The sequence below is a fragment of the Uloborus diversus genome, chromosome 6 (genome assembly GCF_026930045.1).
Source record: "Uloborus diversus isolate 005 chromosome 6, Udiv.v.3.1, whole genome shotgun sequence".
Classification (NCBI taxonomy): Eukaryota; Metazoa; Arthropoda; class Arachnida; order Araneae; family Uloboridae; genus Uloborus; species Uloborus diversus.
In genome coordinates this window covers 75,748,791-75,820,879 of record NC_072736.1, presented here as the reverse complement: position 1 = coordinate 75,820,879, position 72,089 = coordinate 75,748,791, and the positions used below count along the sequence as shown (strand labels likewise).

The 72,089-nt window shown below is 32.7% G+C and overlaps 1 protein-coding gene across 1 annotated transcript; it reads left to right on the top strand.

Moving 5' to 3' along the window:
- The first annotated feature begins 22,016 nt into the window (after positions 1-22,016).
- Positions 22,017-48,165, top strand: LOC129225078 (intraflagellar transport protein 43 homolog). The gene is made up of 9 exons (XM_054859632.1): positions 22,017-22,080; positions 22,931-23,062; positions 26,578-26,657; positions 29,663-29,698; positions 30,923-30,987; positions 33,256-33,328; positions 37,206-37,281; positions 40,473-40,532; positions 47,902-48,165. Exons 1-9 carry the CDS (start codon positions 22,075-22,077, stop codon positions 48,034-48,036), a joined length of 663 nt encoding a protein of 220 aa, XP_054715607.1. The 5' UTR covers positions 22,017-22,074; the 3' UTR covers positions 48,037-48,165.
- Positions 48,166-72,089: the final 23,924 nt, after the last annotated feature.

Here is a 72,089-nt window from a genome sequence, read left to right as displayed (position 1 = left end):
GTCTTAGAAGAACATTTTTTTTTAGAATTGAGATCAAGGTCGAATCTGTCCCCTGCGAATATGTTATTTTCTATCCAAACACAGCTGTTTGATCAGCAATTTTCGGACAAAAAAAAATTCTGTAATTCGAATTAACCATCATTTTCAATTTCTCCAAAACTTCAAGGCTCATTTTAATTCTTTTCTGGTAAGTACTACTCTCTCTCTCTCTCTCTCTCTCTCTCTCTTTTTTTTTTGTAGAAAAAGGCATTACGATGTACAGCTATTGGAGTATCTCTCAAAAAATATTTGAAGACACCCTCATTAGAAAAATACCTCTCAAACTTCTGTTTTCTTTAGGGGGTCCCTCGACTCTTTTAGCGCCATCGACACTGGAGTTTAAATTGGTATCAAATATTTTTTTCTTTTCTTATGTTTTCTCTTAGCCTAAACATGAACCTTAAAACGGTTTTGAAATGTATTCGTTTATAAAGCTGTTTGAGTTTTTCACTCAAATGAATAATTTTAAAATGGCTTTATTTTTTTTCCTATCTTTTTTTCACTGGTAAAATAAGCCTTTGTCGAAAAAGCGAATATTATAAGAAAATTTTCTGTATTTCATTTTTATTTTTCTTAGTTTTCATCAACTTGCTACTAGCTAAGTTAATAGAAGAACACTTCAGACGAAAATAATGATATTGCGCTATTTGATAGTATAAATTTTTGACTACATTAAAATTGAAGTATTTTATTATTTATTGACAGTTCACAACATAAAATATTTTATCCATATTTTCCTAAAGTTCTTAAAATTCAAAATTTTTCTTGTTTCTTGTAGCAACAATTTTGAAAATTTCATTGTTATAAACATCAGTAAAATTTGCATTTAAATGAATACGTACATTACTGAAGGTAAGACGTTACTGGTAAAATACTGAAAACTCTAAGCGTGTTTGGGATTCCTAATTAATGGTAAATTTAAAATGGTTCACAATTCTTTTGGGTTTTTCTTTCTCTGTAGTAAAAAGCGCATTACAAAGAAGAGATTGAATGAAGCATCCGGCCTGGTCGAATCATGAGGTTTGACTCAGCCGCTTCGGCCTGTAATAATTTATGTTGAGAACATTCATTTTTACAATTATAATTTTATAAATTATTGTCCTTGAAGTTATACACAACTGTACCATACAGCAAAATCTAGTGGAAAATTATATTTAACTAAACGGTTTATTTGCTGAACCCTTGGAACCAGAAACTGTGCAATATAATCTTACTACTATTATATATGCGAAAGTTTATCTGTACGGATGTATGGATGTATGGATGTTTGTTACTTTTTCACGCAAAAACTACTGAATGGATTTTGATGAAAGTTTACAACAATATAGCTTATGCATCAGAATAACACATAGGGTAGTTTTCGTCCCGTTATGGGGGGCAAAAACCCCTTAAGGGGCAATAAAACACTATTTTCATATAAATTCTCCATTATGGGGATGAAAAAATACTTGCACATATTAACATTATATGTCCATCGAAAGCTCTGATTTTTCTGCTAAAGATGGCACCTGTTCGAAATTTCTAAGTAGACTAAAAAACGAGTTATGAGCTTTTTAGTTTCATGTTCGAAGACTTTCCTTAACTCAATACAATTTTTAGTGTATCATCTCAACTCCCTGTCGATAGCGACTATTGTATTGTTGACTATCTTTGCTTTTCGTGACTTTTCAAGGCTTTTTATTAACACGCTTTTATTAGCTTCACCTGTATGTATGTATCTTGTAACGGAATCTTGCGACTCAAATTTCGCCCACTACCTGCGATCGGATTCTTTTGAAATTTGGCACGCGACCTCAGATCCGATAACAATGCAATATTCTATAATCAAATTAATTAATTAACTCTTTTAATTGTTAGTTTCCTCCAATTTTAATCAATATTTTGGCATAAATCAAACAATGTGAAAAAGGAAAAATTTAAAAAAATACATTAAAAAATGCTCGCAAAAATTATTTTAAAATATCTACAAAAACCTTTAATTTTTCTGCATCAGACAAAATTTGTTCCAATGTTCCAAGGTAATTAGAACATGAAATATAATTGTTTTTAACTAATTTCATGCCAAAATTTAGGTGAGCCTTCAATTGGAAATTCATTGCTGATCAGACCATTGTTGAACAAAACTTTTTTTCAAATGCATCTCAAATTTTCAAAGTAATGTAGATATGATTTCTGCACACATACATCGATGGCTGAGATGGATTAACTGGATTAGACAATTACTCCACAGGCAATTTATCAGCGAAGTTGAATGTTTTTAGAGCTCGGCTGTTACACTTTAAGGGGTACAGTTGCTCCTTTTGGAGTTCGAGAGACCACGTTTCGAATGCCACCCGAGACCTTTAGTCGCTTTTTTTAGGCAAATTTCATGAATATAAAAGATTTTGAACAATGTTGAAATGAATATTTTTTCGTAAAACAAGTTAAACTAAAAAGAAGAAAATAAAATAATAGTTTAAGAAACTAAAAAACACGCTTTCGTAGCAAAATGACCTAAAAAGTGAAAAATAATCTTTGGATGATAGTAGTTGACCAATCACTTAATTTTAATGTAATATAATAAAGCGTGGGGGGCTTCTTATCAGTTGTCTTGAATTTCTTCCATTTGTTGTCCATGCAAAAATGTAAATCGACAGCACCCCACGGTTTTTTGTATTACATTAAAATTAAGTGATTGGTCAACTACTATCATCCAAAGATTATTTTTCACTTTTTAGGTCATTTTGCTACGAAAGCGTGTTTTTTTAGTTTCTTAAACTATTATTTTATTTCAAGTCAAATCTTGAAGTAGGATTTTTGCACAAAACTGGCAAATAGTACATGGATTTGGCTGATTACTTTCCATTTTAATGCAACTTTCAGGCAATTAATGGGTTCTTTTATTTATTTGTATTGACTGGGTATTTAATCGATCAGCTGGAATCTAGCAACTTTTTTTGTGGAATCATTTCAATAGCTAAGGCATTTGGCATTTTTTTCAACTGTCGCTGTTTTTGAAGCTAAAGACTACGCAATATTGTTTCTCGGTTTTCACCATGTAACCAAATATTGCCATTTCTTTAATATTTGTTTCTTTAAATTTGTTAACACGTAAAATAATTCGCCAACTAAATTAAGCAAATCTATAAACAGCGCAAAAACTTCCATTACTTTGTCTTTGCATACAATTTCAAACAATTGCCAAATTTTTACTGTTTATTGGAAACATTTCGGGTAGCATCATTTTATAATCACCAGAAGTACAGTCGGACCTCCATATATCGAACTTCCACAAATCGAAATTTTCTATATATCGAAACTCCAGCACGTTTCCATGTTCATTACATAGAAAAATTGTTTTTATGTATCGAAAAAATCTCTATATATCGAAATTTTTCTCCAGACATTCGTAGATTTTTTTTCCACTTTAGACTGTTTGTCTCATGAAAAATGAAGGTTAGGGGAGAATATTATGTTCACTAAAGGTTGCTATGAAACTCATATGGAATTTGAGGCTGAGAGGTGTGTAGATAGGTCGTTGTTCCGTTCTGGAGTTCTTAAATTCCGTCAAGTTCATTTCAAATCTTATTACCAGTAACACTGTAAAATCAGTTTCAAGTTATCCCTTTTGTCTGTTGATTATCATTTTTAGTCTTTTAACTTCTGTAAAAATCTTTCAGGTTAAGTAGATTGAGGTTATTTGCTTTTTCTCTCGATCACATTGTCAAAACGAAAATACCCTAATATTGCGGATCAAGTTGAATTGACGAAAAATGAAGATGTGTGAAGACGCAAAAGTGTAATTTCTGTTAATTTTTCAATTCTTAACTTTTAATCTGATGCTCGTATAAATTAGAAATAGGGTTTCATACACGAAAATGAGCTTTAATTTTAATGTTTTAGGAGATTTTTATGATAAAAACAGATTGTTTCTATATATCGAATTTTTTTACGGCAATTTGCTACTTCGATATATGGAGGTCCGACTGTATCTCTGTATTTGGCGACTCTATCTCTTCGATGAAAATTTGTAACACACAGTTTTACAAAGTAGAGAGGAGGAGCCTCATTTAAGGTACCCCAAAACGATTAATGCAAATTTAATAACATTTTAAATCGCAGTAAGGAATTACGGGAAGCTACACTTCTTAAAAGTTTGTACTTCAATAGCAATATAGAAAAGATTTTAGACTATGTTAAAAATAATAAAATAAAAAGATAAATATTTTTAAACAAGTGATGTTTAATTTCATATTTTAGAAATTCATCAAATTTGTATATGCTTAAATATCGTTTTTTCGTTTCTAAAAGAATACTATTTTGTTCTTCATACTTATTGCCATTTTACTTTTATGGGTAAGGAAGAAGCTCTATTTTTAAGAAAGCGGTGTGTTTTGAGTTATTTCAGTTACAGCAGAGAATGAATAAAAGTAGCGATTGTTTCTCATAATTATTACAGACACAGGCAACGCCGGGTATTTTTGCTACTTACAATTATCTGGTAACTAAATAAAGTTATGAAATGGAGTCTGCCCCTACCCCCAGTTACCATCGAAGTAAGATTTATTTTTCGCCAGAAACGGCCAAATACATGCAAAACATTTTCTTTATAGCATCTTCTGTTCAGAATTAAAAATCATATCTTATGAATATAGATTAACCAAACATTTTACGCAGTTTCATAAACTTAGCAAGTCTCTGCCGAATGTATGGTACTGTGGTCCTTTGGCGATAAATAATGGATTAGGATTTATTATTTTACATTTTAACGTTGCTTTTAATTGCAAGAAATATAAAATGAAACTAAACAAAATGACATTTTTAAAACTTTTTTGATAGGCAGAGTTATGATAACGTGTTCGGGACGAGTGTTCAAAAATTTTGGCGCTACAGTCATGAGAAAAGATGCATTAAAATGTAAAAATTCCGCGAAATTAATTTTGGTAAAAAGATCATTAAGTACTATGAGGTATTGAAGTTAAAATTAATCCGCCAAATTAGTGAAACAACACTTTTAAATAACATTAAAACTAATATTAAAACGTAAATTAATCCGCCAAATCCATTTCTTGTCTGCAGTCTTGCCAGGCGACTACTTTAGTGCATTGGCGAATTATTTAAAACTTTTATGAAACTTTAATTTTCTTTTTTCTTTTTTGTGTGTGTATTTTTAAGGGTTGATGATGCTAATTAGGATTTTGAGGATTAATGTCTCTATTATAATGGCGACAATGGATAATATTGTTCTTTCTTTCTTTTATTTTCTTTTTGTTTTTATTCTTTTTTTATCCAATGAGACCTGTACTGATGAAGATTTTTGGAAATAATCATAACTTATATCATCAGAGGGAAATGTTATTTGAAAACGCTGATAGAGACCATTCTAATTGAGACTTTTGGGCATTTTTCTCTTTGCGAAATGAGAAGTTTTTTGTTCTATTATCCTCATTTAAATGGGAACTTATAAAAAAAAGCTGTTGAGCTTACTCTGATTTTAATGGTATTTTTACTCTGGACTTTCTCGTATTGTAATCAGGACCGTTTACATTATTTAGAAACAGTTGATTTCCTTCTGGTGGGGATTTTAAAGATTTGATGTCCTGACTCTAAAGGGACATTATTATAATCAGTTTTTGTAGTGATTGTTGACCCTATTTTAGGACGATTTCTACGGTAAGAAGTTATACATTATACAATAATTTAGACTGCCGGTGTAGCGCTGGATATTATGTATTTGACGGAGATCGGGATTATAAGGGAACTGTTCCACTTTATTTAAGAATAGTTGACCTCACTCGAATTGGATTTTTTGGCAATTACCCAAACTGACTTCTTTACAACTCCTCCTGAACGTTTTCGTGATTTATTTTTTGTGATTTTTGGGTGTCTTCTCAGTTTTGCCGACATTTCATTTACTCCCCTTCCCCCTAATTTTCAGTTTTAATCATATCTTTTGATACATTTAAGGGGGCAGGCAACTTGAAATGTCGGCGAAACTAGAGACAAACAATTTTTTGGTAACTATTTGACCTCTGCCTGTAATGACCATTAACTTGAATCAATTGAAAAAAACTACATCAACGTGAGCGAAGCCGCGAGTAAAAGCTAGTTGATAATATATTTTATTTAAATTGAAAGTTCATAAGAAATAAATAAGTTACATTAAATTATATAAAGTTATTAATTATATAAATAACTTTAGTTGCTTCAAAATGAATCAGTCAAAATATTGCATTCTTGAAATATTTCTAGCTTTGAAATTTCCAAAAATAAAAAAAAAATCGTACCAGTTTTTAAAATCTACCTGGACAGATGTCTTAGTAATTAGAACCCTTAAGGAATTTCTTTTAAAATTATATTTTATTCTTTTGTTATTAGTATAAAAATATATTGATGTAGTGATAAAAATTTACTCCATTCCCAGTCATTGATCAAGATTATTAATAATAATCTAGGATTATAAAATATTCACAGAATTATAAAACGTAAATAAAAGCTGAATTTTTAGCTTTTCGTTTTTATAAACCTAAATATGAGGAGAATGTCCCTTCTTTGCGCATCTAATTTTGATCTAAAATCTAAATATTTTCTCTCGAGATAACTAAATTTATTTACAAAATGAACATTGATATAAGACTATAAAAGAAAAGTGAAAGATATAAAGTTTTGATTTAATTTGTTATTTTAAAGTAAAATGCTTTTGGGTGTATTATAGATCCAATGTGTGAATCCACGTACATTGTCAATTATACTTTTATTTCTTTGAAAATTGAATAGCACGGCTTTTTTTTGCCATTATCCTTCTAGAAATAAATCAATTTGTTCTTCCTTATCTTTCAAAAATAAAAACCGATTTAAAAGAATACATTTTTCTATTCATGTTATTTATACTGTTTATGAGTAAATGCGAAAAAAAAAAAAGTAAGCTAAAGAAAGAAATAAAAAACATTATAATATAATAGTGCAAAATATATCAAAAATAATAAATCCGCTGCTATAAATTAACATTGAAGTTACTGATATTTTTATATCACTATTATCTTGATATATTTACGATCTGTGATAAAATATATATTCAATTTTGTATTCGATGTTCAGTCGACTCTCGGAATTTCTTTGCATTTTACCACAATGCCTGGTAGTTTGCACTAAAAAATACCAGGGGAGGGGAGGTCCGTTATCTAGTAAAACATTTTTTTTTTTTTGGAAATTTAAAACTGCTGCTTGTGAAAAAAGTCGAGTTATTCTCCCTTGAAAGTAAAAAGTGAAAATATTGTTCTTTTATTGCTTCTTTGCTAGTATTTTTTTCTTGATGCGCTCAACTATTTTATTCAAAAGGGCAAAGATTGCACCTATGTTTGTTTGCTTCGCTTTTGACGGGATAAGATTCTCATTTAGAGACTAACTTTTTATTTCCAGTTATCTTTTTGAAACGTTAAGAATTCGCTTATTTGAGACGCTTTTTGACTGTATTTTTAGCTTTTTGAACGTCAACGTTCCCGAATGGGAACATCAATTAAAAAAGAAAAATATATATATATAAATTTTGCTTGTGAGTATTTTCAAAAAATTATTTTTATCAACTAAAGTGGATTTAATTTTTTAAAAGAAAAACTCTCTTTCATTAATACTGTTCCTACAAAATTTGCAAAAAATCCGCTTTTATCGATTTTCATTATTAAAACGTTTTTAGCTTAATGCTGATAAAATTTCACTGATAATATATATAGAAATCATGTTGATGAACAAACACGACCGATAAAAATGAGCTATCCATAAACTCCCTTCTTTGAGATAGAAAAGGGCTTCTTGTAACTCCGAAACACGTGCTTGCTGTTTCCTGAAAATTTGTGGCTATGAACTTTGTTTTGTCTTCTTTTACTTTTCAGCACACAGGTATTTATTCAATTCATACTTATATTCATTATTTCATTCTTTTTATTTTTGAGATGGAAGGCTTCCCGTTTCTTTTTACATCACTAAATTAAAGTTCCCGTTTTCAAAAAAATAGGGAGGGGGAGTATTCGCAACTCCAACGAACTATAGGGGGCACTGCAGTCACTGTCTAATGGCGGAATTAAAAACTAAAACAAACGCATGTGGTAACGAAGAAAATGCTAAAAGTGTTGTGATTTTTGTTGTTATGTATGATTTTTTCGCTTTATTCATTTGAAAAGATTTTTCAAAGTCTTTTGGTTATTCTGACCCATATAGAAAGAGATTAGAAACCAAAAAGTATTACGAAAGTAAACAATTAATGCAGAACACACAGTAAGTTAGTTGTTCTGAAGCAGCCATTTTCACGATGTTGAATTCGGAATTCATAAATTTTTGGTTCGCTTCGAACGGCATTTTCATTTTGTACCGTTTTTTCTATACATTAGTACATATTAAGTTCAGTTTCGTGACATTTCCGGCATTTGTTGACATTTTTGTCACATAGTGCACATACGTGGCAGACTGTCAAGAGTAACGTTTAACACTAGATAATTTATTTCTATGACTATTAGGGCTCGACCGATGGCATTTTTTGGCCGATGGGCCGATGCCGATTGTTGGCCGATTGTTCAAAGATGGCCGATGGCCGATTGTTTTGCTCCAAATGGCCGATTGCCGATGGCCGATGGCAAAAAAAAAAAAAAAAAAAATCTAACAGAAATAAATTGATAAGATTGTTAGGGATTTAAAGGATCATTGATTCATTTCACTTTACTTCCTTTCTACGAATAAGGAACTGTAATCACAAAAAAAATCAGATTTTGACCTAAATTTCTATTTTACGATCACCCAATTTAAACTTCAAGTTTTTTCAGCACCTGTACATGCATATGTACCTAACAACATATAGATGACCGAAATATCAATTTTGAACGCCTCCTTAATTAATTATCGCAAATTCCCTTGTGATGTCTTCATGCGCGTAAACTTGCGTCACTCAAAAACGTTATGAAATAGTAAGTTGAAAACTCATACGTACGTAGTATGATCTAAAAGTTCGAGGACAAATTGTATATAACCTTACCCTGAATAGTTCACAATACCGAAGTACATTTATCTACAAAATAGTCACCTTGAACGACTTGCACTTCTGCCAACGTTCGTATAGCTTTTAGAAGCACTCCTGGAAGACATTTATCGCAACCTCCTGTAAGGTCTCTTGTGCTGCTGCTTTAACTTCATCGTGGGGAAGAAGGCGACTTTCATGTTGAGGATGCACGGTTCGATTGGTCAATACTCTGATATGACAAACAAATAACATGACGATTCGTCGGACTTTGCTCCGTGTGACTTTAATTTGTTCCGAGTAAAAAAACATTTGCACGGACCTGACGCTTTCTTCCGTCAGGAGAAGACAAAACTGTATTACAAAAGGTAGCGAAAAATGGCTTGCAGGAGTGCTTCCAAAAGTTATATGAACACTGGCAGAAGTACATAGTCTCTCAAGGTGACCTTTTGATGGTGGATGTACTTCGGTAATGTTAACTATTCTGGGTAAGGTTTTATACAGCTTGTCCCCCGAACTTTTGGATCGTACTACGTACAATCTGTATAGGGTGTAGTTATGCTTCTCCTTTTATGACTGCTGTATGATGGAAGATAAAAACAACAGCCAAAAAGAAAAAGAAAAAAAGGAAGAAAAACAAAGAGACTGTTTAGTAACCAATCGATTTGTTTGTTTTTTTTTTAACTGAACATATAACTATGATTTCAGTAATATTGTAATAATGTATGGATTTAGGTACACTAAACAGTTAAAAAACATTAAATTATGTTGTTTAATCATCCAAAAAAAGAATAAAACTATGAAACCGTCAACAAATTACGCAATTAAAGTGTAAAGATTGCACAAGACATTTTTAGTCATCAAATTAAACAAAAAGGTAACAGATGAATTACAATATTAAATCATTATAGGAATATTTTTATATTTATTTAAAATTTATAAACGGAAAAGTTTGCACTTTTCATAAAAGCTATAACAGTGATATAAATTTTGCGAAAAAACGAAATAGCCATGAAAAGAGCGAGGTTCTTAAAACGCATTCTCAATAAATAAACTCAATATTTACACCAATTTAAAAACTGAATATATATACTACTTGATCTGATGTTTGCACACGTAATATTGAACAATTTGATTGTTTAATCTCTTATGAAGCATTACAAACAAGTTCAAATTAAATTTTTCAATTTAACAATAATTTTCTGAAATTTAAAAAATTGCATGATAGAAAATGCTTGAAATTTTTCTTAACACATTATTAATAGTATGATGGAAACGAAAATAACTTATTCATTGATTTTATATAAATACATAAAAATAGCTACTTACAACAAAAAAAAAAAATCGATCGCTATTAATGATGCAAAAAAGATGGCGCATTACGAAATGTAGTAGGTGAAACAAGTATAAGAAATGTGCAAAATGATATTTCTTGACCAAAATAAATAATCGCTAAATATTTAAAAAATGCTTGAGACGACGAGGGTGGGTTAGGGGGTCACCCTCTGACTTTGGAGTAACTCACAACATTAAACTTCGGCCCCAACTTCGGCCTCATTTTTTTAGTACAGAATCGCTACCATCAACGTCTCGGAAGAGTTTCTGAATCTACTTCAGCACTTCCGAAGAAAAAATTCAAATGTCCTTTTGAATTCCGAATTATGTCACCATTCAAAACGTCTTTAATCAATTTCTTACATTAATGCTCTAAATTCTTCCTAAACAATAGATAAAGTTTGAAAAAAATCTCTTATTTTATGAATGGTGTTAGTTTTAAACAACTCAGAAGTACAACTAGAGTTTAATTTCAGAAATTGATGGATTTGGAGGAGGGGCACGCAAGTAATCTCGGAAATACAAAAAATGGTCGTAAAAAATAGAGTTCAAAATAATCATAAACATTGAGCAGAAAAACCTTTTTAAAACTTGCACATGAGTTTGTTTTGACGTGCAGTGGCGGATTTAAAATATAGTAAATGTTCCAACTGCGCAAGAGGCCCCATAACCATAGGTGCACCGTAGGAATTACAAAAATGCTTATGATAAATGTTTTACAACTTTTGTGATAGAGAAATAGGGCCCTAAAATGTATTTCGACGGCCTCAAACTTGTAACTCCGCCGAAACAATACAGAAAAGATTGCGTTACTGTGATTCATATTACAAATATCGAAAAATTAAAAATTACTGTCGATTCAACGGAAATCTAACCAAAATGAAACAAAACCGGTTTCGCCATCTCATATTTGTTTCCATAGTCTCCAATTCGGCAATATATCACTAAATGATCGTCTGTCTGAGACGCTATATTAGTTTTGCATTTAAATAAGTAATTAATATCCACAAAAATGAGTAAATAGGCTTTTTAGAACACCCGATCGAATACAAAAGGGAAGTGCACAACTGGAACGTACGCATACCCCACATGCGAAAATTTAGCCATCTACAGCTTACCATTTTTGAGTTATGACTTATGAGAGAAACTTACGTACATCCAGTCGCAAGAAACAACGCAACAATTAACTTGTTTGGTACATGAATGCAGTATTAAAAACTCTTTCAGGGGTGACTAAAATAGAAATTCATACTGAAATTTAAGTAAACAATTTTATATGAAAAAAGTAACTTCCTTTACTTTGTATTAAAAAGTAAAACAACAATTGTCCTTTTTTTTTCAAAAACATCGGCCAATTCCATCGGCTTTTCCATGTTTTTTGAGGCCGATGGGCCGATGTTTCCTGCAAGTTAGCATCGGCCGCCGATGCCGATGCCGATGGCTAAATTATTGAACCATCGGCGCCGATGCATCGGCCAGGCCGATGCATCGGTCGAGTCCTAATGACTATATGATTGGATATCTAAAGAAATCATGCATTTAATTCATTTGTCATGGAGATTATTTACCTGATATGCGAAATCTTGTCAAGATACATTATTCTTTCACACAATTTTAAAACCATAACCTTATAAACAGATTTTTGGCGAACTTTTATTTTTTATTGTTCAAATTCTTAACGTTCTTTCTGGATTTTTCAATCTGTTCTGCGATAAATATTTTCAAGAAAATTTATTTGCATACTTTCTATTTCAGTAGGATACTGTAGTAGCAAAGGTTATTTAAATCATTTATGTGGAATTAGGTTAAGGAAAAGTGTCCAGTCAATGTTGTTAAGTTCGTTTTTTTTTTCTTCATCGAATTGAAAAACTGATATTTATTCAAATTCACTCAGAACAAAATAAATAAAATGTGTACTCACAGTTTATATATGGTGGTAGTTTTCTTTTCAGTTGATTGACCATTATTTCTTTTTACTTATCGAATTCTGTAATCTTACTATCATTTTATTCCACTCATGATAAAAATTAAAAATGGTTTAACTAAAAACGCGAAATCTCGCCAAGGCTACTTTGCTCGCACAATTCCAAAACTATAACCCTAAACAAATTTGGCGAAACCTTTCAGCTGAGAATAAAAGGAATAAAGTAAATTCTTTCTCTGTTAAACATTTTTCATTTTGTTCTACGATAATAAATTCAAGAAAATATTTTGCATACTGTCCATTCCAACTAAATGCTGCTGTAAAATATGATTAGTTAAATTAATTTAAGATTAAAAAAAAACTCATATTCTTACAAATTCATACAAAACAATAAAAAAATTTACCTGGTATAACCAGTGGCGGATACAGCCGGCGGGCAACCGGGCATTTGCCCGGTGGGCCGATCGTGCTTGGGGCCGATCAACTAACAGCAAAGTCTTTCGGGCCTGTCTACTAACAGCAAAATGAAAATTTCGCGCATGTGTTTAGAATAACGCAAATTCGCAAAACACAGCATCAGCTCCTCTTTACGCATAGGCTAGAGTTTGTGGGTGGAGGGACAAGAGGGCGAGGGGGGATTTCTGAAATGGGCTGCCCAGGGCCTGATTACCACACAGGCTAACTAGGCTTAGGCCTGGGGCCCCAGGTTCTTATGGGGGCCCCACATTTTTTTATAGAATTATTCATAGCATTGCAACGATATGAAAAATACATGTATTTTTAAAAAATAAAAAATTATGACTTATTAATTGGAAAAAAACTTCTTTAAAGGGGAATTTTTAATCATTCTGCCAGGAGCGAAGTTACTTGGTCACGATTATGAGGGGGCCCAAAGAGGATTTATAAATGCACATAAGTGATTTATACATAGTTGTGTGATTAGACAAAAAGGCCCCAAAAGTGCATTCGTGCTTTAAAAATTTAAACCAAACACTGCAGTCTTCAGGGGGCCTCCAAATTAATGTGAGCTTAGGACCTCACTTTTAGTTAGTCGGGCTTTGGGGCTGCCAATATATTTTTAGTAGTGTATTAAAAAATAAATGAATAAATTAAAAAACAGAAAAAAAAACAGGGAAACCTTAGCGGTCGTAAAAAGTTAAAATACTTTTGGTCTCTTTGACGCTTTTATTTATAAATGACAATTCACAATTGCTTTAAAATGCAACCAGCGGCGGATACACCCGGCGGGCAACGGGCCGGTCATGTATCGGGCTGATCAGTTGCCCTGTCTACAAACAGTAAAATGTAAATACCGCTTCGTAAATCCTCTAGCTTCAATCCCTCTTTACGCATGGGCTCAAGCCCGCGGATGGAAGGTGCAAGGCCGTCGCTAAGGGGGCCGTGGGGGTGCTACCAGATTTTCAGAAATGGGTCGCCAATTTCATTTTAGTAATGCAATAAAAAACAGAAAAACAAGGGCAGTATTTAAAAGTTGCAACACTTTTGTCCATTTTTCAATGTTATCTATGAATTGCAATTCACATTACTTTACTTATGAAAGGCATATGAATTGTAGTTCATAACAATTGCAATAAAAGTGACAAAAAGTATTTCTTCAATAAAGGTTTAACAGAAAATGCAATCTTAAAACACAATTTGGAGCATCCAAAATTCTGCAATTTAAAGATTATTTAAGTAAAGACCTGCTAAACGTTTCTAAGATTTTCTTTTGCGAAAAATAAAATATTCAGTTTCTCTCACTCAATATCCCTCGAAGGGTTCAAGCCCACGGTTGAAGACCCTTCAGTTTAAAAATGATTATATAAAAAAAATTTGATTGTCAGGGGCCGCCGACACACCGACCTTTTCTACCATTTACCTTTCCTATTTTTGAAAATGAAGAATATCATCCTGAAAATCAGAGTTATGTATATAGAAAAATACACAGGTCCCCGAAATATAGTTAGTTTAACTAGGAGAAAAATTAAAATATGGCGAGAGAGCTTGGAAATATTGAAATTAATAGTCACACCAGTAGTTCCAAGTGTTTGAATGTAAAAATCGTGTATGAATTGAAAATTGAAACAAAACTTGATCAAGAGGTGAAAAAGAAATGATATTTAAAATAAAATAGAGTGAACAAAAGAACAAAGGTTATTAAGGTTATTTAAGGTCACTAAAGCACCAGATCAGTTCAAGAAAAGTTTTCTTTACCTGGTTCCGCAGATAGCTTACATTTCAAGCAAATAAAAATACTAGGCTGAAAATTTAAAATTTTATTATGGAAAATCTAAGTGTAAATTTTTTTGAAGGAGAACACTGTTGGAGGTTGTTTCATATTTTTATCAATAAATTAAATAAAAGAAGATTGGGACGTAGCCAAAAGGGGAGAAGAGAGGGATCTAAAAGCTTATATCTTCCTTTTTAGTCACCAAAGCTTGCCTAAAGTGCGTTTTTAAAACTTAGCTTTTTAAGGAATTCCTGGGAAAAACTCCCGAACTCCATTCCTTAGTTTAACGTCATTAAAGATGACCTACAACAGCGTATTTGGGATTTCAGCTTCGAAAAACTTCGAGGAGAGTATTTCCGTCGCAATCGACCAAGAAACGTTCCCACCCCATCATTAAAGAGCGTCAGAAATCAGTGTCGAAAACATTTCGGAGGCCCCTTAAGCATCTCCTTCCCATAATATCATCGAAGATCGTCTAAAATGATCTTCTTCGGGTTTCAATAGGAAAAAAAATGAGTAAAATTCCCAAATCCCTATTTTTCCCATAACATAATGACAGAAGATTTTTTGAGCTATCTACAGAAGTTAAATTAAAACCTCAAATTTAAATCTAAACACCACACACCACTCTTCTTAGTAACATTATGAAAGATCGTTTATATCTCCGTTTTCGAATCTACAGCATCGAAAATTTTCAAAGAAAGTCCCCCTCCCCCTTCGTCAACATCAGTAAAGCACGTCAGAAATCTCGTTTTTAATGCTTCAATTTCGAAAAAATTCCAAGGAGAGCCGCGCCATAACTCCTCCTCCTAAAATCATCGAAGGTCGGTAAAAGTTTCGTTTTTGAAACTAAACTTTTGAATAACTGTCGATGTCCTAGTTTTTATCAAAAAAAAAAAAAGCTTACAATCACCTTTTTAAGATTTCAATTTCAAAAAAAATCTCGGTGGATGTTGCTCGATAATCTCTCCTTTCCCTAGCATCACTCAAAATCTTTTAAAACTTCGTTTTCAGAGCTAATATTTTGAAATTTTCCCGGACACCATCTTCTAAACATAATTGAAGATAATATATAAATGCAAGTTCGGAGTTTCACTTCCAAAAAATTGCCGGAGGAGGACCCTCAAACCTCCGCTCTCCCTAACATCACCAGAGATAATCTAAAGTTGCGTTTTTAGGACTACAATTTGAAAAATTTTCCGGGAGAGAGACCCCAGGACCCCATATTTCTGACTCAATGTTAAACTTACAATTAGTTTTCTAATGCTAATATTTAATGACTCTCACATGCAAGAAAATCAATCTTCTCCCTATCTCTCTCCTTATTGATACATGTGTTTGACAAAATTAATGGGTCACCTAAAGAGCCGTGTCCAAGTAGAGGGTTTTAGGGGTTAAACCCCTCCCATTGGGGGAAAAAAGAATAAGAAAATAAATGAAGAATTGTGCATATTTGACTTAAAATTAGCTTTAATGTTGAAATTTGTGTACAGAACTTTTTTCGAAAAGCATTCTCTTTGAAGTTGCCCGGCAACTTGTGACTGTCCCCTCTTATTCAACTAAAATCATATTTTGGAAAAACAGAGATGGAGGAATGGTTGAATGGGCTGTCAATACTTTGTTTAATATTGCTTCTCCTAATGGGTTTTGATATGGGGCGTTTCACAAAAAACGATGAATGTTGCCGCTCTGTAGATGCATAGTAATTGCATTTGTTATGTAATTTACATTTGCATCGAAGCTCTTCTTATTTAGTTTGCTAAGCATTATCTTAGAATATTAAAACCTGAAAACATATGCCGTAAAAGAATTTGTGAAATTTTCTCAGTACTTGTTGCAATATACTGCACCGTTAACAGATAATAGGTTTGAATCTAAACAAGCAGTAAAAGAGATAAATACTGAGGTTTTCTTGCGCAACCAGAAATTTCCTTCTGGGAGGTGTGGTTCATAACGATCCTTACATGTACAATACAACCTCATTTATCCAGACTAGATAGGACCAAAGGCAATCCTAATAAACGGAAATCCTAATAATAATCAATAATATTCTTAAATATGCAGACTTATCTTTTATTGCACCAAAAAACAATGTTTTTCTAACAAAACTATATCATACCGTTTTTTCTCAACTACTTCATCAGTTATAATTCAGCTGCAATAGTATCGGGCTGAAATCCAAAGTATATCATATCGTTTGCTAAATTAGTACTATACTTTATTGTATGTCCTATGCAGGATAACTATGCTTAATCGAAATAAAACCGAGTATTTGGCGTATTTAAACTTCCGTTCTTGAAATCATAATTTTAAATGATTATTTATGTAAATATATTTTTTCTACAAATTTGATCCGGATAAATGGAGACTGGATAAACGAGGTTCTGCTGTGTGTAAAATACATTAATAGAATAGGTCGTATATTACTTAAAACCTAATCTTCTGCGAATTTGAATTCCCCCCCCCCCCCTCCGAACCACCAAGCCCCTCATTGTGACCATTAAATAGTGAAGAATTATTTGCACACTGTCATATTTTCCTGACAATGCAGCTAAGAATGAAAATAATGGAAGCCAAAAGCAAGCTCGTCCTTTTCGAGATCAGGGAGGTCAATTGCTACCCCTCTCCCTGGATTTTACAAACACGGATGTGCCGTCCAAAACTCGCTTTTGGAGCAATCTTGGGAGCAAGAAAATGGTGAGTTTGGAGCAGTAAAACGGTGAATTTAGAGCAGCCTTTAGCAGTAAAATTGCAAATTTAGAGCAGCTTCCAGCAGCAAAAAATTAAATTTTGCATCAATTTGCATCAATTATGTATATTTCACACACAGAAACATGTGCGACATGATAAAATAATAAAAAAGCAGATTAAGGATGCAAAAAACCATGAAGCTCTCTTAATTACATTTATTTATTTTATTTTATTTTCATTTTTAATCTTTTTTTTTCCTGATGTTTTTCACAAAAAACAAGTCATGTCCTGCTCTACTTTTTTCTCTTACACTGATTTAAATTCAGTTCACATATTTATTTTGCTTAATACATCACTGCTTTTGTTCACATTTAAGTTTTGGTTCTTTGATATCTATTTTTAAATTTTGTTTGCTTTTATGTAGTTCATTTCAAGATCATCATCAAGATATATATACATGTCATCAACACACACACACACACACACATATATATATATATATATATATATATATATATATATATATATATATATATATATATATATATATATATATATATATATATGTACATAAAACTCAAAAACATATTCAAAAAGGCTTAAAGAAAAAGAATAGTTAAATTTAAAAATTTTACCTCAACAAGTTACAAGTGAGTTTTAAAGAGCTATTAATTATTTTTTTTTTTTTGGTAACTGTTAGTTATTTACTTACATTTGACCTTATACACATATATGTTATGTACTGAGCTACTTGATTAACAAATCTGAAGATCAAGCAAAGGCAACCATTAAAACTTTTTATTTTTAACTGTTTGATATTTAATCACAAAATTAATAATAAAATTACAATGGAAAAAAATGATTTTGAGAAATGATGTCATAAGCAGGCCCGGACTGGCCAGGTCGGCTAGTCGGCGATCACCGAGGGCCCCCAAGCTGGGAAGGGCCCCCAAATGAAGCGAGAAAAAAAATTGTAGCAAAAAATGATTTTACAATTCTTAGATTTTCTTGTAACTATTTCAATCTGTTTCCTTATACGTTTTGCCAGGATCAGGGCCTGATTACTGAATGTACCAACTAGGCTGTGGTCTAGGGCCCTTGCTTTTTAGGGGCCCTCCAATGACTAAAGTTATTTTAGCTAATGACTAAAAGTAAGATTTAACTGCATAGTGGCTCCAAAAAATATTTGCTTAGAACCTTCCTATATCTTAATCAGGCCCTGTCTGGGATGCTTTTGATCTCTGTTTTATACAAATAGCACACTGCACCTAATTAAAGCCAGGTAGGGCCCCGGGACAAACATTATTTTTAGGTTAGGGGCCCGTAGGGCTTTAAATTCTCTGAATTTGTCCCGTAAACAGGGAAGGATTCACAAATAGGCAACTTAGGAATCGCCTAAGGATCCCCAACAGAAATGTTCAGCCTCCCTGCAAAAAATCATCTGGGCCCCCAACCGCCCACTGAATTGCCCCCCCCCCCCCCCGCTCAAAAAAAAAATTAAAAGAGTGGTTGTTGTTTGTGTTTGTATGCTTCAATATTTCTAGGTTCAAGTTTTGGGGAGCCCTGTATTCAAACTCTATACATTGGCTAAAACAATTTTAGCCGCAAACTAAAGTAGTTTCAGCCATTTGAGGGCCCCTAAATATCCAGGATCCTAGGCTACGGCCTAGTTGGCCTATTCAGTAATCAGATCCTGGAGGTGTTTAGGTGTTCGATTTATTTTTAAAAAGATTCTTTGGTTTCTCGGCCCATGGGCCCCTAATAGGTGTGCCCTCCCCCTCCTCGCATTACAGAGTCTGCGAGTACGCAGATCTCCAGAGTAATCCTAAAGTTGAAAAAAGTTATCTTTTGCAAATTCCAACAAATAAAATTTAACCAACAACTTTTCTTTCCTTCCTTCTTTCTCCAAGTGTACTACCGAGGCCTCCGGGGGTGTTGGCGGTACTACACAGGAGTTCTCTCTTTGTCAATTTGGTTCCACGCATGGTTAAGTTACTCCGGTGACAGGAGTAAATTAGGACCCCTTGGAGAGTGATGTCAGCTTTTGTGATCCAGGCCGCTAAAGGAGCGTTTCTCCACGTTTCTGCAAGTTCTTGTAGAATCAAAAAGATGAGATAAGACAAGAACTTAGAATTTGGGTATGGATGATGACCGTGTGAAAAAAACTCAAACAAAAGAGAAATGCAGGTGTAATAAAAATAGGAGTAAATAAAAACTTCATGACTCGTTCAAGACTCAATGGGTTCATGTTGATTGCTTTAGTGCCCCATCTCCTTTTGCTTTTAAACCAGTAACTAAATGGGAAAATTGAATGCATATGGAAATCTTTCCGATAGGGTCCGACCGGATATTGGCTATAAAACTATTCCACCTGGGGCTTTGTCTTCTGCAATCTGCATTATAGTAAGATAATTGAAGGTTTGTATTTTACTTGCGTGCAAGCCAACTATAATTTTTATTATGGAAATTAAAAGATAGATACATTGGGACAAAATAGTGACAAGATGAAGCTCACCCACGGAGAGGATAAGAGGCTCCCTATTAGAGACTAAGCTATCCCTCCCCCCCCCATTAGGCCTAAAAGGGGAGAATTTTACATCTGATTTTCAAAAATTGTTTTGAATTTATATTTTTAATAATCAAATCAGTTTTCCCGTGCGGGAAAAACAATAGTATTTCCCAGGACGATAAATACCGGTTGTGGGAAAAATCTTTCCAACCCTGGCCCTGCATCACAATCCTTCTCCACATAGTCTCCGCTTACAAGGTAAATAAAATTAAAAAAAATAATAATAATAAAAAAAAAAAAACGTTCAATTCAGAAATAATGATAAATAAAATAACGCACCTTTAATAGATTTTGTAAAAATGGTATGAAATTTCCTTCTGCTAAAGGGTAAGTCAAGTAAAACTTCAAACACATGTTTTTTATACATAAGTTTAACTTTAGTTTTATTATTTAACATGTCCAAAAAGAAAAAGCAATTTTTGAAACAATAACTTTCTCACATTTTCGCAGGAAAGGGCCCCTGGAACCTCCGTACCAGGAGGCCGGGGCCCCTTTCTAGCACCTAGCCGACCACCCCAGAAGGAGCCAGTCCGGGCCTGGTCATAAGGAAAGGAATTTTAAAATACATGAGAAAAAAAATATGAAAAAATGGCTTACTCAGAATATGGAAAATAATGCTTGAATGTCGGAGACTTTAAATGTCTGCATATTCATTGTCAGAGCAGTAGAATTCCAGAATTTTTGCTATCTTATGTGTCTCCAACCAAAATTAGGGATCAATTTTCTGTGTTAAAATCTTTAGAAACCCAAGATTAAAAACTGGTGAAAATATTAATTTTTACTACAGGTGGCATTTGCTTAGATCAATTTGGCTGCAACTGGATTGACATTTTTTTGTGGGCATGGCAAGAAGACGAACTTACAAGTCCTCTTCTTCTGAAAACAAAAGATAAGAATGGTTGAAAATAATGGTCAATACAAAACTTTTCAACTCAAAGGAACCAAATTACATAATAAATTAAAACAATCGAATTTTCCAAAAGCGGATGTAATCGGATTTTGAAATATGCAAAAAATCGGGGACTATATAAAAAAAAATCGTAAAAACAAGCCCCAAATGCATAAACTTGATGATAATCTGCAAAAACTGCCAAATATGCTGAAGAAACTGCAATATTAAATGCAAAATCGCACTTTTATCTCAAGTTTGTCTGATTTTGGAGCAGAAAAATTCATTTAGCAGTCTTTTGGAGCAGTTTGGCGCAGCTGGCACATCCCTGCAAACATGATGAATTTAAGCATTTTTGTGCATATTTTGTGGTTTTTTTCCGGATAAAATGTATCGAGCAAATGCTTTGCCCCCGCCCCTCTCCCCCCCCCCAAAAAAAAAAATTTTTTTTTTGAAACGACAGGCCTGCAATAACCCCTCCCTTTATGAAATCCTGGACACGGGCCTGGTCACCTCCCTAATAACCTCCCTATTCTAACTGAAGTAATGTTAGGAGATATCATTACGGAAATAATCAATACAGCAGCATGCACTTAAAAATACTTAAATAGATTAGTACAATAGCCTTTTTTTTTTTTACAAACAAAGGTTTAGCTTATCTTGTATCAATTGTTCACCATTAAAACACAGAAAAGAATTCCATCTATTACATTTTTTTTAAAGAAAGTATTTAATTTTTTTGAATAATTTCCTCATATTTAAGTGATATCGTTTCCCAATCATTTTTGTAAAAATTAGTATCTATATAAGCTATGGGGCTGCGACATCCCTTTATGCCAGGGCCGATTTCTTTAACCAAATCCGCCACTGGGTATAACGTTATCCAATTTTGTTAATCCAGAGTTTTCTTGTGTACGCTTCCACCATTTAATACTTTTTTGAAAGAAATAAGGAAAACTAACATTATTTTGAGAAGCTCGAGAATACTACTAAGGGACGAATTAATTTCTGTTGTTGAAGGCGTTCTTAGACATGTTGAATGCGTTACTCAGAACAAACTGACCGCGTTTACGTCAACAGATACACGTGGAGCGCAACGTGGCAATGTTTTAGTTGCATTCGCAGTTTTATAAATCACCGCAAGGTAGCGTATTCAAGCGCTGAAGTTCCGAATATCCCCTTGGAGATTGTTTTGCATTGCATCAATCGTCCCCTCAATAACGAAGAGCCAGCGACGCCCAACGTTTTCATATAGGGACTCTACGCAAGCACTAACATCGAAATTTTCAACTTTGCTCTTAGTACTCCAGAAATTTTCTCACTCCATGCGGAATTTATAAATCTGGCAACAAGGACAGTTGCTATAGTAACAAAGAACCAAAGAACGTACTAAAAACTTCAACAAAACTTCAAAATGTTGGTAAGTGTGTTTAAAAAACTTTTTTATAAGTATGATGAAAATTTTGCTCTTGTACAAAAAGATTGTTCGTTTGATTGATATAATTCTCATTAAGGATTGCTTAAAATATTTTATCATGATCATTCGGTTGGAACTGCTCATGTTATTACTTGTCTTAAGATGTGTACTGAAATAAGTGTTTCGGTAATGTATATTAAAGTGAGAGAGTCTTAAAAAATATTTAATGTTCAAGTGCATTTACGCACACTGCTGCAGAAGCTAAATTTTTTTAGTGGTGTAGCAATGAGCGCAATGAGCGTCATGAACACTGGCGGTGCTGGAATTGTGCGAACGGTTTATCCCCTGTTTCGCCGACATTGTATCATGAATGTATCATGAATCAAAAGGTATGATTGAAACTAAAAAACAGAGGGGATGGAAACTTCGGGTCGGCGAAACTGCAGAGACACCGTACGATCGTGCAAAGCTCCCCCCTACCTTCTAAAAATGCTGGGTTCCTTCTTGCATTGAAGTATTTAGTTTCAAAATTAAAACCAATTCGAGTATCACTAAATTCCTGAGAGTCATCCATTTTGACTGTCATGTGCACAATGAAGCTCCTTTTATTTCTATTACTGTTTATTTAATTGGCATAAATGTGGAGGGCAAAGCTAACTTATTTGAACTAGAAGGGAGAGAAAAAACGCTGTTCTGAGTGGCAAAATTACTAGAGCTAGTCCTAGTAATATTGTATAGCTGATTGCTTAATCAAGCATTTGCTTCTATCCTTTATTGTTTTATTTTTTTATTTCCATAGCTTTATATTTTGTTCTTAAAAGATGTGACTTTCAATGTTTGAATGAATTTTCAGTTTTCTCTGAAAAGCCGAAAAAAAGAAGATAAAAAACATGAAGAAAAGAATAAAAAACAGGAAGATGAGAGAAGCTCTTCTAAAATAGACGATTTTGATTTAGGGTCCGACAAAGATAGTCCTGTTAGAAAGGTATACAGATTTTAATATTGCTTACTTTTGAAGCAAAAAGTTAAATGTTTTCAGGTTATCTAGCAAGAATAGAATTTGTTTTTTAAATTAGTTCAAGTTTTGTCGGTTTGAAGATGTTTAGTTTTGGAGCTTGAATGCTTCTGTATAATAACTCATTTATTATAAATATATTAAAATATGTTATTTTGCACTGAAGCACTTTAAGTCAATAAGATCTGAGGTTTCTATTTTGTTCACTTTTATGTAAAAAGTTCGGATCGCTGAAAAAAAGGGACAAAATCAAAATTCACCAATTTTTCATATGTTTGACATGTGAAGTTTTTGCTATGATTCAGTAGAATTCTTGTATAATTCAATTTTATTGCAATTCAATTATAATATTTATTGAATGTTGTTAAATAATTTTAAACATGATTGAAAAATAATTATAATCTAATCCACGTCCCTTGAAAGGCCTGGATTTCAATCATAGTCGAAATTAGCCTTGGAAAATCATATTTTCAGCGAAAAATGCTCAAAAATCATGGAAATTGACAGTTGAGTTGTTTTTGAAAATTTAAAAGCTTTTTTTTTTCCTGAAAGAGCATGCTTAAAAATATAGGATATAACTTAATAAATTGTATTCTTAAATAATTTAACAAATATTAGTATTTTTTAAAATTATTTTAATTGATGTGCAGATCAATTTCATTTCTTGTGCTTCTGCGTCTGACATCACAAGTGATGAAATACCATACACTGATGTCATTAGCACATAGCAAAATGTTTTGCCACTAGGCACTGGGCTAAAGATAAAAGTATTGTAGCACAATAATAGTAATGAATTTCCTGCTTGCTTCAGAAAACCCTTCATTCAAAATTATCATTATGGTTGCTATTAATATTACTCTTTGATGGCAATCTTTTCTTTTCAACAATGTTTAAACATTCAGTGCACCACTGGAGTAGCGTGGCAAAGTACGTCACATGTGACGTCATAAAGACCACACCTAATTTCTGAAACCAGACATAAAAGAAATTAAATGAAAAATAACTGTTGGGAAAATAAAAAGTTTTTCCTGGGTCCATGTTTTTTTTTCTTTGTTTTTCTTATTCTACGAATTTCAGTGATTAATAGTAATACTTTTGATTGAAGGAAACACCCCCATTGGACTGTGAGTTCTAAAACACATAAAAAACAAATTTTATCAATTAGATATAATATTTACGCATTGTAACCATGTTTTACTCTAAGTTCCGGCTTTTTCTGCATTTTGAAATCTGATTGCATCCACTTCAATAAAATTGCTCATTTTTGTTCACTATAAGATTCGAATTTAAATCCACATTAATAATTTTTGTGTTTACCATTGATTTTAGCCCTTCTTGTATTTTATATAGTGATGTTGAAGACTTTTGACTCTTGTCAGTTTGCCAAGCCCACTGGAAAATTCTAACCTATTTGCATCCAAGTCAGTTCAAGCATTATACCACTTCTAAACTTTATCTTTAATTTTCCCCAGTATTTATCTTACATTTTTGAATATTTAAAAAAATTTCGAGTCTAAAAAGTCAAGAATGTTTAGGGTGGCAGTTGATTATGAAACTCAAATCATGTTGAATTAATTGTTATTTATTTATTAACGTAACTCAGCATATGTTTTGCTTTAATTTGAGGTTTCAAAATCATATGTGCTAAGCATGGCTCAGAGTTTTATTTTCACAAAGCACAGACCATTATTTAGACCGTTCATGTAAAAATGTATATTTTTTGTGAAAATATTGCATTCCGTGAATCAGGGAAAACTACGAGCAAAAGTCATGGATTTGAAAGCTCTCAATGTAGCATGCACCCTGCATGTAGAAAAAAAGATGTTAATTGCTCTGATTTTACGCAATTTTTTACTGAAAAAAAGGTCAAATTCAGCAAAATGAATGTGCAGTTGAACGTTATTACAATATTGCTTGTTACTAGAAAATGCACGAAGTAATATTTTGTCTGAGACAGTTTGTTTTTTTCCACTAGTTGAAGACTGAAAATGGAAAACACAATATGTGCCAAATAAAAAAATTTACAGGGCATCAAAAATAAGATTCCACGTAGATTTTGGCCCTTACTGTTTTTTTTTTTCTATTATGGACTTGGTACTAAACAAAAAGAGACCAAGATAAGTAACCTTTAATAACCTTCAATGGCACTTACTGCGCTCTCCACCCCATGGGCGCTAACTCTTGCTCCACTGGCAGACCCTAACAACGTTATTTTAACTACTTTTAGGGAGATAGGCACATAAATGTTTACCACAGTGAAATGCTTGGCAGTTACTTCATTTTGACTTTTTTTAAAAAAAAAGCAAGAATTGGCACTTAATATGCTTTGCAATTTTAGTCTTCAGTTTTTACAGGGTAGAAAAAACCAAACAACCCTGTACTAGCAAATAAAACTACTAAAATGGACAGTAAAACCTCAATTAAAGTTACTCGTCTGGCAATGCCGTGTAGTGGTTAATGTGAATTCTACAGTTACTGGATTGCACAGGAAAAAAAAAAGATGCTTTTCTACAATATTTACTTAAACACTATTTTGAAGAGGCAAAATGGGTGGAAGTATTCAATTAAATGATGTTTACAGCATACAATTCACCCAATTTTTTGAATGTTAAAACTCTTTTGTGTTAATGATCAATTACCCTGTTTCATGTGCTATTTTTACTGCTATTTTTTACTTACCTTGTTTTTACAGTGCTATTTTGTGGGTGATGATTATTTTTGTTTTTATTTCAATAATTTTAGTGTAATGTATTTTAATTTTACCTTTTGAGTTAAGTTAAATGTTTTGAAAATGTTAGCGGAATTTTTGTTTCCAGTTAATGTTGCACTTTAACAAAATGAGAGTAGCAGAAAAATGAGAGTCTTATAAGAGGATGAAGTAAATGATTAAATTTTTTTCATGGTTTTCTGGAATTTTTCTATGGTAATTATTTGATGTTGATTGTAAAATCTCTTTAATCTTCAGTTTGACGCATGTGATCAAAAGAAGGATTCTCTTGATTTCATATCTGACTTTTCTTCTGAGGTAATTACTCTATCTGCTCATCACATTTGAAAAGAGAAATTCAAGAGTGAGATGTTATTGAAGCTTTTTTGAAAATTGATAATGGCTACACTTTGCACGCTTATAAACAAAGCTATTTTAAAACCTATGCATGCTTTTGTTATATTCAAAAGCACAGTTTCAGTGAAAAAAGTAATAATATACTCCTCTTTTCACTTAAAGTAATTGTTGTATTTTATTTACCTTAAAGTTCAAATTTTTATTGTTTGTTCAATTGTTCTTCTGTTGAATGAAAACTTGCAGAAGTATTTCACTTACTAAATGCTTTTTGTTTTTGCAGAATTTTGAGTGCAAGATAATTTAGTTTGATAACAAATTGTAAAATTCTGGGGGAGTTTTTCCGAATTTGAATGTGAGTTTTGATTGTTTTTTAAAAGTCATTTGGAATAATTAATTTTTATGTGTATGGTAACTCTTTCAGCTTTCTGAAACATTGGGCCCTCAAGCTCCTCCTCGTGCAAGAAAAACTGCTGGCTGGGCTGATGACATCTCATCTAAAAGGTGATTATTTGTTATTATGGTGGATTTTTTTTTTTTTTTTTCATTCATATCAGCTTCTAAATGGACATTACATTGTGCTTTAAGAAAAAACAAAAAGAATTAGTTATGATGAGTAAGCAAGAAGTGAGGTAAAACAGGGGTCCCCCCCCCCTTTGAGCAAGGGCGCAACCCCTCCTAAAACTGCAAAGATCCCCCTCAAGTCCAAATGCAATAACCCCCCTAGAAAAGAGAAAAATATCTCTCAACAACCCCCTAAAATTTTTAATGGTGCAAGTCTGTGCCATGACCACCCATGTGCCATGACCCCACCCCCCCCTCCCACTCATGGTGGGCAGTGGCGGCGCTAGACGGCGGCAACTGCCGATGGCCTCACATAGCTAGGGCCTCACAAAATTCTCAGAAGTTTTAAGAAATTTCTATGCTTTCACTTGAAGCTCTTATTAAATACAACAGACACAAAAGTAATCAAAATAGTGCATGAAGGGGAGACTGTACAGAGTCAGCTTTAACAAATGCGAGCTCTTACTCCCTTCACCTTGTCCTTTTTTCTTTTTTCCTAGTTGGTCTAAAAATCAGAAAATATTCAAATTGCTGCTCCTCCGAACTCTCCCCCCCCCCCCCCCCCCCCCCCGCACACACACTGAAAGCATTATGGAATATCTGAAATATCTGTTTTTCTGTACTGATTTTTTGACTTCAATTTCAAGAATTTTCAGGTGGGAGAAGGAACTGATTTAGACCTATTAAAAAAAAAGGAATCAAGCGGGGACAGTCTCAGACCCTAAAGTCAATAAATATGGCATATAATTGCATTTTTAAAGATTCAATTTTTAGAAATTTCCGCTGAAACCCCTCTGGCTTTTTTCCCCTAACTTCACCAAAGAATGCCTAAAATGGCGTTTTGTAACTACAAATTTCAAAATTTTTCCAGGGGAGAGTTCCTGGACCCCCCTTTTTATCAGGTAATTTTCCCTCTTCAATGTGCCCCCTCCCCTCCCCCCAAAAAAAAAAACGTCTTTTTGATTGCGTTACAAGTCACGAAAAGTTTTGTCATAGCGATTAAGAAGTGAATTGGGAACTCTAAGTGCCAATAGTTAGTACAAATATTAATTCTATGTATTCATTTATTTGTCTGAGAATATTTTTCGTCTAAAAAGGCCTCGCAAAACTGCATCGCAGACTTCTTCTTTTGCTCTCAAGCTGCCACTGATTGTGGGCACCCCTGGGTAAAATGATAAATTAATGATGGAATTATTTTCAGGATTTATTTATTATAAACCTAGATCAGGAAAAATAAAGTACATATGTCACAACTGTTTTGCTTTTGAAAACTCTTGAAAGGTGTTTTAATTTTATTTGAAATCAGTAATGTGTGAGGTATTGATCAAATTGTATTCAATGATCATGTCGGTAGTTTGTAACAGTTTCATCATTTGTTTTCCTGACATATTATTACGGGATTAGGAAAATCTTCATTGAAACTGCTTTCTTTTTCAATCAACTACATTCTGCACTTACCTTCTATACCAATAACTGCCAGAGTTTTTCTTCAATGACACTTTGAAGTTATGTGAAAAATTTATTGGCAAAAATATTTCCTTTTTGCACATGTTATTAACTTTTCAAAATGAAAGTAGTAATTAAAGCAGAAGATTTTATAAATGTTTTTAAAACAATTGCTTCCAAACTTTTTCTCTGAATCCCTTCTGTAATCCAATAAGAAGTGGTAAATCCTTTCTGCCATAGTTAGGTAAAATGGTAAAATTTGGAAAAACTTTTTCCCCATATGTTGCACTATGGATTACAATAAGAAATTAAAATATAATTGCAAATCATCAAAGTGTAAACTTTCAAGCTTAAATCATACAGGAAAATAGATACAGTATTAGTTCAATAAACTAACTGGTCCCTTCTAAACATTGGTTTGCTTTTTTAGTGGAACAGTTGTAGAACATAAAAGTTAAACTACAGCTCGATATCCGACAGTTTATGTTTTACATTAGATTCTTCAGTTAGTTTGTTTCCTGCATTTTTCTTTCAGTTAAGTATGTGTTGAAAATCATTGATATTTATAAAGTAATACTTTTCAACGTTTTGTACATATGTCTATTATTAATCTTTCTCTTTATTACTGCATTATTGCAAAATGTTAGCACAATTCCTTTTTTAGATTATATACTCTAGACTTCTCTCTAACCTACCTTATAGTTGTGGCATTGCACTGCAGTGGCTGTTCTTTCATTTATAACCAAACAATTACTTTGTATTGAATGAATTACCGCTTTATGCTCATTCCACCTTGGTCAATTTTTATAATATCCACTATTATATGCAATATTCCAATAACTCTGTTATGACATCCAGATACTGCAATTTCATTCTTGTTATGGACTCATTTGTATTTAATTGTCAATCACAGAACTGGAGGCAAATGTCCTTTCATTGTAGCTCAGATTGCCTTCAAACTGCTGGCTAAAATTAATTTAGCACACCAGCAAGAGCCTGCAAGCATGGTGCTATTCAACTCATTAAGTGAAGGCAAAAGCTTAGGTAATTAGCTGTGAGTTACCATCTTGTAGCCAGGGCTTGGGTAGAATTCCATGCAATATACCGACAGCCTGGTTGTGGCATCCAGGGACTGAAATTTGTTCTTTTTATGGATTCATCAGTCTGGAATAGTTGATAACCGAGCTGGAGACAGATATTCTCTCATTGTAGTTGAGATTACCATTAAACTTATGGCTAAAATTAATTTAGCACTCTGACGAAAGTCCTCAAGCATGGTACTATAAGGCAGTAACTTACTGATTATCTGCTGTATACATGTATGTTTGTGTTTATGTGAATATGTATGATTTGTATGTGAAGTATGAATTGACTAAGGATTCAGAGATGTGAGGTTTTTTTTTTTTTTTTTTTGCTGATTTCCAAAGTAAATTTATCAGTTAATGTTACATGATTATTTTTGAACAAACAATAATTGTAACATAATATTTATTTTGCAGAAATTGGTTGCGAAGAGGATCTAAAAATGTCTCTAGGTTTGTAAATATTTAAACAGAATTCTTTAATTTTATTTCTAAATGTTCTGAAATCTTTTTAATATATTATGTATTGATGGTTTGATTTATAGTTCTTTTATAATAATGAATGTTTCTGACTCTTTAAAAGAAATTTTAGCTCTGAAGCTGTGCATGTAATAGCTGTGTTCCTATTTAATTTGCCATCCTTACTAATGTTAGCTTAGTAATTTGATAATTTTTCAAGTTTTCCTATACTTCAGATGTTCTTAAAAATATGAATCATTTCTTATAAAAAGCACACCAAATTTAAATACAATAATTGCAAACAAAGTAATCAAATGTCTAAAATTTCCAGCAATTAACTAAATATTGTAGCACATCAAAAACATAGGGATAAGCATATATTTACTTTCAGCATGTGGTAAAACATTAAACAAAAGCACATTTGCAAGTGGGCTAACTTTCTAAACAACTGAATAATACATCACTGTTGACTGACTGAAAATTGACTGCAAAGAGCTGAGCAGTTTCTGATTAAGTTTTGAACTAAAATATGGCACTATTCTAGTAAATTCTAGAAATAATCTAGATTGTCGCCAAATGTAGAAATAGTGTTTCAGTGATTTTTTGAATGAAAGTTAAAACTGTATTATATGCCTTTTAAAACCCTTGATGTGCATACAAACTCAGTTCATTTCCCTTGCATATAGCTAGTTTTGATAACACACACTTGTGACAATTTTGGTAAAATTTAGACGAGAACCAAATATTAAAAGAATTAGATAAATAACAAAATGCAGCAACCTCTCTTTCTATGGAGCATGCTGAAAATGTGTGAAAGGATCCAATGGTCATAGTAGAAACTAGCCGCCTTGGCGGCTAGTTTCTTAAGATGCTTTGCATAAAATTAGTCATTGCACTGTTAATTGTTACAGTAATTCATGGAGGGAGTTTTAAAACATTGTCATGCATTTTTGTCATTTAGATTTTAGATTGATAGCACAGTAAAATCTGTAAAGTTGACCAATTGTCTGAGTTGTCTGCTATTTTAATGCACAGAATTAGATTTATATCAAATAATTCAAACTCTATAAGTTGACCACCAGTTTAAGTTGACTACTAAAGTAGTGCACCGCAAGTGGTCACCTTACACAGGTTACACTGTATTATTTTTGCTTATGAGCAGATTCAATTAAAAATTTGCAACTAAGCTAAAATTATTTTATTCCTTTTGTTTAATAGAGAAACTTTCGAGTCATTGCCTAAGGAAATGTTTGTGGAAGCAACTGCTTCAGACTCAACAAATGGTATTTGTTTTCTTTTGGATTATTTTCATGCAATGTTTTTGAATTTGCTACCCTAGATTAAACTTTGAAAAGCGTAAAACTACTTATTTTTACCCTTATTTCAGTATTTTTTCATGATAACCAAAAAATTGTTATTTGGATGATTCTCCACAAATCAGCCCTTTTCACTTAAAACATGTTTATAAAGGAGATACATTGAATTTGCTTATGGCTTTGCATAACCCACATTTACATAGCAACATGCAATCTGCCAACATTAGTTTGAATTAAACCACTTTCCTCCTGACAAGGAGTTAGGATTGGTTGTAAATTCTTTTTGTGATGATATGTTTTACTCCCTGATTATATGGAATTTTCTTATCTTATTTTGAAAATACCTCCAATGAGACATATTTTGGTCATTGTAAGCAGGCTCATGGAGTATAAAAGGAAAAAATAAATAATTCCCAAATTTCCAATGTTTTGTGGCATGGTATCTTAGAAGCTACTAAGGAAACTACAGAAAAAGGTAACAGGCAAAAAATTGCTCTCACACTTTGTATCAAAAAAACAATTTTTTTTTACTTTCTTCTATATCTAATATATAAAAGAAAGTATTGGTTTTGTGCAAATTTTCGAATTTTGATGGATTTGAATGTTTTGAGGTGTGCTAAGTCGATTTCGACCATTTTTGGAAAATGTCTGTGTGTGTGTGCCCAGTTTTTTGTGGCCGCTCTACAGGCAGAACCACCGTATGAAATCAAACAAAATTTGGTACACATATGTGCCCCTATGTGAACTTGTGCCATTGGTTTTTGGCGCGAATTCCTCCATGGAGGGTGGAGCAATGGAACGTTTCTTGAGTTATATGTATGCCTGCTATTCCCCAGGAAGTAACTGGTGGAATCAAACAAAATTTGGCCCATATGTTGCCCGTAACATGTACAGGGTCTGATTCAATTTTGGTGTCAATAGCTCAAACGGAGGTTGAGGTATAGAACGTTTTTTGTCGTAACTTGTGTCTGCTATATCTCAAGAAATAACGAACGGAATCAAACAAAAATTTATCAACAAGTATTCCTTAGAGAGTACAAGAGCTGATTCTATTTTGGCGGCAGTAGCTGAAAAAAGGATGATGCAATCGAATGTTCTTTTTTTCATTGCAATTGCTATATCTCAAGAAGTAATGCAATTTGGAATGAATGTGACCCTATATGTAAACAGACTTTGGTTCAATTTTGGCACCAATCGCTCCAAGAGGGGCTGATTTTTTTTTTTTTTTTTTTGGTGCTAGTAAAAATAGCTTTATAAATGATACAATAAGAAAGATAAATCGTAATTGACTGTCGTCTGCATATTTCACATGATTTTAATTGTTGGGAAATGATCCGAAATTTTATCTCGATGATTTAAAAATTTTAACTGTTGCCATCTTATATTTGTTAACAAATAAAATATTTGTAATTAATTCAAGCAAGGCTTTTAAAATAACTTTCATTTTTTGCTCTTTGCTTTGGCGATAATTCAGAAATTGGGATGGTCGGCAAGTTTTTGTGGCCACAACATACTCGTTTTTTTTTTTTTTTGAGCAATCACGATTGCTTATTGCTTTTATTTGACTGTCTTTGACGTTATGGTTCCTTTTTCAGCTTGGACCAGGCCTGCAGCACCACCGTCCACCGGCGGCGGCGCGGCTGGTCCTGAGCACTGTCCCCCGAAATCCACTTTTGCTGGGCGGTGGCGTCCATGTCCCACACACACGAACGCCTACACACACACACACACACACGAACGCCTACACACACACACGAACGCCTACACACACACACGAACGCCTACACACACACACACGAACGCCTACACACACAAACGAACGCCTACACACACACACACACGAACGCCTACACATACACACACACGAACGCCTACACACACACACGAACACCTACACGCACACGCACGTACACAACACTCACTCACACACATACATACATTTACGCACCCAAGAACCCACACACATGCGCCTACACAAACACACACGCTCGTGATTGTGAAAAACATAATTTGAATTCAAGATGCCAAAAATTCAAATTAATTTTTTTTTTTTAAATTTTTATGGAAATGAATGAATGATGTATGAAATATTTAATTTTAACTGCTTGAATAGCTACTGATGTTGCAGTAAATTTAAAAACAACTTTTCAAAAATAGTATTTAGTTTTTTCATCTCTAGTTTGTATTATGTCTGATACATGCTTGATGTATTTAGTTAATCATATTTTTTTGCAGAAATTCCACTGATACCTACTTTGGATGACTTGAAGGATGAAGAACTTTCTGCTGATGTTGCCAAAGCACCAAGGTGTGTTAATATATTCAGATGCGATGAACCTTTCTATGATATAATTATTTTCTTAATTTATTGTGGACTGGTTTAGAAAATCCTCTCAAATACTTGCTCCTGGTCATTTGAGCCAGGATCCTTTAGAGTTGTCAAGAAGTGCAAATTATTTGTTCAAAATAGTAAGAATGTTACCAGTGTACAAAACCTGGCAATTGTGAATCTTGTTACCAATCAACTGGAAGTTACCAGTCCACAATGTATTAACTGCTTTTCAAAGCAAATGCTTCTCATTTTCTACATGACTGTTTACAATGAACATTTTTAGTGTCCATTTTTATCTTCAGTATGTTGAATTCAAACCTTTTGAAGTTATTTTTTCTTTTTCCGTCACAAAATATTCACCTTATTGGTTTAAGGACTCAAATACAGTCGTCCCTCACCACTTTATGCTTTGAATTTCACTCTTTCACTCTGTTGCGTTTTTTTTTTTTTTTTCCAAATACATTCAAATTCACTGGCAGTACCCGGACAGCGATGTCCGTGCTAAAAATTTAATGGAAGTCCGTTGAATAAAAAAAATTGACCCTCCCTCCCCCTCTAATGTGAAATGATCATTTGTCTTTGTATAAAATGCGTACACACCTTTTCAAAAAAAAAAAAAAACTATTTAAGTTTCTTTGGAATTTAAAACTTTTCGTCAAATTATTAAATTAGATTTACAGTTGCTTTAAAACTCTATTTAGCTAGTGAAGCGGTTTTTACTGCAATTTAAAATACTTCGCCAAATGAACCACAACAAGAAAAAAAACATCAAATTTTATCTTTCATATGTAAAAATAATTCCACAACTCTATTGTCGTGTCTCGCAAAACTTGCCCAGCAACCACGCTATCATAATCGATATTTGTAAAGAAAGAAAGTAAAAACCATCCCGTGGAACATTCAAAAATCGTCATCAGAAAAAAAAAGAAAGAAAGAAAATGTTGTACATTTCACTCAGATAAAAACAAATCAAAAGTTTCTTTCTTTCAAAACAATGAATTACATTAACGGTTGCCTTAAAACAATAATCCTAGACTGAACTGCTCAGCGCCTAACGTGCCAAGCGATCACGCTACCGAAACCCAGCTCTTTTGCGAGTGAAGCGGATGTTTTTTCTTTGGCAATAATAAATGTTTTGCCAAACAAACAAAAAGGTGTAAAATCACATTAACAGTAGCTTTCAAATCTTTATATATTATGAGCTGCTTTGCCCGGCTTTGCTCGGTCTACCTTGAGAATAAAAATTGTGTCAAATGATATATATTCAACAATCAGGCTTAAATAAAAAAAGAAAAAAAAAATTTCAAATTTTTGACTTGAATCAAAATGACATATTTCGAAATTGATTTAAAAACGCTTGTAACTTTTTCCTTTGAAGATAGAAGCTAATTTTTTCGACCACAGGTTGTGAGAGATCTGGAGTAAAAAATGTCGCTTTTTCCAATGGTGTAAAAACGAAAACTGTGGGAGAATTCCTTCACTTTTTATTGATAGATTTAATGAAGAAAGTAGTGCCTAAATTTCGGCTAAGCCTAAAAAAGTTCAAGATAAAAACGCAAATTACTCCCGCCGTAATTAAGTTAGAGCATCGAAACAAATTAATTAGAATGTGGATAATTCTACCCTTTTCAACGATATATAATATTAATATCTGCAAGTATTTTTTTTACCCCTTTAATAGCCAATAATAGGCAATTTACGTGAAATTTGGGCCTAAATTGGAATAAAAAATGAACTATTTATCGGTTTTTTTTCGAATTATAGCCTATGTTACTCAGTAAGAAAGCACCTTTCATATAGTGAAGGAAATTTTCAAATAGGTGCAGTGGTTCTGGAGATTACCTCGAACATATAAACACATGAAAATCCGCCCTCTCTCTTTATAATATTAGTATAGATTAGCCTTTATTTGCGGGCTCCTCTTTATTCTTGCCCTCAAAAAAGTGACAAAATATTGCTTAAAAGTCGGGCAAGTATTTTTAAATGCCTGTAGTACACAAAAATTGCTATGGATCATTCCACGTCAAATTGCCTAAATTAAATAGTTGACCGTGCTGTCATATCTTCCATTTTATCTGTTATTTTTTTACAAATAGATATCTATGAGATAAACTTCAATTATTTTTGTGAGGATTTTTGAATGAAAATTACGCTTTGGAGAATCTTTTCAAAAATTCGATTTTTGATCATTTTTCGGAGGCACCGTTCTGGCATGAATTTAGAAAATCTCTCTAACTTCTTTATTTTTCAACCAATTATCCTGAATTTGATATCAATTTCAATCTAATACTTTTCTCTTTTAGTGTGAATGATAGAAAGTCTTCTACGAATAGTTGGGTGTTGCCACTCTTTATCTAAAATCAGTTTTTATGCTTTTTCAATAGGGAGATTAAATAAGTCATCTCTCCGAAGTACCTGCTATGAAATGCATGTTTTTTGTAGCATATTTAAATCATTCTCTTTCTATGTAGAGAAAAGTTAAAGGGTGTTTTTGTTGTTTTGAAATAAAAAAAGTAAGGTTCGTTATACAGAAACTACAAGTTTTCTCTTACTTTAAATCACTTTTAAGCTTAAAAAAGCCCAAAAACTTTTCAGAACAGTTAATACTGGACTGCCGAAGGATAAAAATTGATTTGTATCAATAGTTAGTTGCTACTAAACAATTATTCACTTTGGAAAACAATTGTGCAAAAACCTCCGTTTCAGACTCCTCCTCCCTCCCCCCCCCCCCCCCACACACACAAAAAAAAAAAATAAAAGAAAGAAAAAAGAAACACTTTTGATTGAAAAACATTAAGAGATGGAAAAAAAAAAATTTGCTGATTAAAGTGCATTTTAAAATCTCTTTGAAACTTACTGATAGAAATTCTTATTTTCTCAACTTTTAATACAGAGGAAATAGTAAATTTTTAAAATAAATACAGTCCACACAAGCATGCCTTTTATTTCACATTTTATAATCGACGGAGGCTATTCGTCGATTCACTTTCAAAGCAAATAAAGAATGATGCATATTGCATGAGTATTGTAAAAGTGGAAGATCATTGTTAGGTAATACGTAATCCAAACAAGTTTATGCTATGAGAAATTTTCAATAGTAATTCTTTTTTTTCATCAATTAATGTCAAAAAAAATGCAAAATAATGCCATTAGAAATATTTCTCTTTTACACTATTCTTCAAATTATTATTCTTAATATTTAGTATACTTTCAATCAGCAGTGTTTTGTCTGAAGCAGAGGTTTCGCACAATTCTTTTCCGAAGTGAACATCTTTTTGCGATTAGCTATTGATACAAATCAATTTTTATCCTTTGACAGTCAGTATTAATTGTTATAGTTTTTAGACTTTTTTAAGCTTAAAGGGGATGTAAAGCAATAGAAAAGTTGTATTTTCTGCAAAACAACTTTATTTTTTTATTTCAAAACAACAAAAAACACCCTTCTATTTTTCTCTACATAGCAAGAGAATGATTTAAATATGCTACAAAAAAATTGATGCAAATCATTGTAGGTAATTCGGAGATATGACTATTTAATCTCCCAATTGAAAAAGCAATAAAAACTGACTTTAGATAAAGTGTGGCAACACCCAACTTTTCGTAGAATACTTTCTGTCATTTACACTGAAAGAGAAAAGTATTAGCTTGAAATTGATACCAAATTCAGCTTAATTGGTTGAAAAATAAAGAAATTAGAGAGATCTTCTGAATTTAAGCCAAAATGGTGACTCCGAAAAATGATCAAAAATCGAATTTTTGAAAAAATTCTCAGTAAATTTATGTATTTTGAAGATTTTGTTTTATTTATTTGTAATGTGTACTTCACTTTTATATGATATCAAAACTCTTTTAGTGTTGCTGTCAGTAAAATTGCAACATTTCAAGAATTAAACAGCGACTTAACAAAACATGCTGCTTTTCAATCTTTGGTAAGCTCTTCTGTTAATAATATTTGTGTATATGCTATTGAATTTTTATCTCTGTATAAAATTGCAAAATGCTATGTCTGAAGTGGATATGTTATCATTATTTTATGAAGTTTCATCATTGTTCAGTGACTCATTTTATTATTCAATGTATCAATGACCCATTATATTCATTTCAAACTTCATCCTAAGGATGCTATAGATATCAAAATTTAAGAAATGCAAAAAGTTTTCTTTTATTTTTTCTTTGGGTGTTATTTATTTTGTATTTTTAATTTACTGCTGTCTTAATTATATTTTGTGATGAAAAATCCTAAAAGTTTAATTAATAATCATGTTCAAAAACTGTAAGTTATACCAATAGTTCTCAACAAGTCATGGCCCTCACATGGCGCAGGCTAGGAATACCAAGGTAATAGGGTCCAGAATGGGAAGAGGCCGGTATGTAAAACAATGATTAAAACTTATGTTTGTTTTCCTATTGGTGAAAATGGGAGGTGTAATTGTCATAACTGTTTTTAAATGCATATAAATTCCATATTCTGATTTGCCTTATGTATTGAATCTAAGGATTCTAGGGGTGACCCCCTAACCCTTTTATTGAGGTGAGGTGGGATTTTCAACTCTTAAGAAGCCTTAACCTTGGATAACCTTGAAGCAGCTTTTATCATTTATCCTATTGTGTATGTCATTGTACAGGATAGCTTGGTGCCAAAGTGTCATTATTGGATGTTTCTCTAAACAACAAGTTTATTTTACTCACTATGCCAGTATTATCTTTATAGTTTTATTGATTAAATATTTTTTATTCAACTTTACCTTTTTTAATGTGTTTTTTAATTAGTATAAATAATGGCACTACTTATAACAGACTGAAAAAAAGTTTTTGAAATAGTTTGCCCGCAATTGAAATTTTATGATTGTCCCAAACACATTTAAAGTTCAATTTCAGTAACATTTCTTAACTGATAAAAGATAATAAGGCAAGTTTAATAAGCACAAATTTTCAGGTAACTGGAAACATGGGTTTCAGGGCTACTATGACTTTCTTTATTCTTATGCATTTGAGAACTTAACTCATAGCTTTTTTTTTTTTTTTTTAATCTTGCATTTAAGTTTTTGTTTTATTACCAATTTTGTAAACACAAGAAGAGTAAGTCTTTCATTTCAATGACATTTTGCTTTAGTTTTAGTACTAAAATTTATATATATATATATATATATATATATATATATATATATATATATATATATATATATATATATATATATATATATATATATATACAAAATTAAGCAAACAGAATTACAAATATTAAACAAATTATAAATAATAAATGACGATAAAAAGGAAAAACACAAACAGCTATTAAGTAGGAATTGATAAAGAGTGAATCCAGAGCTCATCAGCCGTGGAGGATTCATTAATTATGGTCAAAAGACCAAAATTTTAACTATGAACTAGAAGAGAATGTTTAAGCTCCAGTACATGTAATATAGAGTAACAATGGGCAAAAGCACCACTTGCTAAACTAAAAACAATAAACTAGAGCTCGAACCTAAAACTAAAAGCAGGGGGTTTCGCCTCGACTAATTAGGAAAACAAGTTCCGATAATTAGCCTTCCACAGGACAGTACCTGCCTGTAACAAAATTGTCTTACCTTGAAATCCACGTAAACAAAACCAAATCCATTGTTCAACCTGATAAAAAAACATTCCATTTGTCAACAAAACATTAAAAACATAAAAACAAATCCAGAAATCAGTCCATAGACATACCGAGTCACCTGTTTCGCACGTGTAAAAAATTCATCCACCCCGGTGATTCATAAAAAATGGTTTGTCACGGTTGTATCATACATTTACACAGTTAAACAGTTTCAAAAGAAGCGAAATGCTCATCGAAGGCTACACGTGCGAAACAGGCGACTCGGTATGTCTATGGACTGATTTCTGGATTTGTTTTTATGTTTTTAATGTTTTGTAGACAAATGGAATGTTTTTTTATCAGGTTGAACAATGGATTTGGTTTTGTTTACGTGGATTTCTAGGTAAGACAATTTTGTTATAGGCAGGTACTGTCCTGTGTAAGGCTAATTATCGGAACTTGTTTTCCTAATTAGTCGAGGCGAAACCCCCTGCTTCTAGTTTTAGGTTTGAGCTCTAGTTTATTGTTTTTAGCTTAGCAAGTGGTGCTTTTGCCCATTGTTACTCTATATTACGTGTACTGGAGCTTAAACATTCTCTTCTAGTTCATAGTTAAAATTTTGGTCTTTTGACCATAATTAATGAATCCTCCACGGCTGATGAGCTCTGGATTCACTCTTTATCTATTCCTACTTAATAGCTGTTTGTGTTTTTCCTTTTTATCATCATTTATTATTTATAATTTGTTTAATATTTGTAATTCTGTTTGCTTAATTTTATATTTACTTGGCTTTTTAGTTTCGCTGCGTTGCTCATCTATGGGCTCTTGGTGTGGTCTTTTCGATATTTTTCACTTTTATTATGTATATATATATATATATATATATATATATATATATATATATATATATATATATATATATATATATATATACATATATATATATATATATATATATATATATATATATATATATATATATATATATTATTTTGCAAAAGTTGCAAGAAGTGGAGACAACAGTACACAAACCTCATTTGGTCCATTTTCCTTTGATTAACAACTTATCGTTAATTAACCTCCCTTTGACTTATGTTGCCCTTCTTTCCAATCCTTCCTTTCTTTGGAAAAAAGGGCTTAAAGAATTATCATTTCTTTCCAACGTTTTAGCTATAAATTGCAATGACTGATTTTATAGCAGTTCCTTCTGCAATGATAACTTATTTTTCTCTGAGACAAACTTCAAACATCCAACATGCTTTTGGACAAAATTATCACCAATCTTTCCATAAATTTTGACTTTTTTTTTTCTTTTCTTTTTTTTTTTTTTTTTGTGTTGCATATGTTTTTGATCTCTGCTTTGGAGGCTGTTTATTTTAGTGTCTACCAAAGTAACTATTCTTCCCATGTTTAGATTCTTCATTTTACTGTACATCTATTCTTTTAAATATTTTAGTGTGCACCTTAACTATACATAATGTAGTATACAATTTTTACTGATTAATGATAATTTTGCTCTGCATTTTTTTTTCTTTTGCTTTTCAGGACGGGGTAGACTTAACACTACTTACAAAGAGATTGCTGCCAGAACATGTGCTAAAGAAGGTACTGTTTAAATTTTTAAGCATTTTTGAAAATGTCCAAATAACTTGAGTATTGCTGTGGTGCTTGTCGTTTTATACTACACTGGTGTGCAAAAATTAAGGACGAGACGTCTTTTTCAATATAACTTTGTACAAAAGCTTTCCAAATCAACACATTTAATACCGTAAGATCCCCAATACGTAAGGACATGTGTAATGTAAGCAACACTTACTAAAAGAGAAATCAGAGGGATAAAAAGAAGCTTTATTGAAAAAGTAGCATGGAGCGCAATGCGACTGAAGGCCGAAACATCCCTGTGATGGGTGTCCAGCAAGAAACATCCGGTCTTTAGTAGGGGATATGATCTCCCCCGACTGCTAGGCAGGTTTCACAGCGTCTGCCCATGCTGAGAATGAGGGTGTCAATGAGTTGTTGAGGCATTGCTGCACATTCGTCTTGCAGCGCCAATCGAAGCTCCCGAATCGTTACTGGTGGTAAGGTACGAGCTGCCAAGCATCTGCCTAGAAAATCTCATACATACTTGATGGGATTGAGATCCAGAGATCGTGCCGGCCAATCCATACGTTCAATATCCTCACTCTCTAAGAGCTGTTCGGCAGCTACTGTGCGATGACATGGTGCATTGTCGTCCATTAAAAGGAACTGCGGACCTATAGTGCCTCTAAAAAGACGCACATATGGAAGTAGAATCTCATTACAATAACGGGTCCCGTTGACTTGAACCTGCGTCGAAGATGTGAAGGTCTGTACGACTACCAAGCATGATGCCTCCCCAAACGAGAACACCGCAACCTCCATACCTGTCCCTTTCAATGATGTTCGAGGAATGATTGCAGCTTCCCCGCTCTCTCCAGATGAATATGCGATGAGAATCGCTACTCAGACTGAATCTGCTCTCATCTGTAAAGAGTACTCGTCCCCATTCATTGTCTCTCCAATTCTGGTGTTCCCGGCACCACAGAGCACGCCTTCTCCGATGGGTAGGCATTAGAAGTACACACCGTATAGGGCGTCGTGCAAACAGACCACCACCGTGCAGTCTGCAGGCCACGGTAAAACGCGATATCGGTCGTCCAGTGGCCTATGTCGTGTGTCTAGCGATTTCTCCTGCTGTCTGCCGCCTGTTTCTTCTGGCCTGTAAGACAATATACCGGTCATCTGCGGGTATGGTTCCTCGTGGACGACCTCTACTGAACCCCCGGCTAGCCGTTCCTGTAGTTTGAGTCAAGTCCCAAAGTCGTGAAACGATGCTGTGAGCAATTCCGAACTCTACAGCCACACTTGTCACACTGCGGCCTTCCTCCAACTTCCAATGATTCGATCTCAGGTAAAAGTATCCAGATGTCGTCTAACAGATTGATTATTCGCCATTTCTCGCTGAGGCAGCAACTCGGTGTGATTTTAACTGCTATATGGGGTGCAATCTCTTTGCCAGAAATACTGATCTTACACCGACAACATGCTTTATACTACTCAGACACTCCCCCATTACGTCTGCCTGCATATCTGCGCATGTGCTACTGTACATCACCTTACTTAATCTCCTGATAGGTCTTTCTGTCTGCTCTGCCTCTTCGTTCAGCTGCTATGCTAATTTTTCGACTTCGTCCTTAATTTTTGCACACCAATGTACCTTTGCCAGTGGCAAAAATGTAATTTTAGTTAAAGGGAATGGAGGGGTTCTGCTGATTTAATATGCATATGTCGGAATGCATCTGTGAAATATGCAATGCTGAAAAGGGAAAATTTAGGTTGCATAATAATTCAATGTTTATTGTTAGGGGAGGGAAGGGAAGGGATTAGCATTCTATATATAAAGGTGGAAAAGGAGTCTAAAAATCAATCTTTGTTTTTTGTAATTTATGATGGCCCGGTGCGGATACAAAGGGAAGGTCATGGGGTCATGAGTTCCCTTAAATTACTAAAGATAGTCTAAACCTGGCTTATATTTCAAAAAATCAACCCAAAACTCTTTGTTGTGCCTGAATATGAGGCTTGTGACCTACCTCCTCCCTTGCGGAAATGACCCCTTTTGTAACTAAAAGTTGAATCTGTCCTTGATGGTCCCACACAGAAGAGAAAGTTTAGAAATTAAAGTGCACATTTGTACAACATTCTGAACTTAATTGCTATTGAATAAAAATATTTTATTTTCATGAAATCTAATTATTTAAAGAATCATGTGATTTGTACCATCTATAGTTACTAATCAGTATTAAATGAACCGATCTAAACGATGAGCATTGTATTATGCCCTCTGTTTTTTGATACATATTTCGATAAACTTCCGTAAACTGCTGCTGTAAGTAACTGCTTGTTCAAATCACTGTTGTTTATTTTCTTATATTATTATCATAATGCATCAATTTTAAAACTAATATTTCTTCCATCATTTATATTCATAAATATACATTTTATGTAAAAATTTATGCACTTTGATTGATATTTAAATATAAATAGCATTTACAATCATTTGTGACATGTGCTCATTTAATGTATTAGAGATAACATATAACATTACTGGTATTACTGGCTATTACATTGGATACTAACTTTTATATTTATGTGCTCTGTAAAACTGACCACCTATGCATGTGCCGAGTAAAATCACAGAAAAATGTCACAGTATCACATTCATAAATATAAAATTGTAAAATTAAAACATGAAAAGTTTTTTAAGTATGTTATTTTTTGATTATATGTATGTTAGAATTTAAATATTACTTTAAATTTTGATTAATTTCAATTGAATTACCTAAGCAGAAGCTACTTCACACTTTTTTTTTTTTTGGTTAGCTACTTTTATGAATTTTAAGTAAATACAGTCAATTCGCGATAACTTGAAGTGCGATAACTGGAATATTACTATAACTCAAAGTTTTTATCAAGTCCCGACCCCTTTGTCTATAATTCCATGCTAATTATTCTCAATATCTCAAAGTTAACTTCCTTTAACTTTAAGTTTTTTTCAATGATGACTTGAAATTTATTTTGAAAGAACGAAAAAAAAATAAAGAAACAAGTGACTATGAGAGAAAAATTAATTCACTTTCACTTGCAATTCCTGCACAATAGACCTCTTAAGCAATATGAGCACCTGTTTAGCCAATGTGCGATAAAGTAGTTACATGTGCAAAAATGAGTTAGCTTGTTTTCTTTTGTTGTACTGTACTGTTTACACTTCAACATGTTGCTGGACTACGAATTTGCTTTTAAGCTGTCAAGTCAACTGATTGTACCTTTGTTCAAAGGCTGACCTAAGTTAAAAGGAGTTCCCTTTCATTCTTATTTCAATCATTAGCTGATAAGTTTCTGAGTGACAGAGTTTTCTTCACTATTAAAGATGTTTAAACAAGTACTCTGTCCATGATATTAAAAGAAAAAGAGAAACTTCTAAAGCGGTAGAATCCATGAACACGACTTTAAAACAAATGAAGATGTTCACCTTTCCTGAAGTAGAATCAGCTCTTTTAAAGTGGTTCCAGCAGTATCAAAATCAAAACTATACTTTTAATTTTTTTTTCTCTCAATATTTTTGATTAAACTGGGCATATTGTGCGATGATTTTTAATACTAGAATGTCTAAAAACGAAACTAGTGGTAAGTCAAACTTCCGATAAGTCGAAGTTTTTCGTTGGTCCCTTTAGATTCGAGTTATCATGAATTGACTGTAATATGCATTAGTCAGAATACATCCATAAGACATTTTCCTTTTTTTTTTTGACCAACTTTTAACTTTCAACTAGGTATTTTTAATGTATATTAAAATTGCTTTATTACTAATAACACTGTGCGGCAAAAAAAAAAAAAAAAAATCCTTCAAAATGCTTCTAACATTTCGTCAGCTGATTCTTATGTAAAATGACCCCCTGAATCCGAATATGACCTCCGTTTCCCCCTATACATACCAATTTTTTTAAAGGCACCCCAAGTTTTTTTCAATTTTCCTTAGTTTCAGAGCAATTATTATTATCATTTTTGTTGTTGTTGTTGTTGTTGTTGGAGGTTAAAGGAGCTTTATATTAACTGCTAACATAGTTTTGGTGCACAAGACAGGTTCAAAGTTCAAGATCATGGACACTGATAGCAAAAGGGGGGGACTTGGGGGGGTATACCCCTCTATTGGGGGGTACACCCCTCCAAAATATAAGAAAAATCACGAAAACAATCTTCTTGTGCTGCTTTTTTAAAAAAAAGTGTTTGTAAAAAAATTTTTGGTGCAGAATGAGAGTATAAGACTCGCCTTCTAAGACTCCCATGTCCAAAAAAAATTTCGCAATGTAAAAAAACAAACTGTCATGTGAATGTCGCACGTTGCATATGAGTTGAATCGCGGGTCTTCATTTAAAAAGACATTTTTCTGGCTGATTCTTATGTGAAATGACCCCTTGTTTCCAAATACAACAACCTTCCCCCTCTCACGCCCCCTTTTTAGAAATCCCCCCCCCCCCTCTTCTGATTCAGAGCCATCATATGCAACGTGCGACTTTCACAAGATAGGTTTTTTTATTTTTTTTTACATCACGAAAATTTTTTTAGACGTGGGAATCATAGAAGCAAGTCTTATACTCTCCTTCTAAACCAAAAAAATTTTTTTAAACCATCTTTTTTAAAAAAGCAGAGTAGAAAGATTGTTTTTTGTGATTTTTCTTATATTTTGGGGGGTGGGGGTATATGCCCCCAAGTCCCCCTTTTTGCTATCGATTTCCATGATATTAAACTGTGAACCTCTCTTGCTCACCAAAACTATATTAGCAGTAATATAAAGCTCCTTTAACCTCCAAAAAAAAAAAATAATAATAATAATAATAATTGCTCTGAAACTAAGGAAAATTGAAAAACTTGGGAGGCCTTTTAAAAAAATTGGTCCATATAGGGGGGGAACGCTGGGCATATTCAGATTCAGGGGGTCAGTCAGCATTTTGAAGGGGTTTTTTTTGCCGCACAGTGCAATTTTATGGCTGTAAAATAAAGAATGAATACTCCTAATGATTTATTACATCCTATATTAATGCAGTATTTTGCTTTTTGATTATTTTACATTATAAATGAATATTTTAATATGATTAATAAATATAATGTTTATACAAGGTTGTACTTAGAAAAATAAATATTGAAAATATCAAAACATCATGATATTTTCAAAATAAATATCACTATATATATAGTGATATATATCATGATATATATCGGCGAACCCTGATTACTATAAATAAAAAAATGAAGATGATGATGGTTGATGCTGTGAAGCTCATCCGCTGGATCACAATTTTCTTTTGCATATTGGGAGTCTTTACTTTTACTTTAATTAGAAGACGCTTTCTCTTCTCTAGCTTTAAGCAGCATGTTTAGCTGCTACTATTATATTAAATTAATTTCCAAATTGAGAGTGGAAAATAGGAGTGGTTATTTGCATAGACCAATAAAGCAATGATTCGACTAGTACAATGTTTCCGTATTTCAGTGGTGCTAAATGGATGAAGTTCATTCATGAACCTCATATTCAGGATACTTACACTCAGCCATTCCTTAACAAAAATTCTGTGTTGCAAGCGAGAAATTTGCGTTAGTTTAAAATTTGTTACTTGTGAAAAACTTGTTGGCATAAGCGTTTATTTTTTAATGTTCTTGGAGCAATTTCATAAAAAGCTAGAAATTTTTAAAATACGTAAACTTTCTTTTGATTCAAACAATGTGGTCCCGTTTTCAATGTGATAGATAACCCGCAAGCGAGCGAAATCTCCTAAGTGTCTGAAAACCCAACAGTCAATCACGTGTTTGCCCATCACAACAACGTGACGTCAAATCTCAAGAGTTGAGGAACTTTTGGCTATCTGCATAGCAGAAAACAAATTTAAAATTGTTAACAGTTAAATGTTAACTGAGTTGAGTTGGCTATGCGAGACATTGTATGCAAAATTTGATGATGTTGTAATGTATGGGGTAACAGTGGCTGCTTAAATAGCAAGTCAATCAATCAATATCTCTCTTATCATTTGGTTCCATACTGCAGACGGTTTGTTTTGATGTGAGCATATGGGCTCAAGAGATTGATTTGAACGGACAGAGGACGTGCAAGTTTCGTTGAGATATTTAAATAACAAGAAGATTCGTTAGCCTGCAGGGGAAATTCTAAAACTGCACTCTTAAAGTTACAAAGGAGTTTTTTAAAAGGAAATAAAATCTAAGGAGTTAATGTGTTAAGTGCTAGGCCAACAGGGCCGGAAGGTTCATCTGGCATACAGCTGATTACGGAGCCGGTCGGACTGGACTGGATTCAGTATATGGTGAGGTGTTCTCTGCTACTGAATGATTCATGTTTTGCATGGATGTTGTTCAGCTTACCTTTGCAGCATATCGTGAGGTATCCTCTGCCGTTGCACGAGTATGCCTGAAATGGATTTACCATGCAATTGGTATTGCCTTCCGTCTGCGTTTGGAACAAAGGGGTGATTTTAACTTAGCCGTACATCTGACAGGCGGATGTTGCGTTCATGTTTTTCATAGTGTGCCAGGTTTAAAGTGTGGACTGCGAGTGGTATGAACATTTTCAAAGTAGTTTTTTTTTTTTTTTCTGGACAGTACCAATGAAGTGGCATTGTTATTTAAGGTCGACTTGTTTAAATGATTGAATATTTTAGAACTGGTGTTTTAAGTTACAAAATACACTCCTGTTTGTGAAAATTGCAACACCACAAAGGACTTACGCGAGTGAGCTGAAAATTGCAAGAAATATAAAGTAGGGCATGATATGCAAATGATTAGAATAGCAGACTGGTAGCGCATGCCTATGCTGAGCAGCGCACTCTGAATGGCATCTAGAACCGAATAAGAATAGACGGCTGTAGCAAGGCATGTATGATTATCGGTGGTTATATGCTAGAGTAAACATTAACTGAATCTTTACTATGCCTCTTTGATGAAAGAAAGCGAAATTTGAGTAAATTTCAGAGTTTGAACGGGGCAGAATCATCAGCCTTTGTGAAGCTGGATTGTCTTATCGTGCAGTAGCTGCTCGTGTGCAGCGTAACAGCAGCACAATCATGCGTGTTTGGAAGCAGTGGACGGACGAGAGTCAGACAGCTCAGAAATCTTAGAGTTCAGCCCGAAATGTGACTTCAGCTCGCAATGACAGATACCTGGTCGTATGGTGCTGATGGACCGCACAGCTTCTTCTAGACAATTGTCAGAACAGTGGTCAACAGCTACAGGTGTTTCATTGTGTGCTTCATTATTTTACCTCGGTAATTTTCCAACATTAAAACACCATGTGGTTAAATTGTTTTAAGATATTAAGAAGTAACTGAATGTAGTGTAATTTAAGATTTTCAGGAAATGAATGTCACTTTTTATTTGTTTCTTTCTGTAGGAGGAAAATTGCCCTTGGGTATGGAATACATTATTTGCAGATATTTCATCTCAGATGAATGCTGTAATGTGTACTGAAGACAAAAACTCTAGTGATATTGACAAATTAAGTGAAGTGGTCGAAAAAATGTTTTAACTTTCTTTTATGGCTCGCATCTCATGATTTTTGTTTTGTGCATCTTTTTCTCATGCATATGGTCAATTCTCTAGAAAAGTGTAATTTCTTGTCCCAGGCTCATAGCAACCTTAGAAATGTGTTTTTCATTCATTTTTCTTTATTATTACAGTAGACCCTTATTTTACGCGAGGGTTACTTTCCTCGGAAATGCCGCATAAATCGAAACCGAGTAAATTGAGACTTAATATTAGTGTTAAAATAAAGGTTAGGTTCTGTAGATTTAAAAAAAAATACTTCATTCTTGTGATCACTAATTGTATAATATGTTTAATGTGTACTTATATCGATTGCTATGCACAACATGCCAACATGCATAAAGAAAACTCAAATTAATTTAGTGTTTATGAAAAGGAGCTGGCTATGATAGTCTTTTGACAGTCCAGAATATTTCTCTGTTTTGCAGAGCATTAAATGCATCCATGATCATTTCCATGATAGAATCTTCCATGAGAGAATCTTCCTTCCATGATAGATTGTTCCTTCACTAACAAATCAGAAAGATCATTTTTATTGTCAAGATGGCTCAAAATTTTCAATGTTAACATTTTGGTTCTATGTCATTGATGTCGGTATCCTCTTTGTTTTTGTCCTCCTTTGTCACTCCTAAAAGCTCTTCTTCCAGTGAGTTCTGAACTGTGTGAGTTTAATAACTTTACTTCTGGAAAGAGCTCTGGAACTGATTGCATTAAAATGTCTCCAGTGGCCCAAGCTCGATTATTAGCACTTCAAAATGCAATTTTTTACGTGCAATCTGAAATCTTTAGTAGTTTGGATTTTAAAACAGGGAAAAATTTTATCTGTTTGCATTGCTGCACCAGCGTAAAACCGAAACTCATCCGCGTAAAATAAAATAAAATTGTCAAATCTTTAACCACATAATAAAAACTAACCCATAAACTAAACTAACCACATAATAAAAACCACGTAAAATAAACCCGCGTAAAACGAGAGCCAATTATATTATTTATTCATCACTTTCTAAACAACAAAATAACAAGCATTTAACAGTGTTAAATAGCATTTATTTAAGAGGTAGCTTAATATAAGTATAGTATAACCCCGATTTAACCATTGCCAAGGGATTGGAAAATTTTATCATTAAATCAAGGATATCGTTAAATTGAAGTGCATAGACATTCAATGCCATCAAATCCGGACCAGTGAAATGCATCATTAATTTGAAGAAATCGTTAAATCGAAGTTATGCTGTACTAAAATATCATTATCATCTACTGTCGCTAAACACTTCTGTCTTTAATGGTCTGCCAAGACAGCAAAAGAAAAAGGAAAAAAAAAACTGAATTGTATCTTGAGAAAAGATTTTTATGATTTTTCAAGTATTCCTATTTGAAATTAAGTTTCTATTTTGCTTGGTTATGTACAATAATTTGTTTCTTGCATAGTTAAAACATGTCTCCAGCATTTTGCTTCATTACCATCTAACAGATTTTACAGGCTTTCATGACTACTAGGTGCAACTGGCAGCTGAAACAGCTTTCAGTTTCAGTAGCAACCATCATAACTTTGTTAATAAAATGAAAATTTCGGGTGTAAAAATTTGATGATTAAGTGTATTTAACCAAAGGTAGTAGAAAAATATTTGTGTGTCATTGCCGTTCTTACTCATAATAAGTTACTTTTAACACTATTGTGTGCTTTTTAACATCTTGTTAGGTGAAATACTTTAAAACAATTTTATCACCCACATCATTACCATTTAGCGCAAAAGTTCTAATTTTGTGGGTGGTAAAGGTAATAGCCTGAGGAAAAAATGATGGTAAATGAATTATTTCTTAAATTTTTGGTTGCTTGAGTTTTTTAAGTTAATTTTTTTAACTATAAATGTTTTATTCCATAACTTTAATCAAAACTCATTAGAAAAATTTGTTGATGAGTGTTTTGAAATTTTTTCAATACTTTAGTATTTTTAGTGTATTTATTTTGATATTAGGTAATAAATTTTAGGAAGTTTTAATCAAACAATTGATTTATAAATCAAAACCAAGAAAAAAAATTGTCAAATTTGAAAATTTAATCCTCAATATCTTCAAAATAAATGAAGATGTTTTGTGAGCTTTTGCAGTTTAACAAAAATATATTTCTTTGAATTTGTGAAAGCTGTCAAACTGTTATATTGCCACTTGTGAAAAGTTAAAAAATTTAAAAAGTTTGGAATGCAAAATAACACATTTTATGGAGAATTTCCTATATCTCCAGGTGGTGATATATTTTAATCAATTTTGGTTATTAGTGTATATAAAATATCATGAACATATTTTTTTATGATAATTATTATATTTTGAAATACTTTATTCTTACGACAATTTAGTCTTTCCCATTTGTGTGGAAACTAAATAGTGCTTATATATTGTACAGTTCCACAAAGACTTAAATGTTTTGCTCCGTCTTGAAAAAAAAACATTGTTTAAAAACATTGCAAAAGTTGAAATATATATATATATATATATATCATCGATTTAAAGGGAAAACTTTCTAAGTACACTATGATTAATTTCTGGAAATGTGGGGAAAAAAAGTAAAACATAGTTATTGAAAAAAAAACTATGGATTTTTTTTTTTTTTTTTAATGCTCAAGATTTGTTTTAAGCCTGCATTATTGTAATTTTGGATTAATCATCCCAACTTATTTTTATGGGAAATTTTTCACTTAATTACTTTTAAAATGCACTTATTAACTTTAGTGAATTTTTCCTCCAAACCGATGATATAATGGTAATAAACAATTAAAAACAAAATACTTAAAAAGCCAAAGACAAAGAAAAGCTGCTTTGAGATTGATTTCATCAACATTAGAAATCTCAAAGTAGCAAGTAAGTACCAGATCTACAAAGCAACACTAAATGGATAGTTAGGCAAACGCACTATAACCCCCCCCCCCCCAAAAAAAAAAAATGTAATATATGTTAGCATTTTGGAAAAAAATAAAGTAAAATCTATATATAATAAGGCTGGACATCCTCATTTTAGTTTAAAATTTTGGGTCTGTTGACCTTAAGATGAAGGTTCCACTGCTGAGGAGTTTTGGCTTCATCAACTTAATCTTATTATTAGTTTTAGTATTCTTATTTGTTTAATTTTGTAAATCCCTTATGTGTTTATTGTTTGCATTTTGTAATATTTACCTGGCTGTTTGTTTGGCTGCTTCGCGCAACATTGGGCTTGTGGTTTACTACATTTTATTTTATTCTTTTCTAATTTTCTTTTATTGCTTCAGTATATATATATATATATATATATATATATATATATATATATATATATATATATATATATATATATATATATAACAAATTATATTATTGCTGTTGGATTTAGGCCTGATCTTTAAACTCTTTCTCTTCAAACGTATGCTCCTTTCACTGATGACTGAGACAAATGTGAAACAAGGAATTTAGGTGTTCAATTGTTAGTTGAGATGAAACGATGATGATTTCATATCTCCAAGACAGCTATAGGTATCTCAATAAATTGTTATTAAACGTAACTTTCAAGATTGATAAGTTTTAATGATGAGACAAAAAAAAAAAAAGCTATTTGTGATTGTAGCAGGCAGAAGAAGAAAATATCTTGCAGTTATCAGTGGATTATTTTACACAATATCTGTGATGGAATGTAAAAAGTATATATTTTGTACTGCAGTTTTTTGCACAAAAATTGTCTTTGATAGGAAACAGATATTTCATTTATTTGTACTATAGCGATCTTAGTGCATTATTTTATTGAAAATGAAATTATCTGAGCTTCATGAACCTATATCTACACATTACATTCAGTGATAATGTCTGTTAATGTTTCAACAGCATTTTTAGGAGATATATTGTTAAGCAAAAGTGACTTGTGTTGTCTGATAATGTAAAAAAATAACATGGTAGTAATTGTGTATTTTGTATTTAATATAATAAAAATGGATATCATTTGTTAAAGCTGATTTTCTGTTAGCATTATTTTAAACATTGTGATACATAAACCATTTGTCTGAAATAAATATCTTGGTTAATTGTTTCAACTTCCAACATTGCAATATGTTAAAAAATCTACAGTATTCTTTTATTCCGAACCTTTAACTAATGACATTATTTTCTTTTGACTTACTTATAAAATATGTTTTGTAACTTTTCTCTCTTTGAAAAAAAAAAGTTTTTTTTTTTTTTATATTTCTTGCAGCAGAGGGTACTAAAATGGAATGCAAACAGCCTTTACGCAATTTGGGGCACGAAAGGAGAAAGGATTTTAAAATAGTTAATATAGTTTGGGGGGGGGGGAATTAAATCACAAATACAAATAGCGAAGTGATCCAAATTTAACTGCTTGCAATTCCCAGGGATTCGTGAGCGAGAGCAAGCTGAGGGTGGAAGCTCTCTGCCTCCTAGTAGAAATAATAAGATGACATTATCATCATTATGATAACTGGCTAATCAGCTCAGTTATGTGCCATTGCCTTCCTTAAAGATTTCTTATTAACTTTTAGTTTCCAGTTACTTTTCAGATGACAAAACTTTCAAAATGTAGTTTTAGTTTTCAATAATGGAGTAGGAAAGTAGATTACCTACTCCATCGTAGAACTCAAATAGTGAACAGATTTTGGCACTTCTTCTTTGGTCACTCGTGTACAATGCACACAAGTGACCAAAGAAGAAGCAGCACATCTTGTACACATGGCAAAGAACATTAGGAATGCATCGCAGTTGGCAGAACCAACTCTGGTGTTTGCAGATTATATAAACATGTTCTGCTCACGAAAAAATAATATGATTGGGAAAACCAATAAAAATCGACTGTGTGCTGTTTGTTTTGGAATTCAGATCTAATCTTCAGTAATTTAATTTTGACCATTGTAATTTTGCTGGTAAGAATCCTATCATTTTTACAAGGCAAAGAGGTATGCTTTTGAAGTTCATAAATTTCATTCTTATAGTAAAAATGAATGTATTCCTTTTTTTTTTTAATGTATAAGTGCTGTCTAAGTAATTTCAAGCATGTAGAACTAAAACTGGTTATCCTTTTCCTCCTTTTTTTCATGATAGTAGATTAATAAGCCTTTTCTATTACTTTAGTTAACTAGTAATGGAAATTTTCTTGTCCTGACTAGAAAATTCGCATTTCCTAAATATTTTCTGTATGCTTTGAAACAACTTTTTTACTTTTTGTGCATTGAAGAAGAAAGCAATATTTGTTAGTTACACACAGCTGAAATAGTTTTTACTGAACTGCTCATTTAACGGTTTAAAATTTCAATGCAGTTTGTGTCCATAAGTGCAACGCATGAGTGTTTCCCCAGGGAATTAAATATTCTTTATGTGCAAAATATTTCTTTATCAAAGTTAGCAATATGGTTAAGGAAGCTATATTTGTTTCTTCTTAGAATGTTAAGTCGAAAAATGGATATATTTATTCCTTATATGCTGTACATTGAAATGTTAAATTCCATGTGAAGAGTATTTTAATCATCTCTCATGAGTGTTACCCTTTTTTTTTTTTTTTTTTTAAGTAGAGAAATACAGTAGACCCTTGTTTTACGCAGGGGTTACGTTCCTTGGAAATGCCACGTAAATTAAGACTTAATAGTAGTATTAAAATAGGGGTAGGTTCCATAGATAACAAAAATACTTCATTCTAGTGATGACTAATTGTAGTATAATAAGTTTAATGTGTACTTATATCGATTTCTATGCACAACATGCATAAAAAACACAATTTAGTGTTTATAAAAAGGATCTGGCTGTGATAGTATTTTGGCAGTTACAAAATTTTCTCTGTAGTTCTTTGCCAAGCATTAACGAATCATGATCATTCCCATTATAGAATCTTCAATGATCGAACCTTCCTTACAAATGGTAGAATCTTCCCTCACTAACAAATCAGAAAGTTCATTTCTATTGTCAAAAAATGGCTCAGAATTTTCATTGTTAACATTATTGGTTCTGCGTCATTAATGTCGGTATCCTCGTTGGTTTCGTTCTCTTTGTCTCTTCTAAAAGCTTTTTCCAGTGAGCTCTGTATTGTGTGAGTTTAATAACTTTACTTCTGGAAAGAGTTCTGGAACCAATCGCATAAAATGTCTCCAGTGGCCCAAGCTCGATTATTAGCACACCAAACTCCAGTTCATTATGTGAAATCTGCGATCTTTAGAAGTTTGGATTTTAAAAAGAGGGGAAATTTTTATCTGTTTGCATTGCCGCATCCGAGTAAAACTGAAACTCATCCGCGTAAAATAAAATAAAGGTGTCAAAGCTTAAACTGCGTGAAATAAACCCGCATAAAACGAGGGTCTACTGTATGCAACTAGGCTGTGATGTATTTTTACTTCCTTTTACAAAAAAGTAAGTATTGTATTCGCAAAAAAATTTTCACTCAAAAATTGACCTAATTTCCATTTTGCTCACCCCCGAATGAATATTGAGTTTTTTTTCAACTCGACCCAAGGTGGATAAGTGCCTAAGAACGTATAGACACGCGAAGTATCCGTAATGATGATTCCCGAGTTAAGTACAACGAATTTTCTCGTAATGTCTGTATGTATGTCGCATAACTCGAGAACAGTAAGTCCTAGAAAGTTGAAATTTGGTATGTAGACTCCTAGTGGGGTCTAGTTGTGCACTTCCTCTTTTGGTTGTGAGTATATGCTATGCTTGTAATTCTTCGTTTTGTAATTTTCATTACTTTTTGCGTTTCCCCATGTCAACAAAACATAATTTAAAAGTTACTTTTAAATCGTTTTTGTTGACATGGGAAAACTTTCAAGAAAATATCACTGATATTCCTAAAGACATAAGCATTTCTTTCAGAATTACAAGTTTTATTTGAAGGTTTTTGGCTCATATCACGCAGCAAAGTTTTCCATCAAAACTTACCAAACTTTCAGAAAACTTGATAGTATACAAAAAATGTATAATACTAAAATTTTAAATTAAAATGTTGAAAAGTTGATAAAATATGAATGATTAAAGCGATTAATTTTTCTCTGCGCATACACGAAAGATAGCAATTTATATTTTTCATAATCTGAACCCCAACTAGATTCCCCAACTCTGTGAAAAAATTCTAGTTCAATATCTTAAAAATTCAGAAAGTTATCAGCGATCTAATAAGCCGAATTTGAATAGCTCTTGGATAGGCAACGAATCGTGAGGGATCATTCGCAAATAATCTGTTTTTATCACGAATCACACTGAGCGATTGCAAGCAAGTGTTCAAACTTGAGACCGGCCCCTAACGAGTCGTCGCCTATCCAAGAGCTTTTCAAATTAGGCTCATTAGATCGTTGATAACTATCTCATTTTTTTTAGATATTGATTTCGATTTATTTTAAGACTTGGGGAATCTATTTGGGGTTTAGATTATAAAAGTTATAAATTGAATTTTATATCTTTCGTGCATGCAAAGTGAAAAATGAATTGCTTTAAACGTTCATATTTCATCAAATTTTCAACATTTTAAGAGTCATTTTTTTTTAAAGCTGGGCACTTTTGATAGCTTATGTCCTCAATTTTCGTAAAAATTTCAGGATGTGTTAATGGTACTATGAGAAGAAAAGGTGAAGTTTCTTTTTCTAAAAAACTGATTTGTTTGTCCTTGATTAGGGGTCAAAGTTTAAGGTCGTGAAAAAAAAGGGCTAAATTTATGATTGCTTTGCTTCAAAAGAAATGAGTGAACCAAGCTGATTTTTTTAAATGTGGATACTACTTGATACTAGGTACATGCTAGCATAAATACTTCGGTGGTACACTCATGGCTTTGAGGGCAAAGGTCAATTGAAACTGCTACTTTTTTTGCCTTGTTTAGGCCCTGATATCTGCTAAAGCCGTGAGTAACCCTCGGAAATAAGTATATGATTAACTACTCATCACAGTATAGTACTATGAAAAACATAAAATAGCTTTCGTTTCTCTTGACTTAAGTAGTTAAACAGACCCAAAGTCGATGATTTTTTTAAAATGCCCAAGTTTAAAGGTCAATAACTTAAATCGTGACGCGTCAACAACTTTGGGACACAGCTGTAGTTATAGCCCAAGATGTGTAGTTTAAGGTCCAGGTTAGAAACCCATGGTAACTAATCAACTTTTTTAATTACGTGGACTCAAAGTTGATAATTTGAAACAAAAATAATCAGAGTTTTAGGTCAATTACTCTAAAACGGCTGAGTCAATAACTTTGAGCAAAGCTGTAATTCTGCTCTACGTGGTGTAGTTTTAGATTCATGTCAGAAAACCATGAGATCTAATCATCTTACTTCAACGATCTCAAAAATGATGATCTCAGTACAAAAGAGCATTTTTTCATGAGTTTATATACGTGCTACTCAAAATCTAATGAGCTCAAACTCGCATAAATACTAGAACGAATCAACAGCCTAATGTAGAGCCGCTATATAGATAGGTCGACGCATCAGCTTAAGTTTAGCCATTTTGGATTGGATTTTCATTGTTGCACTGCTAGGGTTACCACAGCAAAGTTTCAGATTTCGCGAAAATTTTCCGAAAATAATATTTTATTTAATAAACAATTCACGTGCCGCGATTAATCGATCGCAGTGAACAATCACCAAACGCGATAACTTGCCAGAAAAGGCAACCACTCAAAAACGCGCTCCGATCCAAAAAGAGGCTAATCTTAAGCTGATGCGTCGACTCGTATATATAGGGGCCTTAGCCTAATGTACTTTAAGCTTCCAATATCATAAAATTTTCTGTAACCTTGTCCACAACATGGCAATTCTTCTCACAAAGATGATCCGCCATTTTGGAGCGCTATACAGGGTGTTCCAAAATTATCTTTACAACTTCAAAAATTCACAACTTCGAACATAAACAAGATATTTACATTGTGTCTTTTGCATGTATTACTGCAACTAATAAAGCTTTTTTTCAAGTCCATAAAATGTGGAGCGAATACGGCAAACATTCCCACATACAGTAATCGAACTTCAACGAGACAGCCCAAAAGTTAATGTGTGGTGTGGGGTTATGCACAACAAAATCATTGGTCCTTTTTTCTTCATAGAAACCGGTTAATGGCTGCGTGTACCTGGATATGCTTCAAAACTTTGCTCTTCCTCTTTTGGAAAAATTGCAGCCGATTGTTTACTTCCAACAGGATGGTGCACCACCACACTGGTTATTAGCAGTCCTGGAACACCTCAACAAAACTTTTCCCAACTGATGGATTGGACGGGGTGGCCCAATTCCATGGCCACCAAGGTCTCCGGACATAACACCCCTAGACTTCTTCTTGAGGGGTTATTTAAAGGACATTGTTTACCAGACACTGGTTAATGACTTTGATGACTTGAAAGGCCACATCACACAAGATTTTAGTACAATCACAGGCAAAGGCGGATCCAGAAAATGTTCAAGGAGGGAGCGATTGTTTTTTACTCTTTGCTCCTTAGAACTTCAATTTCTAAAAACTTTCAAAGGAGTGTACTGAATTCCTCACTTACCCTTATGTAATCAAAGGTGTCCTACAGTTGTTTCATTAAAAAAATCCATCAAAACATATCCTTAAAACTATCCCGAATGTCATCTAAGATCGTCCAAAATTCAGATTTTGGAATTTTAATTTCGAAAAAATCCTTGTTGAAAGTTCCGGCCCCATCCCCAGAGTAATAACAGATTGCGTTTTAAACACTTAAATTCCGGAAGAATTCCGGGAAAGAGCTCCCTTTCTTCTAACATCATCGAATATTATGTAAAATTGCGGTTTTTAAACTTTAATATTCAAAATATACATGAAGAAAGTTCCTGTCTCTCGGTTCAAGGGGGGGGGGGTGATCGCCCCCATCGCCCCTCCCTTGTATCCGTCCTTGATCACTGGTGACATGTTGCAGCGTACCTGGCTTGAAATTGATTGCAGACTGGAAGTGCTTAGGGCCACCACTGGTGCGCATGCTGAAGTGTACCAAAATAAAAAAACTTTATTAGTTGCAGTAATACATACAAAAGACAGAATATGAATGTCTTGTTTATTTTTGAAGTTGTAAAGATAATTTTGGAACACCCTGTATTTTGGAGATCCTAGATACTCAGGATTAGAATCTCGGAAGCTGAAAATTTGCATTGGTTAGTTTCCGAGACATCTCTACACTTCTTATGAAATTTCATCCCATTCGAAGATGATCGAGCGGGGACAGTTTGAAAAATCAGGTCAGTTGACATGGAATCACTCTGATATAATCATTATGCACATTTCACCTGCATCTTTTGTTATTGTCTAACAAACCCTGTGTTATTTCTTTCTTTTTCTTTTTTCTTTTTTTTTTTTTGACTTTATATTTATATTTTTACTTTTGAGCCTATTTTAATGAATTTGTTTATTTACAAATTTTATTACTAAGTAGTGAATATGCAAATTCTACTGTATATATGAACTCAATCTCTTACCCAATTGCAATCCTCTTCCTAAAATATAGCATTGATTTATGATCATTATCAAGTTAAAAATAACAAAAGATGCATGTGAATTGTCACAATGTTATATCAGGGTATTCCACGTCAATTGACCTAAATTTCTCAAATTGACCCTACTCGATCATCCCCGAATGGGATGAAATTTCATAGAAGTGTAGAGATGTTTTTGAAACTAACCAATGCAAATTTTCAGCTTCCGAGATCCTAATCCTGAGTATCTAGGATTTCCAAAATATAGCACTCCAAAATAGAGGATCATCTTTGTGAGAAGAACTGCCATGTTGTGGACAAGGTTACAGAAAAATTTTATGACATTGGAAGCATGAAATTTTGGAAACTTAAAGTACATCAGGCTGTTGATTCATTTTAGTATTTATGTGAGTTTGAGCTCATAAGATTTTAAGTAGCACGCATTTAAACTCGTGAAAAAACGAGTAGGTACGTCTTTTATACAGAAATCATCATTTTTGAGACCATTTAAATAAGTAAGATGATTAGATCTCATGGTTTTCTGACATGAATCTAAAACTACACCACGTAGAGCAGAATTACAGCTTTGCTCAAAGTTATTGACTCAGCCGTTTTAGAGTAATTGACCTAAAACTCTGATTATTTTTGTTTCAAATTATCAACTTTGAGTCCACGTAATTAAAAAAGTTGATTAGTTACCATGGGTTTCTAACCTGGACCTTAAACTACACATCTTGGGCTATAACTACAGCTGTGTCCCAAAGTTGTTGACGCGTCACGATTTAAGTTATTGACCTTTAAACTTGGGCATTTTAAAAAAATCATCGACTTTGGGTCTGTTTAACTACTTAAGTCAAGAGAAACGAAAGCTATTTTATGTTTTTCATAGTACTATACTGTGATGAGTAGTTAATCATATACTTATTTCCGAGGGTTACTCACGGCTTTAGCAGATATCAGGGCCTAAACAAGGCAAAAAAAGTAGCAGTTTCAATTGACCTTTGCCCTCAAAGCCATGAGTGTACCACCAAAATATTTATGTTAGCATGTACCTAGTATCAAGTAGTATCCTCATTTAAATGAATTGGCTTGGTTTACTCATTGCGTTTGAAGCAAAGCAGTCATATATTTAGCTCTTTTTTCTCAAGACCCTAAACTTTGACCTCCACTCGAGGGCCAACAAGTCAAATTAGATAGGAAGGAAGCTTCACTTTTTCTTATCACCATACTAGTAAAATATCCTGAAAGTTTCAGGAAAATTGAAGGTGTCAACTATCAGGCCCCCCATTCACTTTTTCTGGCTTTAAAAAAAAAATGACTCTTAACTTCAAATTTTAGTATTATACTTCTCTTGCATGCTGACAAGCTTCTGTACATTTGGTAAGTTTTGATGAAAACTTAGCGTGTTATGAGCCAAAAACATTCAAATAAAATTTGAAGTGCAGAAAGAAATGCTAGAAATGCTTGTACCTTCATGAATATCTGAAATATTCTCGAAAGTGCGTAAAACAATTGTGTACAGTAAGGTGATTTTTGAAATTTGCAGCTTATTCTCAGATATTTACGATAACGATGATCAAAAAGCATTTTTGTTTTCCTTAATATGTTGCTGATCCCCTAAATGCATGGGTGTTATAACTTTCAATGGAAAATGACAGCTAGAACATACCTTTTATGTGACAAAAGTTATAAAGCCTCTTACTTTTCGAGAAATCCTTAAAAATGTAAAACGAATTCTGGATCGGATTGACATCGGAAGAGTTACTTATCCAGTCTAACACCAGCATCTTTCTCTTAGCCATGTAAGAGTCGATTTTGAAGTGTGACATTAAGCGGTATCTTGCTGAAAGATAAAAGTGTCGCTGCATAAATCTTCGAAGGAGAATATTGTGCAGTATTTCAATTTTTAGTGTAACTCTAATGATATATTGGCTAGAATTCTATGAGATACAGCAAAACCTACCCGTTGATTTAAAGTCAGCTGTCCTGTTACAGCAGCACTCATGCATCCATGTACCAAAACGGATGTCGAAAATTTGGCAGAGCGTGTTACACAAAATTCCTCAAAGGCTTCATTTTTTAAATGCTAAACCTAAATACGTCCTTTGTCAACAGATATTCAAAACCACGAATAAAACTTTCCCAGTCTTGCTATCTTCAGATGAGTTTCTGTTTGCATCAAGAGGGCATTGCACATATCTTCTTCATGCTCATCTTGAGTTTTGCTTTGGATATCCGCAATAAAACTCCTGTTTATGTCCTGGTCTAACTGTAGTTGACTTCGAGACAACAACGCTGGATACTTTCCAACACTTATTGAAATAAAAAACAATTTTAAAGCGATTGTTTTAATCAATTCACTTTATTTTGCGTTCATTTGTTTCAAGTTTTCTACCACATTTGCTTCAGTTACATTTTAGTTGGCCGGTTTTTCTATATTTGTTTAGAATCTTTGAAACCTTAAATTATGTAACATTCACTTGATCCGAGATGAGATGTTGTTTTTTAGCTTAAAAAAAAAGGATACAATACACGATTTCGTTATTGTAAAAGATATCCATTGGACGTCCCATTTTCTAACTGTGTTAGTGACCATTAAATTGTTAAAAATAATGCAGAGAAAGTTATTGAAAATTGTTGTGCTCCTTCCTAACTAACATGTGTCACTTTTTTTAATGCGCAGGTGTTCACTTTACGCGACGCGATCACAAATTTCTTTGCGAAATCCCTTATTTTGAATTTGAAGTGTATAATAAGAACCAGAGAAATAAAATTTCGAAAGATTTAAAAACAATTCATTTTTATTTCAGAATATCAAGAGAATTTTGTTATTTATTATGCCACACAGTATATTACAATGAAACAAGAGATTTCAACAACTTAAGAGTATGACTTCTGAACAATAGTTTCAGAATTATTGGATGATACACTGAGCTGTGTATATAACAACCTTTGTACTTTGTAAAATAAAAAGTAGAAAACTGATATTATAAGCTTGCCAGCAGACTGCATCAATGAACCTTCTACAGTTTCGTTTGAAGTCAATATATACTACAAAATACTAAAGTTTTTTGAAAAATGAATTCAAGATAAAAATCAGCATTAGTTCATTTCAAAGCTTATCAATATAATGACAAGTAACTAAAATTAAAAAATTTCAAAAAGCCGATTGAGTCGCAAATGTAGAATCAAGAGGGAAAATTAAAAATCTTTTTAAAGCCTTTTTCTACAAAAAATCAATTACAAGTATTTTGCTTGTCAACAAATAGAAACTGGCAACAGATATTTTTTTTTCTCTTTCCTTGTCGTCCAGCAATGAATTCGGTTACCAATTGCGTGAATAAAAGCTATGTCGTGTTTAAAATCTTCTTTAAAAAGACATCATAATTCGAATTCTATGTAACATGGAATTTATAAACACTTTCTATCAGACGCAGAAGAAATTACTCTTTATTTTGATACTAAATTTTTCAAATTTTAAATATGTTTTCACTGAAAAAATCACGGAAAACCTTTTTGAGGTTTTTAATTAATATCTTCGTTAATTAATGTCATCCGAAGACACAGCCTAGCCTAGAACACTCGCGTTCAACTCTCCTTTCGAACAAAAAAAAATTCAGAATCGGTCCTTCCGTTTAGGCGCTAAAGTGCCACAGAGAGATACACAGCTACGTCAAACTTATAACCCCCCTATTTTTGTGTATCGGCGGTTAAAAAAAGGATGTAATCATTGCATCTTGTAGTAAAAGAACATCATAGTCCTTAGACACAGGACAAACCAGGGTTGGTTTAAAAAAAAAAAAATTTTTTTTTTTTTTTTTTTTTTGCTTTGTTTAAACCAGGTTTACTTGGTTTAAACACTATTTGTAAGAAAAACAACTTTATTTTAGGAAAATCATAAAGATTTTATCAATTAATTGTTGAGGAATATTTAATATTCATATTTGTACCTAATTTCTTCGTATTTAATTAAGTAATTAAGAGTAAAATCTTATAATTTCATTTCCTCACACGTAAAGATTCCTATAAGAGAATGTATTGTTTGAAAATCTTTAACTATTATTGAAAAAAAAAACAATATGTAAATGGGTTTGGTATAAATAATTAAAGAAATAATGTACTGTGATAGTTCAGACATTATTAAGGACAAATAACCAAGAATAAATACTTGTAAATTAATTTCCTCGTTGTCAATATATTATATACGATAAATAAAAAAGTAAAATTAAAATCACGCATTCTTAAACATGGAAAATATTTTACAGTATCTACAAATGAATCACAAGTCTGATGTACATTACAGAACTTTTAAAATCAAAAAATCAATGCATATTTTGTTTAAAGATTTAAAATAAAGTTACAAATCATGTAATTTATTTACCTAATGTATCAGTGACAACAATTATAGAAACAGGACAAGTAGGTTTTAAGAAAACCATTATGCTTTCCATTGTAGACATTATTTTTCATGGTTTAATGCATTTAGGAATGCATTTTTTTTTATCGAAGAAAAAAATAATAATAGCCTCAGTATGAAAATACTCTTTTAACATATTTTAATAATGAAGACTGTCATAAAAAAATAATCTTTATTGATTCTTCCACCATTCATGTATGAGACATCTATTATAAAATTGGGATTAAAAAAAAATTCTTTGAAAGATGAAAATTTGGCATAATTTTTTTTAATAAGAGCACTGAGTTACATCTTTTCTTGCTCTGTCTGCATCGTCTATCGGAGATGCAAAAAGTGTGCAGGTATAAGCGCAATTTTATGTCTACTCTAAGTGTCTTGAACTTCTTCAGTTATTTTTTGTTCTCTTGTCATTCAAATATTCTAGCCTTAAAATTTATATACACTATGCATCGCTTCAATGGTACATAATCTATCTCAATAAATCTTAAGTAATCAAGCAAATTATGTAGTAAATGAAGTTTTGGTTAAAATATGCTTTTTTAGTCTATTTTGAAATGCAAAAGACTGAAAAATAATGAGAATTGAATGAATAATAACAGAATTTTTTTTTAAATACTAAGCACTTTTCATAATGCACTCAAAAGGACAAAATAACATTTCTGGGTCAGAAAGGACTATTTAAGAATTCCTGTAGTTTTCGAAAATTCCAAGAAAATGATACCATAAACGAAGAGAAGTGCGGCTCAAGTCATGAAGAGAATTTCTTATCATTATATAGCTTTCATTCAAAACTTTGAGTGTTGAAGCAAGAATATTTTTCTTATTGCAAAAGTTTGGTTTGAAATGAATAGAACCGCACTTTTCTTTGTTTGTGGTGTCATTTTCTTGGAATTTTCGAAAACTACAGGAATTCTTAAATAGTCCTTTCTGACTCAGAAAAGTTATTTTGTCATTTTGAGTGCATTATGAAAAGTGCTTAGTATTTTTTAAGAAATTCTGTTATTTTATTCTTTTTAGTGTAAATGTGTTTCAAAAATAGAATATTTTTACCATCACGAAACTTCACCATATTTTTTCATGTAAATACTTGGTACTAAAAGGGGAAAAAACCTATATACTTGTCTAAAACTTTAAGCAGTTGGCACTAAAATTTAATCCTTGTTCCCCTCTATGATTTATGCTTGCTAATTTCATGCTTGCTTCAGAGAAGCCTTGATTCAAAATTTTCATTATGATTGCTTTTAACATTACTGTTGCAAGGCAACAAAACTTGTAACGATGAATTTAATATTTAAACATTTAATAGGGAAATTGATGAAATTTGCTGTTTTCCATCCTAACTGAAATAATAATTTTATTTTAGAATTTTAATTTTTCAGCTCTAAGTCGAACCTTAAGATTAAGCAAATCGTTTAGTGAAATCCCAAAGTCTTTAAGTGTCTAGTTGCAGAGATATAAGCAAAACCAGGCCTCAAATTTCTCCGTGACAGTCATGTCAAGTATAATACAAGTGCTTAAAAAAAGAGATACTATGATTTTTTTTCTCCGTGTAATTTTAGAAAAACTTAGTTGGTCTGCCTTGTATATTTATGTACCTAATAGGAAAGCTGCATTGATTTAAAAAAAGAAGAAAAGAAAAGAAAAGAAAACCTACTTAGCAATCTTGCATTAGCTTAAAAAATATAAGTTTCTAAATTTATTAAATATGAAATTTATCTATAAAGCTTTGCTACTTACTTTGCATGAATTAGATTTTACTGTTTGCAATAATATGTAAAATTTTTGAAAACATTTGGGGGAAAATGATAAAGTTTAAAAAAAAAAAACACTTGGTTTAAACCGTGGTTCAAACCATAGTTTGAACCAACGTGGTTTAAACCAGAGAACCCTGACATGAACAGCTACGAAACTCTGTTGCGATTAGTTTTGAGTTAAAACAATTTCATTAAAAAAAATAACTCTTTTATTAACTCTAAATTTAGGTAGATTTAATGTTAAAAATCTCAACACAAACAAAACCACTGTTTCATTTGATGAATGAATGCTAATTTATTGCTTTCGTAATTGTTTGCGTTGCCTTCAAAAACTTTGTTATTTATCATTCCATTTATTAGAAAAGAAACGTCATATATAAAATTCTCGTACGTTTCATGTCAATGGCACTTATTAGTGCAACTTCCACACCAGATTTGGGCTAAAAGACTAGCTTTTGCGCATTTTGACAGGTCTATTAAAGCCCTACATTTCAAGAGTTCCCTCTTTAGACGGAAAATTTCTTATCTGCCCATCCAACACAGGCACCTGTGTCACCAGTTATATGCTCACGAGTAAGGCAATTCACTGGTCTTGATGTTAGTTTCCCAATTTCCGGAAAGCGGAAATTTCGCGTGATTAAGCATTTATCTTTCTAAACGCGGGGTAAATATGACAGAAAGTGACACCTGGGAACATTTAATTAATAAAATTGAAAGAAATGCTAAGGTTTGAATCTGTCTAATTGTCGGCTGAATAAGAACGGGAGATTCCCGTGGCGTATTGTCGGCGGCGCGAAAACCGGAAGGAAACATCAGTCACTTCGATCACAAAGGGTGTAGATCTCCTCTTTTCCGAATAAAATATTCCATTCTCCATTCTCTTCATTTCGGGTTTTATTTAGGCGACAGTTTTTGGATATGAATCCGCATTAGCTCTAATGCAAATGAGTGTACGTTAAATTAAGCGTGGGTGAATCCGAATCCGTGGGTGAATTATCATCCGTAAAGTTTTATTTGCTGTAATTCTGACTGAAAGAGAATGGAAAGAAAAGCAAAAAGAGAGTGAGATAAAATTGTATAAATTCATGAAAATTGGAACTGTACTCATTTATTACTTGATTTGTGAATCACAAACTACTAGTTCACGTATTTAAATGTTAATTTGAATCTTTAACTTTGTCAGTTATAATAATAATCTCTCTCTCTTTCTGAATATATTCAGGGTGTCCCAACCCAAAACGACCGCATAAACTCTGCAGAGCTAGATTCTTCTTCGGGGTTTTTTAAAACTGCCTAAAGAAGCGTTCCTGTAAGAATGTACGATCCACAGTTTACGAGGAAAATACATACAAAGTATGATATCACTGCCCGGTCGGGGTTGGTATCAAAACCGTTTTTTTTTTAAGAACAAAAAAAAGGTTTTTTGGATTAATCCGGGTTTATTTGGTTATTATTATTATTTCTTTAAAAAAAAAAAACTTTTATTTTAGGAAAATTATAAAGATTTTATGAATTAATTGTTAAGCAATGTTTGATATTCATATTTGTCTTTAATTTCTTCGTAATTAATTTAATAATTAAGAGTAAAATATTGTAATTTCATTTCCTCATATTTAGATATTTCTATAGGAGAATATTGTTTGTGTGGAAATCTTTTAACTATATTATAAAAAATATAATACGTAAATGGGTCTTGGTATAAATAATCAAACAAGTAATTTACTGTGATAGTTCAGACATTATCAATTACAAATACTCAAGAATGAATTCTTGCAAATCAATTTTCTCATATTCATAGCTATTTACTATGAGTAAAAAAGTAAAACTCAAATCACACATTCGTAAACATGTAAAGTCTGATGCACATTACACAACTTTAAAAATCAAAAGGTCAATGCATATTTTGTTTAAAGATTTTAAAAAAAGTTTCAAACCATGTAGTTTATTTCTAATGTACAGGGTCCATTATGAAAGTAATGAGCATAATGTTATTGTGACGCGACGATAGATGGCAGCACGGTAAAACCGGCTGGGAAATGTGGTGCGGGATATGCCCTTTCAATGCATCCAGTCGTCAGTTGCTTTCGAGCAGTGTGAGCGGAGATAAGTGCCTCCGCTTGAAGTATGTTTTCAACTTTTGTAACATAACGCAATGGAGCGTTCGCTTGAACAATGATACGCCATAAAGTTTTGCGTGAAGTTTGGAAAAATGCAACCGAAACATTCCAGATGCTGCAAGAAGCCTTCAAGGACGATTGCATTTCAAGACCACAGTCTGGGAAGTGGCACAAGGCATTCAAAGAGAGCCAGGAGGAGGTCGCCGACGAACCCCGTTATGGATGTCCAAGGTGATCCCTCACCACCTTACAGTCCCTACTTAGCTTCATGTGACTTCTTTTTGTTTCCGCGACTCAAGAGAGAGAAAGAGAAGAAATTAAAACATTGGGGAACCTCGGAAAACATCCAACACCATGTTACAACGTTCCTGAGAGGCATTCCCTTGGAAGAGTTTCAGGGTGCCTTTCAGGCGTAGCAAACACGTCTCCTCAAGTGTATTGATGCAGGAGGAATGTATTTTGAAGAATATTGAACATTTGTACAAATTACGATCAATAAATATATTTTGCCAGTAAATGCTCATCACTTTCATAATGGACCCTGTATCAGTGACAGCAATTATAAAAACAGGACAAGTAGATTTTTAAAAAATCGTTATGTTTTCCATTGTAGACATTATATCTCCTGGTTTAATGCATTTAGAAATATAATTTTTTTATCAAAGGAAAAAAAAAATATTTCAACTAAAAGCCTCAGTACAAACTTAAATGAAAATACTCTTTTAACATATTTCAATAATGGAGACTCATAAAAATTAATGTTTATTGATTCTTCCACTATTCATACATGAGACTTCTTTTGTTATATTGGGATCAAAAAAGTTCTTTGAAAGGTCAATATTTGGCATTATTTTTTTTTTCATGAGCACAGAATTACATGAATGCTTTCTGTTTTTATGATTTTATACATTTTCCTTTCTTGCTCTGACTGCATCGTCTATTGGAGATGCAAAAAGTGTGCTGGTATAAGCGCAATTTTATGTTTACTCTAAGTGTTCTTGGACTTCTTTAGTTATTTATTTTTTTTCTCTTGTCATATGAATATTCTAGTGTTAAGATATTTTTACACTATGCATTGCTACAATGGTACATAATCTATTTCAATAAATCTTAAGTAATCAAGCAAATTAGGTAGTATATGAAGTTTTGGTTGAAATATGCTTTTTCGACTATTTTGAAATGCAAAAGACTGAAAAATAATGAGAATTAAAAAATTATAAAAGAGCAACTTGGATTTCTTTTCCATATAATTTTGGAAAAACTTAGTTGGTCTGCCTTGTATATTTATATACCTAATTGAAATGCTGCATAAATTAAAAAAAAAAACTATTTAGCAAACTTGCATTACCTTAAAAAATTATAAGTTTCTAAATAAATTAAAAATGTAATTTATCTATAAAGCTTTGCTAGTTAATTTGAATCAATTAGATTTTACTCTTCGCAATAATTTGTAAAATGTATGAAAACATTTGAGGGAAAATGATGAACTTTTTCAACAAAAAAAAAAAAAAAAAAAACACTTGATGGTTAACCGTGGTTCATACCATAGTTTGAACCAACGTGGTTTAAACCAAACAACCATATGCCCGGTGCAAGGAAAAAACACTTTATTGGCCATATCAACAACTATTTGCATATCTTTCCAACAACTAATTGCATTTCTTTTCGATAATGTTTAAAATGTCCTAACACGTATTTGTTGTAAATTGTAATGCGTAATGTACGTATACTGCTGTTGATATGTTGTACAATAGAATTTTTTTTCTTGCATCAGCAGTGACGTCATACTTTGTTTTTCCTATTTTTCACTAAACTATGGATCGTACAGGAACGCTTCTTTGGCAGTTTTTATATACTTCTAACTTTTAAAATCCAAAGTTTACGTCGGATCTTCGCAAATTTCGCATATACGGTCATTGATGCTCAGGAGTTCGCAGAGGGGGTTTCCCTCTTTGTGAGGGTCACCCCCCCCCCCCAAGTTACGTCGAGAGGTTCATCAAGTAAAATGTACTCCAATCAACAGAGCTAAATTTGTATCTGAATTTTGGCAACACCTAGTTAAAATAAAAAATAGAAAAACAGAAAAAATAAATAAGTAAAATATTTTCCCTTCCAAGTCAATCAAGAGTTATTTTTTAAAAATAGCTAAATTTCAAAGCACTTACGTTGTTGAAGCAGCGCTATTCATGTTTTTACTCAGTAACATTACATTCATTTCAGCATTTACAGATCCAAATTCTTATCCTAAAAACGAGTGCTTCTGTCATCTCTCAGCAGATAACGCCGCGGTAGATTCAACTGCGTCAACTCATGTGTTCTGTTGACATGTCGGGAAAGTCGCACGCGCCAGATACTAAATATTGGGTTTCTCCCAGTTAAGTAGCCAGTTCCTTTTTGTACTGTTCGAAATCTTTCGCCCTAATGGTCGATGACATTTTAATGGTTAGTTGGATTGGAAAGATCATCGAGTTTTCGGATACTTTTACTTTGCGAAAAATACCGACTCGCTATTTTTGTCACTATTTTAGGACAACACTTCTGAGACCAGATAGGGGCTTGAGTTGCATCTTCTACGAACTGTTTCTTTCCCCCTCTCCCCTTTTTTAAGATGGGTGTGGTGAAACTTTTTCGACGTCTTATCGCAATGTACTTTGAATATTCTCGCCTTTATATATATGCCTTTTAATTTACATTAAGACATTAAGATAAAATACAGTAAGGTTTCATGTAACGCTTTATTTAAAACATAAGAAGAGTGGAAGCCCCTAAAACCTATTTCCTATTTTCATATATGATAGTGAGAAGCAAAGGGATGTAAGTAGACATTTTCAAGTTTAGAGTAAAAGGCGTTTATAGTTGCGGTCCTAGGTAGGCTTTCATTGAAACGTTTTTCTAAATCATGCTGTATAACAGCACCTATTATTGTTACTAGTCCCATATCAGGTATCAATGGATTTTATATTTAATCATTTAATGGGGAAATTACATGAAATTTACTGTTTTCCATCATGACTTTTTTAAACTAAGATTTTTAGAAATAAATTATAGCCTATGTTGCTTCCTGGATAATGTAGCTATCTGTGGTGAAAAAATGGATAAAATCGGTCCAGTATTTTTGAATTTTACAGCGGACATCCGTACATACAGAAGTAGCTATTTATGTATATAGATGAGGATAAAAATAGTAAGAAAGCAAATAAATGTCATGTTTGCTCCAGAGAAGCCTTGATTCAAAATTTTCATTATGATTACTATTAATATTGCTGTTGTAAGGCGACGAATTTTTGTAACAATGGGTTTTTATTTAATCATTTAATGGGGAAATTACATTAAATTTACTGTTTCCCATCACAACTTTTTTAAACTAAGTTTTTTAGAATTAAATTATAGCCTACGTTACTTCCTGATAACGTTGCTATCTGTGCTGAAAAAGTGGTTAAAATCGGTCCAGAAGTTTTGAAGTTTACCCCGGATATCCTTACATACAGAAGTAGCCATTTATGTATATAGATTAGTGAAAGTAAATATATATCCAGTGGTATCCACTGGTAAAAGAATTCGTGTTTTTTTTTTTTTTTTTTTTTTGAATTTATGAGAAATTCAAGGTCAAGTATCCGCGGATCTACATTTTAAAGACCTGGTACATCACTAGTCACAATATGGTCTTTTCCGAAATTTTAAAAGTACTTTTTTCTGAAAGAGAGCATGCTTAAAAACATAGGATCTAACCATTTTTTAAGTAATTTGTGTAAGTTTAATATTAAAAAAAATTATTTAAATTGGTGCGCTTTCATTGTTTAAGCTTCTGCCGATGACATCACAAATGATGAAATGCCATTCAGTGTTGCCATTCACAGAGCAAAATATTTAATTCGCATCTTTACTCACGTGTATTGGCAACGATATGTTTGATAGCAAGCGTAGAGCGCAGTTTCAATTAGCTTCTTGATTATCATAACCCCTAAACGCGATAGAAAGATGCGCAAAAGAGCATTATTCGTAACGTCATCAAGACCACGCCTTGTTTAAAAAATCGGACATTTAAAAAAATTAATTAAAAAATAACTGTTGGGAAAATGAAAGTATTATCTGCGTCCATGTTATTATTATTATTATTATTTATTTATTTATTTTTTATCAACTTCAGTGACAAAAAGTACTACTTTTGATTAAAGGAAACAACCCCAGAAAATGATCATGTTGATTCAATTCTGTGGATTCAATGCTAATGATATCACGTAGCTTTTGTTTCGAATTTTCCTGGTTGTAATTTCAATTTAAAAAAAAATGAATGACAGTTTTATAGCTTCAAAATTAAAATTGGAACGCTTTGGAATTCTTTAAAAATTTCTAAAATCTCCCATATGTGAATTTATCTCTTTATGACACCTTGCTATCTATCCCATGCCCTTTGAGATACTTTCGGGAAAAGCGGTCTGTTTCCCTCAAGCAACGTAAGATACAGGCACTTCAGCAGTGTTTGGAAAACGTTTCGTTATAATTTTCTGCTGTAGGTACTAATGGGATGTTGTCTGATTGTCCATGTTACAGCTGGAACGCTTTTAGGTGGAGTTATCTTCTGAAACATGATCTTCGCAGTTTCGCACTCGCAAAGCGAGCAGCAATAAGAAACTGAGATTAGATGCAAATCCTTTCTGAGACAGCGAATGTTTGCTGAGGATGTGTAAGTTTATGGAAGTAGGATTTGTAATAAATGGTGCTTTTTTTTTCTTTTTTGGAAGGTTAAGAAACGATGATTTCGCAAGGTTTGGTGTCGTTTTTTCAGTTGTCGTTTTTTAACATGCTCATATTTGCCTAGTACAAGGGTTCTCAATTTATCAGGCTCTGTTCCTCCTTTTGAACAGTGATGTGGGCTTACGCCCCCCCCCCCTTCTCCCTCACCAGACTATCATATGTGGTCAATACAAGAGCACAACCAAAATTTGAAATTGAAGCTATAACTATTGCATCAAAAGTTGTGATAGTTGAAGCTTGTTATTTAAAAAATAACCAGCTTCGTAAAGAAAATTTAATTCAGCTACCGTAAACAGAGGCAACGCAAATCCCGAAAGTTCTTTTTTTTTTTTTGCGAGTTTTACACTAATTTTTTGATTAAACCCATAATGTTCACTGATAATCTTGTTTTATCACTTTTCAGACATTCTGCTACCATCTTAAGCCATTTTTAAGCAAGAATTTTTATTCTTTATATATTTTTTTTCTTATTTTTGAAAATTGGGTTTAAGTTGCCCCGTGCTAAGGCCAGGGCTGTGGAGTCGGAGTCGGACTGATTTTGAAGTAAAGGAGTCGGAGTTGTTAGAAAACA

What these genes read in the sequence shown, in the direction of transcription:
- LOC129225078 (XM_054859632.1), top strand. An exon ending in AAGATAGTCCTGTTAGAAAG is followed by an intron (nt 23,063 to 26,577) that starts GTATACAGATTT and finishes TAACTCTTTCAG; the next exon opens with CTTTCTGAAACATTGGGCCC. An exon ending in CAGAACATGTGCTAAAGAAG is followed by an intron (nt 40,533 to 47,901) that starts GTACTGTTTAAA and finishes TTCTTTCTGTAG; the next exon opens with GAGGAAAATTGCCCTTGGGT.